Source organism: Euphorbia lathyris, chromosome 1, assembly GCF_963576675.1.
Source record: "Euphorbia lathyris chromosome 1, ddEupLath1.1, whole genome shotgun sequence".
Lineage (NCBI taxonomy): Eukaryota > Viridiplantae > Streptophyta > Magnoliopsida > Malpighiales > Euphorbiaceae > Euphorbia > Euphorbia lathyris.
Window position 1 is genome coordinate 46,614,200 of NC_088910.1, and position 72,089 is coordinate 46,686,288.

Consider the following 72,089-nt stretch of genomic DNA (forward strand, 5'->3'; position numbering starts at 1 on the left):
TGAGCCGCTCTCTGAGATAACCCGACAACCCCACGTAATCAGTGCATGTCTCCCTCGAAGTATGGAGGGCATCCGGGGGATCAAACGGTATCCTCGATGTGAAAGCAGGAGGAGCTATCTCAACACCGGCATAGGCCACTCCAGACTCGTCGTAGTGAACTGTCGAGAAGTCCCCCCCAAAGTCAGGGATAGGTACGCCTAAGGGGGGCCATTCCGGCTGGGCGGCGCCTGAGGACTCACCCGCATAATAGGAGGGCTCGCCCGCAGGCGTTCGAGCCTGAGCACCATCAAAGAAGTCGGACATCCGGGCACTCCTCAAAGAACCCTCCTGCATATGAAGACACAATGAGTACCCCTAACCACTTCGCAAATAAAGAATGAAAAGGGTCAAACACTCACATGGAGCTCCTCCCTACCAAAAACCGCCGCGACGGCCTCGGCTGAAAACACGTCCGTCCTAGGATCCACCTCCATCGCAACCTCGGGAGCGTCCGTCGGGGTCAACAAGGTCGATAAATAGTGAGCACGACCCCCTGTGTGGTCCCACACGTCTCGAGGGGCAAACTGGCGGGTCAGGTCGCGATGAATGTCCGACAGAGGCATGGTCCTCACTGGAAACATGGACACTGGAATCTCGCCAGGTGTCCAGTGCGAGGAGCTAACCCCGGTAATGCCCCGATCACCCAAGTACCATGCCCGCACGCAGGGGCCTGTAAGTACACACCGCTGCCCCTGGATGCGGGTAACATACGTGTAGTCAGGACCAAAGTCGAGGTCATCCCATCCGAATCGAATCTGAAAACGAAAAAAAAGAAAAGTCAGGTCTGGTCAAACGAAAATCTAGCGTAGTTAGAAGATGTTCACCTGCCCCAAGGTCCGCGAGTCGATCCACGCTAGGAATCGCGCCACTATTCGCCTCTCCTCGGTGCCTAAATCAAAATCACTCCATCGAGCCATAAGTGGAGGCCTAACCACCCGCGGCCTGCGCCGACGCGTGCATGGAAGAATCCGCCTCTCATAGGCCCAAACCTGCTCGCAGGAACGAAGGTTACTAACAGAAATCGCGAAAAGAATAAAGAAACAAGTTAAGGATGAAAGACGTACCAAGAGAGAAAAGGTGTAACCACCGAAGTCCTTGCGCTTCCGGCAAGTCAGATCCAAAAACTTGTACAGAAAAGCCAACCGGCTCCTGCCCAATCATAAGACGACACTGCGTCCAAATCACGGAAGGCCTGAATAAGACCCGCATGTATCGTCCCGCTCTTGGAGCGGAAGATCGTCTCGCCCAAGGCATAAAGAAGAAAGCTGTGAACAGCCTGATCAGTGTCGTCTAGCCCGCAGGAGTCCCTGCGACTCAATAGTGTGGAGTGATAATGAACTTCACCGGGGAAGACTTGACACCCGTGTAGACTCCGGGCCCAATCAAAGTAGATAACTCGGTGCGGTCGACCCGGGGACGCACCATGTCGAAAAAGAGGGGAACTGGGATACCACTCCCCCGCAATCCGGTCAGCAAAGAGAAGTCACGGGGCGAGATCGTCATCTCCCTAAACGAGAAGTGGAAGGTGTGGGTCGAGTCCACCCATCTCTCACATAAAGCGCGAAGGCCGAATCGGTCACACACTCTGTTGGCGTGAGGCAACGCCAGGATAAAAGGCTCGAAGCCCAACTCTCGCACCCGGGCTTTAGCCGCCGGGCTAAGCATGGCATACCAGATGTGAATATCCTCTGTGGTCCCAGAAGTGCCGATGATCTGGAGAGAACGATACAGGTAGGTTTAAATGTCACTCCTAGGCTTGCGTCTAATAAAGGCTCGTTAATCTAGCTATTCTCTCGGTCAAATCTAACCTAGAGACGCTTTGTCAATTAGGACCGTCATTATGTGAGATCTCGTTCTTAGGGTTGTTTGTATATAATTTGATTAATTCATTATTCTTTGATGATCTACTCTCCCACGCATTGGCAAAGAGATCGATCCAATTTTAACATTTAATTCGGTCGTTTATGTTTTGTTGTTACTATTCACGTGCACTATTCACGTTTTTACTATTCACGTGCACTATTCACATTTTTACTATTCACGTGCGCTATTCACGTTTTCACTATTCACGTGCTATTCACGTTTTTTACTGTTGGCATGCATTGTTCGTACTTTTACTATTCACATGCATATAATTCACATTCTTTCAAAAGATAAATAAAGTATTGCTTATGGACGAAGAAATTCGTGTTTTCTAGCTAAAGTCTTCTAAAACGACTTAGAGGTTAGCATGCAAATCATGTTCAAAGTAGGGCTACTAAAGCCTAGAAGTCTAGTCAAAGGACGAGAGAATAGGAGAGTACTTACCTGGTTAGAGTGGGTCTGGCTCAGATGTGAAGCAGGATCCTGAAAAGGGGCCACTGTAGTCAGGTTCTCAAAACCCGCATCCATGCCCTTCGTGCCATCGTATTTATCCAAATCCATCACAGGAATGCTCCAAATTAGAAGTTAGAGAGAGAGAGAAGAGAGAGAAGGTGTGGGGTTGAAGTGAAACCCCACCACCTTATATAAGAAAAGGGAATGACATTCCCGTAAATAGCGAAAAAGGTACGATGTGACATAAAGGTAAAAAGTAAATAATTAATTACCAGGTGCACAAACCTCCGATCTGCAGTCCGTTTCAGCCTGCGTTTCTACCAAGCAGTGACCGATAACACCAAGATATGACTCCAGACGACAGCCAAAATTTTACAGAACAGTGGCGCCAGTCAAAAATACAGACAACAGTCAACAGAAAAATAATTGTTAGTCTAAATCGTTCTAGAAGAAAAGATAAGGACGCTCTTATCAAGCAACTCAAATACCCGAGATGATAGCTCCAGTAAAGATACAGACGACAGCGCTTTAGAATTCAGAATTGTTAGAAAGAACCTTTTGCTATTGAGCCATCTTACCCGCGGTTGTGGACCAGGGTTGCTTTTGAGCCATTTTACCCGCGGTCGTGGACCAGGGTTGCTTTTGAGCCATTTTACCCACTGTCGTAGACCAGGCTTGCTTTTGAGCCATTTTACCCGCGGTCGTAGACCAGGCTTGCTTTTGAGCCATTTTACCCGCGGTCGTGGACCAGGGTAGCTTTTGAGCCATTTTACCCGCGGTCGTAGACCAGGGTCGCTTTTGAGCCATTTTACCCGCGGTCGTGGACCAGGGTTGCTTTTGAGCCATTTTTACCCGTAATCGATTTAGAGACTAGGGTCGCTAGAAAGAGCTTTTTACCCGCAGTCAATTTAGGCTAGGGTCCTTAAGAAGAACATCCGCCAGCAGCCGATTCGAAGGCAAGGATGGAGAGGATCGAAGACGATGCTGGAGCGCGCAGCGCAGAGGTCAGGTATTCTTCCTCCTACTCTTTACGTGTCTTTTACTTTAATATATTTACATTGCATGTGTTGCGTTAGCAAAAAACGTTTTCAAAACACACATCACTGTCAAAATAGGAAAGTAGGGGCAACTATAGACACCGAGTCGGAGGACCTGTGATGAAAACCTGTAACAAAATGGTCGAAGCGGTTGATTCTGGAAGTTTTAAAACAAAAATATATAATGAAAAAGGAAGAAGTTAGTGGGAGTCGCGGTTGTCGAGTGGACGGCTCGCGAGTGCTCAGCGACGTGGTGCGAACGCCTAGCGGCAGCCGACGCGCGTCCGATGACAGTTGGACGCATGCCCGGCAGCGCGGGGCGCACGCTTGACGTCCGCTGTGCGCGCGCCCGATGGCCATTGGGCGAGTGCCCAACGACGTGGGGCAAACGCTCAACGTAGGTGGGGCGGACGCCCAACATCCGTTGGGCGAACGCCCAACCTGCGTTGGGAGTTCGCCCAACATAAGTTGGGCGTCCGCCCAACATAAGTTGGGCGTCCGCCCAATCTGCTTTGGGCGATGCCCAATTTTAATTGGGCGTCGCCCAAAGTCTCCGGGATTCGTGCCTATATAAGGCACGGATCCCCATGCATTTGGAGGAAGGATTTAGGGAGAGCTTCTTGTTGAAACACCTTTCCACAAGATTTTGATTTGACAAAATTAATTAAGTGAAAGTAAATATTCTACAACACACTAAGTTTAAATGCTTTGGCTTATTGTTACTAATGTGTTTGTTCAATGTTGAGTTTATAATTTATCATAAGACATAAAGATCATAAGGCTCAAGCCCTATATGGAAGTCAAGGCCCAAGTCAAACAAACCCAAGATCACTCAGCCCACGTGTCTTCAAAACGTTGCCGTTGAAGTAATGAGACGCATGCTGAGTAAAGAAGGATCGAGAAGATCCACGTAGACAACTTCGGTATGAAGCTGCTGAGCTGTCTCGACAAAACGTACAAGACAGCTGATGACCATAAGACAGCTTCCAGACAAAGTATTTCCTCCTTAAGTAAAAAACCAGAAGACACAGCAAGCTGTCTGGTTGACATTACCCAAAATGGAGGAACATACTGTCACACTGACCGAAGAACAGAAGACGCTGGAATCTGATTGGCTAAAGAGAACTACTGGCAGACTCAGTGAAAACGACTTGTAGCCGTTTCCCTCCAACGGTTATTTCGAAATTCGAAATAACCAGAAGCTCTCATAGCTCTCTATAAATAGAGCATTCAGAATCCACATTCGACAGAGAACTTTGAGCAAAAAGCCGTTACGCTGACCAAACGTATACAAAAGTTCTCCATCAGAAGCAAAGCAAAATTCTTACACTACAAAGCCTATTCATTTGTGTAAAAGTCTAGAGTGATTGTTTTTCAATCATCTAAGGTGTTCTAGCAATTGTTGTTTAGGACAAAATCTTTATCATTTCTAGAAGTAGAAAGGAGAGGCTGAGTACTCGGTTTTAAGTACTCAGCGGAGAGATTAGGATTGAGTAGAAGTATAGAGGAAGGTACTCTTGTCATACTCAATTGCTGATATTGTAAAAGGTTTGAGGCTCTACCTTTAAAGAGCTCAGTAGAGGATTTGAAATCTCGGAGGTGTTCCGGGGACAGGACGTAGGCTTAGAAGAAGCCGAACCTAGATAAATCTGCTGAGTGAAGTATTTCTAAACCTTAACTCCTTATTCATATTGCTTGCTTAAAACAAACTAAAACTGACCAAGTAAAAGAGGTCAAGCTGAATTGTGCGCTACCAACGAGAAGGTTAAGGAATAGACTCTAAGTGCTATCTCCTGACCTAAGCAACGAAGCTGTCCTAGTCACTAGTTGACTAAGCCAGTGTCTTGCTGTGTGCTAAGCGCCGCTGTTAGATAAACTTTTCTTAAAGAAAAGAAATCTGCCCAAATTATTTTAAAAAGGTAAAATAGTTCCTAACCCCCCCCTTGGAACTATATTTGCAACCTTACAAGGGACCAACACTTCTCACACTAGAACATTTTCTAGAGAGAGAAAGTTGATTTTTTTGGGAAAAAACATTTTTTTTCCTAAAAATTGAAAATCTCCAAAAAGTTAAATATTTTACCAAAAACACAAAAAACACCGGAAAATCATAACTCGTGGAATCAACCGACTTCGACTGTCAGATACCGATCTTGAGGTATTATCCGAGGACTAGACTCGTTTTATTTATTTCATTTATTTTATTTATTCTAAAAGTTTTATTTATTTAGTTTACTTATTTATTTATCACGTCTTATTTAAATTCCCGTATTTATTTTCGTCTCGTGTTAAAATAAAGATTCGGTTTTTGTTTTGAAATAAAAAACCTCGTCTTTTAATATCCCAATACGAACCGTGATCCGATTTAGAGGTAGTTCGGGAATTAAAAACGTTGTAAATATAAGTTTTGAAAATATTTCTAAATAACGTTTTAAAATAAAACATCGTTTTAGGATTCTCCGTTATAGACTATGATCCAATTTTGGTAATTCGGGGATCCGAAATGATAGAATAGATCTAATCTAAAGCTTTTGAAGAAATCTGGAAAGTTGTGGACTGTTTCTGTAATTCTGTATTTTCTGTCACTAATAGCTGTTTACTGACGGATTTTCCATCGGTAAATCTGCTGGAACCTTAAATATCCATTTTTGAACCTTTTTCTTACCTTTTTGCGGACCGGGGGGTGGACACCTCATGGCGACGTAAGCGGTGATTGGCGCCGAAAGCAACCAATCGTGGAATCAAGCTGCTCGGCAGGACCGGAGCTCGGAGTATGGAAGAGTCGCCACCCACGAATGGGAAAATGAACACCGATCCCTTGCGGGAGACCGGTGAGGGTTCGGGAAACTTAGGTACGAGCCGAAAAGGCTAGCTCCTTTCCGGAGAAAGGCTACTAGGCACCCCGACATCGCCCGGTTATGAACCACCGGCCTCCTACTCAGCGTGTTAGGCGATAACGGACTAATCGCATATTTCTTTAAGTTTGAAATTCATTTGAAACCTTTTCTTTCTCGTTTTGAAAACCGTTTTGAGCATATATTATTAAAAGCCATTTTAGTAAAGAATCACCCATTTACATAAATTCAAAATACATAGGAGAGAGAGAGGGAGAAGGAAGAATTGATTTATTCACAGAGTGATTTATGCTTTATATTATACACTAACTCTAAGCTAATCTCATTCCCCAAAAACGAGTTTATTTACATGGTTCGTACCTTAATCGCCGTTGGAACGATTTAGGTACGTTTCAAAACCCCATTAATGGTGTTCACTCGAATCGCCGTTGGAACGACTCGAGCGTTTGAAAACGTTGAGCAAACAGTTGTAATCTAAAAACGTGATTAAGCATACAAGTCAAATTATTTTGTACAAAATCATTTAGATAGAAAGACGATTCAAAACTCTATTATTTAGAAGGAAAACGATTTTAATTACAAGGTTCACTTAATCCGTCGTTGGAACGAATTAAGGTTTTAACACGTGATGTTTTAGGAAATGGTTTAAAGTGATAAGAAAACCTGTTATTTACGTTAGGAACTTCTAGAAAACTTAAGTTTAAATAAGCAAATTAAACTCTCTTTTTGTGGTTTTATTTTCCCCTTTTTCACTCAATTGAACCTTACTTGAACATAATCACAACAATTAACAATCTAATCTCGATTCACCCAACCAAATACATTTGAAAGAATATATATATATATATAAGTATGAAAATAGAGTAAATATACATAGATATACATATATATAAAAAGGGTAGTAATAATACAAAATTTAGAAAATAACACATATTAAGAAGTAGAAGTAGTAATAAAAATAATATTGGATATAATATACTTTCATTTTAATTAAAACATGTAAAATGATGAACATGGTTCATAAATATAGAAAATAACCTTTAGTTCAAAAATAATATTTACATCATAACCCAAAAACCAATTAATCATCCCAAAAAGTCACAAAAACTACACATATATACTTATATATAATTTACAAAACCAAATCAATATGAATTAAATTTTTAACATAGCATAAGTAGATATATAATATGTAGATAATAATTATATAAACCAAAAATATATTTATCAAATATTTTACATAATTAAAGAGAGATATAGCCGTTCGGCACCTTGTCTAACACCTGCCTTCATGAGAGTGCGAACCCGATCTTCGAGCCTTACCCGCTTTAGGGTTTCCCAGCAAACTGTTCGGATGGGTCCGAACTGAAGTTTTGTTAGCTCATCGTAGTACGCTTGTACAGTTGCGTCTTTGAACTGGGAGATCTTCTTGACCAGCTTCTCATCAGGGACAAAAGCCACAGTGCTTGGATCCGCCATTTTTGCTTTTGCTTTTTCTTTCTTGGAAGATCCCTCTATTTTCACGTTTTTGCCCGAGCCTCGGGTTCTCATTTCGCTGTCCAGTTTAAGTAGGGTTTTCCAGTGGTATAGGGCACAAATCATGAACTGGCCGTGCGAAAAGAAATCTTAAAGAAAAGAAATATGGTGAATGACGAACTGATATGAGATAAACCTTCTTTAAGTAGGGGAGAAGAGACGTCTTTTCGCCAATCCGTCATTAAGAGGTCAAATCTGATCCTGCCACCTGGACAGATTAGCGGAAAGGCGCGTATTTTCGAATTAGAACGAGGGGCAATGAACGGTCTCGATTTGAATTGAGAATTTATTGCCCCCTAACCGTTCAATCTTATCGAGGAGAAAATAGGCGGTAAGAGTGCCTATGTGTATAGGAGTGGACGTTTCCACCTACCGACCTATTTTCCTTGATAAAACCATTCCCCACTAGCCAGGTACAATTGTACTACCACACCTATTTAAATGGGTATTTGGTTTTACAATTGTGCCTGACCAGAAGATAATCAACAAGAAACACAATTCAACCAATTTTGACACAAAATTACAATAAATAAAAGTAAAAGTAAAAAAAAATCAATCACATGCAAAGTTACTTGTGCTACAATTGGTGTTTGTAGCGAACACCCTATTCATGTACTTTTACTGACTTGGGGGATCCTGGAAGTGAACAGTATCGATCTTCCTTGTGTGATCATTCTCTAAATATGGTTTTAATCTTTGCCCGTTCACCTTAAAAGGATCATCCCCGTATTTGAAAATTTCAACAGCTCCATGTGCTAATACACGGTTTACAATAAATGGTCCTGACCATCTTGACTTGAGCTTTCCTGGAAATAGCCTCAATCGCGAATTGTACAGAAGGACGTTTTGTCCCTCATGGAACTCCTTGTTCATGAGCTTTTTGTCGTGCCACTGCTTGGTCCTGGCTTTGTAATTCACCGTATTTTCGTATGAGAACAATCTGAATTCCTCCATTTTGCTCAGTTGTAAACTTCTCTGTTCACCAACAGCCAGCGTCTCAAAATTTAAAAATGTTAACGCCCAAAATGCGCGGTGTTCCATTTCCACCGGCAAGTGACAAGATTTCCCGTATAACAACCGAAATGGAGACATTCCAATCGGTGTTTTATAAGCAGTACGATATGCCCATAGAGCATTATCGAGCTTGTTTGCCCAATCCTTCCGAGAGTTGCCAACAGTTTTCTCTAAGATTCTTTTTATTTCTCTATTGGAGATCTCCACCTGTCCACTGGTTTGTGGATGGTATGGTGTGGAAACCCTGTGTGAGACTCCAAGTTTTCCCATTAATTTTTCAAATTTTGCATTACAGAAGTGGGTCCCTTGATCACTGATGATCGCTCGCGGGACCCCGAATCTGGCAAACAGTCTTTTCAGAAATTTGACTACCACACGGGCGTCATTGGTGGGACTAGCTATTACTTCGACCCACTCGCTCACATAATCCACAGCCACTAAGATGTATTTATTCCCTTGGGAAGTTGGGAATGGTCCCATAAAATCTATGCCCCAGATGTCAAAAATTTCGCACACAACTATGTTGTTTAGGTGCATAGCATTCCGAGCCGAAATGTTCCCAGTTCGTTGACACTCATTACAAGTCCCAACGAATGCATTAGCATCCTTAAAAAGAGTGGGCCAGAAGAAACCTGATTGGAGAACCTTTGCCGCGGTACGGCTTGCACTGTGTGTCCTCCGGCTTCACGGTTATGACAGTGGCTTAGAACATCCTGTCCTTCTTCTTGCGATATGCATCTTCGAATGATTTGGTCCGTGCACAACCTGAAAAGGTAAGGGTCATCCCAAAAGTAATATTTGATTTCAGAGAAAAACTTCCTTTTTTGATTCGTGGATAGGTTGTGTGGTTTGAGCGAAGTTGCAAGGTAATTGGCTATATCGGCGAACCATGGCGCAGACTGTGCCGCATATAGATGCTCGTCAGGAAACCTTTCAACGATTTCTGCTTGTTCCATCCTGCCTTTGTGATCTATCCTTGACAAATGATCTGCTGCAACATTCTCCATTCCCTTTTTATCCTTAATTTCCAAATCGAACTCCTGAAGTAATAGCAACCATCGGATCAACCTTGGCTTAGCATCCTTTTTCGCGAACAAGTATCGCAACACTGCGTGATCTGTGTGAACAATCACCCTGGATAAGACCAAGTAGGGCCTGAATTTTTCAAAAGTATACACAACCGCCAGAAGTTCCTTCTCAGTAGTTGTATAGTTTTGCTGGGCCTCGTTCAATGTCTTGCTGGCATAGTAGATAGGTTGAAACTTCTTCTCAATCCTCTGTCCAAGAACAGCTCCCACACAAGTGTCGCTTGCGTCGCACATCATTTCAAAAGGTTGCTCCCAATCTGGTCCTGCAAGTATAGGTGAGTTGATCAGCTTAGTCTTCAAAAGCTCAAAGGCCTTCAAATAGTCTGCATTGAAAGAGAACTCGGCTTCCTTATGGAGTAGGGCTGACAATGGGAGTGCAATCTTTGAAAAATCTTTTATAAACCGGCGATAAAACCCTGCGTGCCCCAAAAAACTTCTCACATCTTTGACGTTTGTAGGCACAACCAGCTTCTCGATTACTTCCACTTTTGCCTTGTCCACTTCCATTCCTTTCTCAAAAATTTTATGCCCTAGGACAATTCCTCCAGTGACCATGAAATGGCACTTTTCCCAGTTCAAGACTAAGTTAGTCTCCTTGCATCAAGCGAGCACCGCTTCAAGGTTGTTCAGACAACTATCAAATGAGCTTCCATAGATCGAGAAGTCATCCATAAATATTTCCACAGTCCGTTCCACCATGTCATGAAAAATAGACATCATACATCTCTGAAAAGTGGCAGGAGCGTTGCACAGTCCGAAAGGCATCCTTCTGTAAGCATAAGTCCCATACGGACATGTGAACGTGGTTTTCTCCTGGTCGTCGCAATGAATTGCGATTTGGTTATATCCTGAATACCCATCAAGAAAACAATAGAATGCGTAGCCCGCTAGTCTTTCTAACATCTGGTCAATGAAGGGTAAGGGGAAATGGTCCTTCCTTGTGGCTTCATTAAGCTTTCTGTAGTCGACACAAACTCTCCACCCTGTTATTGTTCTTGTGGGTACTAGCTCGTCCTTCTCATTTAGGACTACGGTTGTTCCTCCTTTCTTTGGCACAACGTGAACAGGGCTTGTCCACACACTATCAGATATTGGGTAGATAATGCCAGCATCGAGAAGCTTGATCACCTCCTTTCTCACAACCTCCTTCATGTGGGGATTGAGCCTTCGTTGTGGCTGAACAGTTGGTCTGTGGTCCTTTTCCATCAAGATTCTATGAACACAGACTGCGGGGCTAATTCCTTTGATGTCATCTATTTTCCATGCTATTGCACTCTTGTTTCTTCGCAAGACCGCCATTAGTTGCGCCTTTTGGCCAGGAGTTAATTTTGATGATATGATGACAGGACTTCCGCTGGGTGGTTCAAGGAAAGCGTACTCGAGATGTTCAGGCAACAGCTTCAATTCTGGCTTAGACACAGGCACAGTTGGTACCTCTGGTGGTTCTTGATGAGTTGGAACAGCAGGGTCTGATGGAGGTGTCGGAAAGTTGCTTTCAATGGAACAGTCTGTTCCCTCGCATATGTTCACCTCTCTCCCCAATAAAGTTTCTAATGTGTCCTGTTCCTGCAAAGTAGTAAGACTCTGAAAATCATCTAAGAAACAGCATGTGTCATCATTATTATTCGAACGCCTCATTGCTTCATTCATTTTAAATATGACTTCCTCACCATTTATCCTTAAGAATAACTTTCCCTCTCCTACATCTATCAATGCTTTTCCTGTCGCTAGAAATGGTCTACCTAGGATAATAGGGACATGCAAATCTTCATCAATGTCCATTATAATGAAATCAACGGGCAAAATGAATTTTCCTACTTGGACTAACACGTCTTCCACTACTCCCCTAGGATAGCATACATAACGATCAGCTAATTGAATTGACATACGAGTGGGTTGTGGTTCTCCTAACCCGAGTTGTGCATATACAGAATACGACATTAGGTTTATGCTAGCTCCTAGGTTGTGGTTCTCCTAACCCGAGTTGTGCAAAGTGCATTTTCAATAGTCAGCTTTCCAATTGAATAAGGAATCGAAAAACTCCCTGGATCTTTTAGCTTCTTTGGAAGCTGCTGCTTGTTTTGGAGTATGGACAAACAGTCTCTGTTGAGTTGTATCATGGAAATGTTCTCCAGTTTCTTCTTATTCGATAGGACATCTTTGAGGAACTTTGCATATGTTGGCATCTGCGCCAGTGCTTCCACAAAAGGTATGTTGATATGCAGTTTCCTCAAAGTTTCCAACACTTTAGAATTCTGCTCCTCCAACTTCTTGTTGATTAGCCGCGTTGGATATGGCACAGGTGGCACATACGGCTGTGGTGGTTTACATGCTCTTGGCTCCTCTTGATCTGGCTTACTTGCTTGGTTAGCCTTCCTCGTTTCTTCATTATCAGGAACAGATTGTTCCAGTTCCTCTTCAGCTTCTTGGGATGTTCCTGCACGCTCAGCATCCTTGTTAGATAAAACTACTGGTTGAGTTTCCTTACCAGACCTTAAGGTGATTGCCATGACGTCGCCTTTAGGATTTGGCTCAGTATTGCTCGACATTATTCCCTTTCCTTTTGATGTGGACGCGGCGATCTGGTGGACTTGTGTTTCCAGATTCTTGATCGATGCCTGCGTCTGTTTCATGAACTGCATCATCATTGTTTTCATATCTGGTTCGACTTCTTCCTTTTGTGGCACAGGTTGCTTATAATGCTGCTGAGGTTGTCTTTGGTAATGTCCTCCTTGCTATTGTTGATACCTCGGCTGATCTTGATACTGTGGTGGTCCCTGCTGGTCTGGTTGACCGGTCCATCCAAAATTTGGATGGTTCCTGGTTTCCGAGTTGTAGGTGTTAGAATAACGGTTGGGCTGATTCCTCTGATTGTACCCTGCGTAGTCGCATTCAGCCCATGTGCCTTTTCCTTGCTTAACTCTAGGACAGTTGATATTGAAATGAGCTCCTCCGCAAAAACTACAACTGTCATTGAATGGTGGTTCACTGAATGGCGGTTCATTGTGAATGGACGAGACATTTATCTTTCCCAGCTGCCGAGTAAGCTGTTCTACTTGGCTTGTTAGTTTTGACACGACATCCTCGTTTTCTGTCCTTTTTCCTTCACTTCTTGACGAATGCCAGTTGTAACTCGTGCTGACCACTTTCTCTATTAGGTCATATAAAGCTTGTGGCTCTAGATCTTCTGGGTTACCATTCGCGATAGATTCGATCTGGATTTTGTAAACGTTGGTCGCGCCATTGTAAAAATTCTGCATTTGCATCCACATAGGGATACCATGATTTGGCACCCTTCTGAGCAGCTCCTTGTATCTTTCCCATGCTTCCGCCAACGACTCATCCTCGTCTTGTATGAAGCGTGACACTTCATTTCGTAGCTTGATGGCTTGTCGAGGCGGAAAATACTTCATCAGAAAAGCTCTTGCCATCTCTTCCCAACTCGTGATCGTTCCAGGCTGTAAATTTCGCAGCCATGTTTTTGCTTTATCCCTTAGTAAAAAAGGAAACAGCTTCAATCTGATCACGTCATCAGAGACACCTCTGTTCGACCTGAATGTGTTGCACAAGGTGATGAATTCTTGAAGATGCCCATTAGGATCTTCAGATTGAAACCCATTAAATTGCACCGAGGCTTGGATCATTTGTATCATGGACCCTTTTACTTCGAACATGTTGTTTCCCTCGTTGGGCAACACGATACACGATGAGTGTCCCTCGGTAGTTGGCCTAGAGTAGTCTCTGATTCTCATAACAGGATGGTTATTATTTCTCCTTCCTCTTCTTAGTTTGGTGGAACTTGCTGTTCTGGTCCTTCCCTTCCAGCCATTCTTCTCTCTCTTTGCCTTTCTCTCTGTCTAGCACGTCGAGCTCCCGCTCTGTTTCATCTACACGTTCTCTCTAATTCGAGATCGATAGGAAAAACAGAAGGTGCAGCTCTACGCATAAACGGAAAATGACTTCTTTGTTCCTGCACGCCTTAACACACAGATTAAAAACACCATGTTTTACAGAAATTTCAGCTATAAATTTGTTGCTCTCAATCCCCGACAACGGCACCAAAAACTTGTTGTCCTCAAATGAGACTCTAGCAAGTGCACTAGATACAAGTAATAAAGTGATAAGTGAGTATCGTCTCCACAGGGATTGTGATTCAAATCAATATCGGAAATCGTTGCTAAACAGTGTGTGATACAACAGTGTCTTCCTTTATGATTGATTGTTCAATATTGGTTGTTTAATGACTCGGGCAGAATGATGAAACAATGAAATGAGGTACTTTGTAAAGATTTTAGGGAAAAGAACAGGCTTGACATAACCGAACACGGTGTGCTACGTCTTACAACATTCCATGAATAAAAGACAATGCCAATGAAGTCAAAGTATCAGTTTTGAAGTGAGTATGAGTCAACTGTCGTGTGTTCTCAAACTCCTAAGAATTACTAACACATTTAGCGTCCTAAAGATGCGTTCTTTCTAGCATTAAGAGCAAAACTGCATTTCTAGATGAGAAAACCCTTGACACAACTTTCTAACTTGTCAGCTTCGAAGTTGAGAGATCAATAGAGATATCGGTGAAGATGAAAGCAGTGTCCTAACATTCATCTAACACATACATACATGCTTGAGCAAGAAAGTTAAATCCTTATTGACCACAACATTGGCAAAACACTAAATATTCATAAAAACGTTGTAAAGCTTACATCACCGGCCGACCATGCCGTGCCTGTTCAAAATGCCTACTCACTCATATCGAGCAGTGAGCAGAAGAGGATTCCTGATACAGCTTGAGACTCCATGGGAGCTCTCTTCTTCCTTCTTTTCAACTTCTAAAAAACTAAGAAAATAATCTGATCCCTAATCCTTCTCTGCTTTTCCTATTTAAAGGGAAAAGTCAGAGACCACACAAAATCGGTACAACTTTCGTACCCTTTTCCACACTAAGTCAACTACCTACTACAATTAAAATAAACTAAAAAGATTAACTTTAGATTAACCCTTGAACACTCAAGGGGGTGAGACTTCAAATCATCTTGCTTCTTTTGGCAATCCCATCGCCACACAATTTCACCTGCCACTGCCACTTTCCTGCCACTGCCACCAACGATCTGTCGCTGTCCGTCATTGGATAATCCGGCGTTTGACCGCTGGATACAGTAAAGCTCCACTCCTCATTGGTATTAGCGAAACAAGCTGTTTCCAGCGAGTTTAGCATTTTTCTTTGCTTATCTGCACAAGGACATTAATTAGCTCTTATTCCTTACAAAATGATATAAAAATACCTGAATTCCCTTATAAATTATTTGTTAAACTTAGTCAATTTCATGCCTAACACCATGCCAAAACCTTTTCAGAGTGTAGTTCTAGTAGCCCGTGCATTTATGGCCATGTACATCTATCCCGGTATAATGAATGCTCTAGAGTTATGCCCTAAACTCATAGGAAGCGGCTTCACTTCCACATTCATATAGGTGAATCTATCAAAAGTACTCATGTAGCTATGTACTTCACTCTAAATGGAGTATAGATTTCATTAAGAGTTTCTATTATCAAGCCTAACATCTCTTTAACAAATTCATGCTTCAAAATGCAGGATCTAACTCATATTACATTACAACTTGTTGTTACCCATTGAACCTATTTCTTGGGATCTCCAGTCTATAGGTTGGGTTACCATTATATGTAATTCATACATGTGGCATAAGTCCCATACTCTTTGCCGTATTTTGGACTTTCGCTCTAGCTAATCCTTTCGTCAAAGGATTGGCTAAATTCTCTTCTAACATACGTGATCCACTCTAACAGCTTTTTTAGTGAGTAGCTCTCTAACAGTGATGTGCTTATGACGTATCTATAAATTTTTTTATCATTGTAATAACAATTCTGAATCTTAGCAATAGCTGCGGTACTATCACAGTGGATCAATACTGCTGGAATCGGTTTTTCCCATAAGGGAATCTCAGCTAACAGACTTCTCAACCAACTTGCTTCTTCACTAGCTGTGGCTAATGCAATAAGTTCTAATTCCATAGTTGATTGAACTAAAATAGTTTGTTTCTTAGACTTCCATGAAACAACAACACCAGCTATATTGAAAATATAACCACTAGTAGCCTTGGAATCATCTGACAGGGTATTTCAGTCAGCATCACTATATCCTTCAAGGACTGCTGAAAACCTTTGATAATGTAATCCAAGTTTCATGGGTTTTTAAGGTATCTCATGACCCTTTCTATAGCATTCCAATGCTCCACACAAGGTCTACTAGTAAATCTGCATAGGAATCCCACGACATAAGCGATGTCGGGTCTAGTACAATCAGTGGCATAACGAAGGCTGCTAATTATGCTAGCATACTCTGATTGTCTTACACTGTCTCTAGTGTTCTTAAAGAGTTTTATGCTAGGGCATATGGTCTGCATGCAGGTTTACATTCAAAATAGTTATATTTATTTAGAATCTTCTCAATGTTGTGAGATTGATCTAAAGAAATTCCATTTTCAAACCTAGTTATTTTGATTCTAATAATGACGTTTGCTTTTCCTAGATCTTTCATGTCAAAGTTTTCACATAGCATCGACTTTATAGAATTCACAACATGAATATTAGATCCAAAAATAAGCAAGTCATCGACATATAAGCATATAATGGTGCAAACACCATTTTCATATTTGTAGTAGATGCATTTATCACTTTCATTCACCTTAGAGCCATTTGAAATAAGCATATAATGGTGCAAACACCATTTTCATATTTGTAGTAGATGCATTTATCACTTTCATTCACCTTAGAGCCATTTGATATAATCAGATTACCAAATTTTTCATGCCATTACTTAGGTGCTTGTTTTAAGCCATATAAAGACTTATCTAACTTACATACCTTATGGGCTTGATCAAAAACTACAAAACCCTCAGGTTGATCTATATAAACCTCTTTTTCTAATTCACCATTCAAAAACGCAGTTTTAACATCCATTTGGTGCACCATAAGATTGTGTATAGAAGCAATAGCAATCAAAACACGAATTGATGTAATTCTAGTACCGGGTGAATATATGTCAAAGAAATCTACATTTCTCTTAGTCTAAAGCCTTTAGCTACAAGGCGAGCCTTATACTTATCAACTGAACCATCCGGTTTCAGTTTCTTTTTGAGGATCCATTTATAACCTATTGGTTTGCAACCTGGTGGTAAGTCTACTAAGTGCCAAATTTTGTTTGACTCTAGTGAGTCCATTTCATCATTGATGGCTTCTTGCCATAAATCAACATCTAAGGACGTTAAGGCTTCTTGAAGGGTAAGTGGATCCTCCTCTACTGTGAATGCATAAAAGTCAGGGCCAAAATCTTTAGAGACTCTAGGTCTCTTACTTCTCCTAGGTTCTGATTCCTCACTCTCCTTATGCACTATAGGTCTAACAGCAGGCATGTTACTAGATGATGCACCCCCACTATTTCTTAATTTAAAAGGAAATTTATCTTCATAAAAATCATCATCATTTGATTCTAAAATAACATGTCCATTTAAATCATAGAACCTATATGCTTTACTATTCATAACATACCCAATAAACACACGTTCATATGCCCTACTAGCAAATTTGACTCTCTTAGGGTCAGGAATCCTAACATAAGCCAAACAACCCCAAGTTATAAAATAGAAACACACGTTCATAATAACATATCATTTTAATATGATCAATACACATTAAGTCACATTCTTTCTGCTATAAAACGCAATGTTATCAGAACCGGACCGGACATCAACCCAGATTGGTGATTGGGTCACGGGTCACTTGGTCAGACCGGATGGCTCAGATTGGTCGAACCAGATAATGTAATAAATAAATAAATAATATATATATTAAATATATATAATTAATTTAAAATTATTTTTATAAATTATATATATCCAAAACAAATTATAAACAACTTTTGGTTTGTTATTTTTTGTCAACTTGAGACTTAAATATATAACGGATAAATATAATTTAGAATAACTTGAAATATGTAAACGTATTCTATGAAATGTGGTCTTTTTAACGATATATTATAAACTCAAAACGGATAAGTGAAGCCCGGTCTCATTTTGCTAGATTTTATCTCGTTTTCTTTTTTAAACTTTCCATTAAATTTTTTTTCCTTAAATTGTATTTTCCTTTCTTTCCATTAAATTTTTTTCCTCAAATTTTATTTTTCTTTTTTTTTCCATTAAATTTTTTTCCTTAAATTGTATTTTCCTTTCTTTCCATTAGAAATTTTTTCCTTAAATTTTATTTTCCTTTTTCTTTCCATTAATTTTTTTTTCCTTAAATTGTATTTTCCTTTCTTTCCATTAAAATTTTTTACCTTAATTTTTTTAAAAAATAACAATTGGTATGAACCGGGTTGGCCGGTTTCCAGTTTAACCACCGGTCGAACCGGTCCACTGCCGGTTCACACCGATTTTATCAACCTAGACAAGCTCGGATCGGACTGCCTACCGGTTCCCGATCGAACCGGTCCGGTCTGGGTTTGATAACATTGATAAAACATGTGTTTATAACAATGGATTTATTATAAAATAAATAAATATTGAAATTAATAATTAAGGGCAACAAAGTCTTTTTTCTAATATTCTTAATTTCTATACAACTCGCTAGAAAGACATGTAATATGAACGGAAAGAGTATTAATTAAGCTAATTTTAATAATTTACATGTATCAAATATTCATTGCTAAATTGAATTACTGATTATCAATATCAACATCATTCTTATTACAATTACTGAACATTTATTTCAAATTTAAAGTAAGTATTTAATAAATTTTTTAATTTACATATTTTATACTTGTTCTATATTTTTTTTTTTGATAGTTTATCCGATTTCTCGTTTCGAGACTCGTTAGGCACCCTTTAGATAAATCCTTTCTTGATTAAAGCTTTTTGGATACGATAGGACTCGAACTCGAGATCTAGCTTAAGCGACTTGAGGCCATTAACCACTTAAGCCAACCTTAATTGGTTTTTTAAATGGTGTGATATTTAATTTAATTTATAGACAACAATACTTAGTTAGTTATTATTTACTTATTATTTTATAATACTAGTCTAAACCAAAACCACTTTTCCACTTCCAAATTCATTTGGCATACACTAACCATTTATATATTTGTTTTTTTGTATTTTGTTTTCATATAAATATATGGTATTCTCAGCAATTCTTATATAAACACATCTTTTCTTTGTTTTGTTTTCTTGTAAATATCTGCAATCAGAGAGTATCTTCAATGTGATTGGTCATGCCAAGGACAGCTATGTTTGGAGAAGTCTTTTGGGGGTAAGGAAGATTATTACTCGAAGTGGGGTTTGGAGAGTTGGTTCGGGGGAGAATGTTAGAATTATGGAGGATAGATGGGTGCCTGGTATTCCTTGTTTTAGGCCTCTCAGCATCAGATTAGATATTGCTAATGGGCGGGTTTCATCCCTTATAGATTCTGGTTCTAATCTGTGGAAGGTTGATCTTATTAAGCAATGTTTCGATGAGGATGTGGCGAGGGCAATTTGCCGGATTCCTCGTAAGAGTGGGAACGATAGGGATAATATTTTTTGGATGGAATCTCGTAATGGTGTGTATGAGGTGAAGATTGGTTATTTTTGTGCACTTGAGATTAATGGAGTGTTGCATGAGTATCCTGATACTTCCATTGGTCCTGAACCTACATGGCACCAGTTATGGAAATTGCAGTTACCACCGAAGATTATCCATTTTTTATGGTCGTTCTGTCAAAATTCCCTCCCAAGTCCATTGAAGCTATGTGAGAGGCATGTCCCTGTGGATAGTTGTTGTTTCATGTGTGGTTTTCCGGATTGTTCTCTGTTACATATTGCGAGAGATTGTCCGGCATCATGGTGGCGTTGGAAGTCGGCTGGCCTGCCTGTCAAAGTATATAAACTGAAAGGTATGTCCTGTTTGGATTGGTTTATTAATGTTAAGAATCAGTTGTCCAAGGAGTGGTTTCGAAAATTCTGCAGCCTCTTATGGATGCTTTGGTTCGAGTTTAATCGGGTTAGACATGGTTCAAATAGGATGTCGGATAAAGTTTTCTTATCTAGTGCTGCTGCTGCGATTTCTGGGTCGGAGAGATTTATTTCCAGTAGGATGAAGTCGAATTTGAGCCACGGTTGGTCGCCTCCGCTGTCCAACGTTGTTAAAGTGAACTGTGATGCTTCGTTTAGGTGTAACGGGTTGGAGTGTGCTGCGGGGTTTGTTGCAAGAAATGACAAAGGGGAGGTGATGCTGTCGGGTGCTATTCCTCTGGGAGAGTGTTTTTCGGTTTTGCAGGCTGAGCTTCTTGCTCTGTTGAATGCTACCACTACGGTAAGATCTTGTGGCTTCTCTTCGGTTATGATTGTTTCAGATTGTAAGGGTGCAATTGAAGCTATTGTTGCTGCACGAGATTTTAGCTATACTGATTTAATTGCGGTTGAGATTCGGAAAGAGGCATTATTGTTTCCCTTTTGTTCTTTTGGGTATGAGCATAGAGAGAATAATGTTGAGGCTCATGAGTTAGCTCGATGGGGGAGTAATCTCTCATCCCCTCAAATCTTGATAGAAGATTTTCCTGCTTTTCTTTTACCTTCTAATGGTTCGACTACTGTTTGATTTTATACATGGTATTTTCTTCTCAAAAAAAAGAGTGAAAGACTAAACACAAAACCCCCCACCACATTCTCTTACCATTTTTACATCCATTAATCAAAGTCATCGTGTGCTATAATTTATCTTATATCCAACTGGCAAGTTCCTATTAATCGCCTACTACATTTGTATTTATGGAGTATAATTTTTTATGTGCATTTAAATTTGTATCTTTGTAAATTCGCTTCATTGTATGTTTCCAGCTTCTATTCCGCAGGGATCACGATTATATGATAAAGTATACTTTTGGTTAAATCTTGCTTTTAATAACAATATAATTTTTTCATAAAACATGCAAATGAAAAATATAAATTGTTTTTTCTACCTTATTAAATTTGAATCATTCCTAAGTAGATAAGCGAATCATGTTTGACATTTCTATTTTTTTTCGTAATTACAATTTCTAAATAACATTTACAGATGATTCTTATCAAGATTTATACCTCTATATGCTTTGCTACGGGAATATTTTTCCACATGGAATTGCCTCCTCATACGGAGAAATTGAATCGTGAAATCGATACTAGTTACTATTATTGTTGCATTACAATTTCTTCTCCAAAAAATGACCATTTTGATAATGCGTCCGTAGATATTTACGGATGTAGCTCACCCGATTCTGTCGATGCTAGAAACTCGGTTGTTCAGCATACATTTGAATATTTGATGTTTTTATACAGTATTAAATTTAGTGATTTCAGCTTTGAAGAAATCATAGAAATTGAAGCAAAAAAATTACGAGACCTGGCTCGAGCGACATGGGCTGAGTCGATATCCATACTTGATCGGAAATACACAACATTAAAACATTTGTACTAACGTGTTTTACATGTCATTCGTTTTATAAGTACACTATTTGGTGGTTTTGATTTGGATGAGCTTTCTACTGATCTATAACTTTGTATCCCGTAAATTTTGAAAAAGGTGTACTGCCACATGTATTTTGTCTTTTTTTTACGAAATAAGACTGTCAGTTCATTTAGTAGTACACAATTGCAATTACGTATTTTATTTTCCTCCTACATATTTGGATGAATCCACTTTGCATGAATTTACACTCACCTTGCATACTTTTATGTAAATTAATTAATTAAATTTATTTTAATGTTGTTTCACAAACCAGATGCCATCAATCATAACGAACATAATCACCTTGCACGAATTTACACTCACCTTCACTCTTATACAACTCACACTACCTCTACTGAGAATTGAAAACGAACATAATTGTCCAAATCATTACAATTGTCACGTTTTCTATGTTTATTAGGACAAGAAAAATGACGAACATATTTTTGATATTTTTGTCCGAGCTCTAAAAGTTGAAATGACGCAAAAAAGAGCATGATATATTGTTCTGAAATCTCTCCAACAATTATACGGTTTCGAAATAATCGACTTCAATCATAACAAACTAGAAACCCTTTGTTTAATGTATCGTAAACAACTGCGTAAGTACAAAACATCTATCTTGAATCCTAATATAACTTTGTTATCTTTCTGCACATCTCTCAAGAAAAAAAATTAAACTTGCGATTCGTTTAATGTCTCGTCTAGAGAAAATAGTCAGTAGAATAAATAATATTGTTTAGTTTGTTGTTGTTTTCTAGCTGCCTCCATCCACCCCTATACCAAGCTTTTAAAGAAATCGCGAATAGTCTATACTTTGTATTAACTAAATTATTTAATTCCCTAATATGATTGAAATTAGATAAATCCACTAAATATCAAAACAACTACTTTTTCTTTTCTTTTTTTTTTATAGAATCCGTTTTTATAGAATTCTTTTAATTGTAAAAAGCTTGACCGTTACTAGAAAAATAAAGTATAATTTTTCAATTTTCTAGCATTGCATTCTTTCCCCCAATCATCAACTTCAACTCAAATTATTGGTCATTTTTTATATGTACATAACATAAATATTCCTTCTACATTGGCTACAACATGAAATCTCTCCCTATTTAATTAAGGGTAAATTCAAAAAAAAAAAACCCTATGGTTTCACCTATTTTCGAAAAAACCCATGTGATTTGTTATTACAAAAAAAAGGAATGTGTTATACGCCGTTACCCGAAAAACAGAAAATGGCTTAACACCGTTAGAAAGCTGACGTGGCACAGGGGTAAAATTGGAAAAACGTTTTTTATTTTTTTTATTTTTTTCTCTCTCTCCTCCTCCTCCTCCTCGTTCTTCCTTCCTTCCTTCCTTCCTTCATTCTTCTTCTTCTTCTTCCTCTTCTTCTTCCTTCTTTTTTTTCTTCTTTTTTTTTAAAGTTTCGATTCCAGAAATCTGGAAATTGACGGAAATTAAAAAAAAATAGAAGAAAAAAAAGAAGAAGGAGAGAAGATAGGAGGAAGAAGAAGAAGAAGAGAAGAAGAAGAAGAGAAGAGAGGAAGAAGAAGAAGGAGGAGGAGGAGGAGGAGGAGGAGGAGAGAGAAGGAAGAGATAGAGAAAGAAAAATAAAAAAATAAAAAAAAATTAATTTTTCCCGTTTTACCCCTTGCCACGTCAGCAGTTTTAACGGTGTTAAGCCATTTTTCGTTTTTCGAGTAACAGCGTATAATACACTTTTTTTTTGTAATAACAAACCACATGGGTTTTTCTTGAAATCCATGAAATCACATGTTTTTTTTTTTAGAATTTACCCTTTAATTAAATATGATTTTTTATAATAATTAACTATGAATTTCACACCATTACATATTCATTTAATTTTTTTAAAGTTAAATCCAAAAAAGTTAACCATAAAAACGACAATTAATTAAGATTTGAAATTTATTTATATCTTATAATAATCTAAATAATCGTTTAAGGATGAAAACCGTTCCAAGATATAAACTTTCATTGGATTAAAAATTCTTATTCTCCATTTTCAAAGATGAAAACCGTTCCAAGATATTAACATGCTAACCATTTTATACAATTTCAGGTATAGAGTCCGGTTAATTGTTAAAGATGCCACGAGTTTTATAAGTTTTGTGGTGTTTAGACACATGACTGCATATTTAATTGGAATACCAGTTAACTCATTAAATTATGTTCAAGAAGAGACATAATTCCTCTTGCTATAACAAAGATTTATGGGACTCAATGCATTTTCTAGATTCAAATAAGCAACATAGTCGATGATTCGTCCAACATAACATTTAAAGTATATATATTTTCACAGGCGCTTTACTCACTCCCAAAAATACCAAATCCTATTTCGAAGTGAGCAGCTCATTTAACATTGACTATTAGTTGCCATATCGTCACGTAGTGTGCTAAACAAGTCTTAGATTTCGAAGTGCAATCCCAAGATGGAAAACAATTATGTAAAAAGAACGACTAAGAAACGTCATACCGAGTAAGCATTGTTTAGTTATTGTAAAAAAAAAAAAAGTTCTTGCAAATTTCAGCTTACTAAATTAACTATAATTTTCAACTTTTTTTTATAGACACGTTTTTTCTTCGTCGAAATATCATTCTAGGTAAATACCATTATCTTTTTTTTACCTTGTTTTTTTTCTCTTTCTTCAAATTTTGCCAACATTGTAGTTCAATATGCATTTAAACTTCCTGCAACACAAATGGTAAAGACGACATGATTTCACCCACTGTTCCTATTGCCAATAGTTTTATTACTATGATATTTGTGTAATGTTGATCTTTATTTTTGTTTTTATACCCGATGCTAGCTATTGTAGTCTTTACTTAAACCATTAAAATTGCATAGGAACATTTACAACTAAGATTATTATACCTCTTAACTGTTGCGATCATGCAAGTTTGCACTTTGATACTTACGTCATTTCTAATGTTTTTATATTATTAAACTCTTATTATTATTGTTTCTTTCATCCGTCTCGCGGGTGATTTAACTTATAATTCCCGAAAATTCTTAATACTCTAGAGTGGAACGAGGGTATCTTCTAGTGATAATAAAAAGCTAAAATGGGAAAATTTCATGTAACGCTGCACGTGGGGCATCACTTAATGAGTTGACGAACCAAATATAAGTTTGTAACAGACACATCATCCTTCATCTTCTTCTTCTCCTTCTCCCTCCATGGTACTATGGTTTAGTTTCTACTTTGATTTTCCTCATTTCCCCTAAATTCTCAAACCCTAGATCCCGACCATAACATAACCATTACCACAATAAAGTAGAGCATTTCTCCGCCATGGGTGATTCCGAGCGCAAGAAACGAGGCCGCAAACCTAAAGTTTCCACCGCCATTCAACCCCCTGATCCTATTTCCGCTGACACCATCGACGACGATGACGACGCCGAAGTTTTCTCCGTCAGTAATGTCGAAATCATCAGTCCCGTTGTTACTACCCCTATCAGTAACAATAATCACCACCAACAAGCTACCCACCGTGGCCGCGGTCGTCCCAGGAAGCGCTCTAAATTGTCACCCGAGAATCCGCCACCACCTGTTATTAACGGAGACGTTGGACCCACGGTTCCTGTGGAGAGCATGCCCAGGGTGGTGCCAGCGATGGACGCTGTGGTCAAGGTGTTTTGCGTGCATACGGAGCCCAATTTCTCACTCCCGTGGCAGAGGAAGAGGCAGTATAGCTCAAGTAGTAGTGGCTTTGTGATCGGAGGCAGGAGGGTCTTAACCAATGCCCATTCCGTGGAGCATTTTACCCAGGTTAAGCTCAAGAAGCGTGGTTCTGATACTAAGTATTTGGCTACCGTGCTTGCTATTGGGACCGAGTGCGACATTGGTATGACTCGAGCACTTTAAATTAAACGCCTTTATTGCTGTAATTAGCCTTTAGATACTTACTCATGGACGTCCAAAAAGATATTAGAATGTAACTTACCACTTTGATGTACATGGCATTCTATTTTGAGATATACTTGTTATCCCACTATAAGATGATTTCCGTTTATGGTAATTATTTCCTGTGTTAAGAGAACTTAAATAATGAACTCAGATAACTATAAACTCTGGCAATGAAAGGTGTCTTGTTGTGATTGAGCCAGCAAGGTAAAGTGAAAGCTCATGCGGCTCTCTAGTGGGTATAACATAAATGAAATGGTGGTTCATTGTAGTTGTATTTACGTGTGTGGATGTGAACAATGTTCTTACTTTCAAGCTTTGTCTTGTGTGATTTTACAGCTTTGCTAACAGTAAATGATGATGAGTTCTGGGAAGGGGTGTCACCTGTTGAGTTCGGGGGATTGCCTGCCCTTCAAGATGCTGTGACTGTTGTTGGTTACCCAATTGGAGGGGACACAATTTCTGTGACGAGTGGTGTTGTATCACGAATAGAGATTTTGTCTTATGTCCATGGCTCCACGGAGCTGCTGGGTTTGCAGGTTATCTTTTTCTAACACACAATTTTCAATTGTTGATATTGGTGACTTACTGCACAGTTTTCTTTTTACACCTCTTTCATGGCTGTTTTGCAGATAGATGCAGCTATAAACTCCGGAAATTCTGGTGGGCCTGCTTTTAATGACAAAGGAATTTGTGTTGGCATTGCATTTCAGTCCCTTAAACATGAAGATGTTGAAAATATAGGGTATGTCATACCAACACCGGTCATAACACACTTCATCCGTGATTACGAGAATAGTGGAGCGTATACAGGTAAACAAATTAGAATTACGCACACTATTGAATCATGTGGAGATTTAACATCATTGAGCTTTATTCAACTTTTTTTAAGTCTGGTATACGATATGCATTTTGTTTCTAAGTATCTTCTCTTCACATGTGTTGAAACTCCCTAAGTGCTTTTTGTTAGCTGATTTTATGTCTGGTTGATGAACTGTACAACTGAACTAAACGTCTAAACCGCATTTTGCATGGATCCTTTTCCTTTATTCATTTGTCTTTAATACCAACCTGCCAAGCTACGTATTAGCTATTCTGATGTTCAAGCATTTACTAGATATAGTCCCTTGCATTGCACGGTCTTTTTTAATTGTTTTTCCATCAATTGTGCATATATAGTGAGATTTTTTTTTTTAATAACATCAAAGAATATATAAATTGGAAACAAAAACTCAATTAATATTTACATTTTAAATTGAAATTAATGCAGTCGATTGTCCATAATGATTCACTCTATTTTATTTAAAAAAATATTTGTAAACACAACATTTTGAGTATAATATATGTTGTCTTCTTCCTCAACACAAGAAAGAATTTTGAATCGTTTTTTTGTTGTATTGTACCACATACATTTAAGTACCATGACTAAAAACGGGTCATGTAAAGATATAAGCTAACATGTGTAAACGATTGACTTTGGTTTTTATTTATTGACATGGAAAAACAGACCACCAAAGAATATAATCTCCGTCGAAATCCAAGTGATAATTTAATATTTCATAGAATTAAAGCAGATCTAGAAATACAAACTTCATTCTGACGTTCGCATTGCAATCATACTTGGAAGATATCTTCTCTTTTAAAAAACAAAATATAAGAATTAGAATAATATGAAATACCGGTTAAAATATTGTTTATAAATTTAGCTTGGCACTCGAGATATTGCGCAATTTTTTGCACCTTGCAAGTCTTTATTCAAATAAGAGGTGCTGCTTGATTTGATAATCTTAGATATATAGGTACAAATTTATTTTAAATAATTTGTTGTACTTCTCTAGCTTTTATCTATGTATGTCATTTTTATAGCTTTAGGGAAAAGGATAAAAACAATCTAAAAAGATATTAACCATAAGATGTCGGTGGCGGAGATGCGTATGTTGAGATGGATGTGTGGTCACACGAGAAAGGACCGGGTGCGTAATGAAATAATTAGGACAAAAGTAGGGGTCACATCTATTGAGAATAAAATGAGAGAAAACCGACTAAGGTGGTTTGGCCATGTGAGACGTAGAGCGCTTGATGCGCCGGTTAGGAGAACCGAAGAGTGGCAAAGGGATGTAGTGGTGAGGGGTAGGGGAAGACCTAAGCAAACTTGGAGGAGGGTGATCGAGAGTGATATGAGTTTATTGGGAATTGAGGAAAATATGGTAGTGGATAGGACGGAGTGGAGGGAGCGAATCTGTGTCGCTGACACGACTTGATTTTCACGGTTTTATATGATGGTTCATGTTAGCCGACCCCGAATCATTTCGGGACTAAGGCTTTGTTGTTGTTGTTGTAGGGAAAAGGATAAAAACAATCTAAAAAGATATTAACCAAAAGTCGAGATAAATAGAATGTGTTGTAAATATATCTTACGTTTTCTTTTCTTTAAAAAAAAATTAATCAGCTTCTTTTGATCCCCTTTAATTAGTATTTTTATTTATTGTTTTGTGTATATAATTATTTTAGCATTCCGAGTGCAACATTTTGTTTGTCTTTAAATATCGAGAATTGGCTCCAAATTAAACATATAGTAGAGTCCATAGCAATAAATTCCAATGCTAATTGCATTACATAAGCATGTTTCAATAAATCAGTCAGCCTTTAAACAAAATTAATCATATGATTCTTCAAACTATTACTTATTCAACTTAGACAATATATGGTAGTTTCCAGAAAGTATCACTTTGTAAATGTGAACTTCTTCAATCCTAAACTGTTATTTTGGTTAATTAAAAAAATAGTTGGCCACCTAAAGTTTGAAGATATTATCTTTTTTTTTTTTTTTTATATAATTTTCGACAGCTCTGCACAATGCATCTGTTTGACATGTTCATGATCACAGCCCAAAACCAACAAAATAAGATAAAAAGAATTTCAAGATACCATAAATAAATATACATTAAAAAACTTTAAATTCTCATCACATCACGTGTGTATTCATATAATCACATATTGTCATGAATATTTACCTCTTATAATCCCAACATGCTTCAGTTAGTTGTACAACAACCGACAAAGAATGCAGATATAGCTAGTCTTGTAAAACCCAAAACCAATTGAAAAGTAAAAAAGAAATTTGAATAAGAAAGTCAAACGAATAGGTTGCTGGCCAAGATAAAGTTAAATATCAATTAATAGTCCCAACTCCCAATAAAATCATCAGATAGTCTGATATGGGAATAAACATGACATATATATATATATATATATATATATATTTATATATATACATCTAGCTCTTTAAATAAATTTGGGAAATCTAATTTGCCATCCAACAATGTGTATCGGTATCTTCTACAATTCTGAAAATTATACCAAATACCCTGAAGCAATTGAGAGGGCGAGCCTTGGCGCAACGGTAAAACGTTGTTGCCGTGTGACATGAGGTCACGGGTTCGAGTCTTAGGAACGGCCTCTTGCCAATTAAATTGGCAAGGGAAGGCTTGCCCCCAATACACCCTTGTGGTGGGACCCCTCCCCGGACCCTCGCTCAGCGGGGACGCGTAATGCGACCGGGCCGCCCTTTTTTTTACCCTGAAGCAATTGATTGATGCCAACTATATGCCTATTATAGCCATGTAACAACCAAGTGCTAATTAGTATACCTAAAATAAACTTAAAATCATTTTCAGATCATCACATAGTAATTTCAAATATATCAAGAGCGCGCGCCTCTCTCAAGGCTCAAGGTATTGAGCCTTGAATGCAGAAAGCGAGGCGCTGTATAAAAGGCTCTTGCCTTGTGCGCCTCGCATGCGCCTCAGAGCCTGGATCAATGTGTGCCTGAGGGTTTTCACTAGGGTTTTATTTTTATTTTTTACAGTTTTCTGTAAAATAAATGTTTGTTTAATCTCAACCACTAATCTAATTTAAATAAGATTAATCTTAACCCTTGATCTAAATAAGAATATCAAGAGTCATAACTAAATATAGAAAGAATATAGAAGGTTTAAGAGCAGTCACGTAAAGAAAGAAGAGTCTCCCTCCACAAGAAGAGTCTACTCCACTCCACGCAAAAATAAACTGCAACAGACACACTAAAGAACAAACCGAGAATGGTTATTAATTTAGTAGCATTAGTTATAGTTAGGTACTTGGGTTAAAACGTTAAGTATATGTTAATGTCTCTGTGAAGTATGAACTTAACTTGGTGTTTTTGACATTTATGATTTAGTATTATGTTTTTATGTGGTTTTATTTTGTTTGTGTGGTCACAAGTGTTTTATTTATTTATTTATTTAGCATTAGTGTATATATATATATATATATTTTTTTTTTTTGCTGCACCTTGTGTTCCTAAGGCGCGCGCCTTGCCTTGCGCCTTGATCCTAGGCTCCAGGACTCCTTAGCGCCTTAGGGCGCCTGCACCTTTAGCAACTATGATCAAGACACAATAAATGAAAGGGAGATATGCTGACCAAATGAATCATTTTCATATAAAATAAACAAAAGTAACAATTAATAAATTTTAAGAATTGAATATCAAAGTGAATATATACTTTTCCGTAAAAAAATTAAATATTAAACCAGTAATGTAATGAGGGTTTGTTTTCCCTTCCCTTAAAAAAAAAAGGGTCAACTTTATTAAGTGGTTGATATGGGAAATTGCTCATAGGAGGACCAAAACTATATCTCTTAGCAACACATCAATAATATTTGAACAATACTAATGAAAAGTTAGATTAGTATTTCTTCATGATAGTACCTGCTCTAAATGTCAGCAGTCAGAATAGGAGTCCAATCCAAATTTGTTGCTAGGTGTAGCTGATTCAAGTTGTCTGTTTAGAACTGGGTTTTGTCTTGGCAATGAAGTGAGATGCATCCTTGTCTCGATATAGCCTGTCTTTCCCCAATAACTAAACAAACATGTAAATTAAGCTTGTAACCATCTGACAGAGGTCACGGGTAGTCTTAGGAGCGGCCTCTTGCCAAAAATATTGGCAGGGAAAGGCTTGTCCCCTGTACACCCTTGTGGTGGGACCCCTCCCCGGACCCTCGCTTAAGCGGGGTCGCGTAATGCACCGGGCCGCCCTTTTTTTTACCAGAGTGTAAACTTAAAAAAAAAAATGAATTTAATAGATAAGATTAAAAAAGCCAACCTATGATCTTGAGTTCAGGAAGTCATATCCAAAATACACTTAATTGAACCGTTATCTAGAGAATATCCCTTTCAAGTAATTTGGGTTTTGCATCATACACCAAACTACATGTATATGTCCATCCATAGCTCCAATGAATGACCTCAAATGTCTAGAAAATTAGCCAAACAAATTTCCAATTAAAAAAAAAGGTCAATTTATGAAACAATTTGATTTGTTGGCTTATTACCTTGTATAGTTTGGCAGCATTAATTGCCCGCACATTCGACTCCTTTCTCTTGGGGTTGAAGGTTGTGGTCCTAATTGTGAAACATCCTCTAATACAACCAAATTTAATTGTTACTATACAATATTGAAACTTCATAGGAAACTGAAGTGGAAAGGGGCTTCAGAGATATATAAAGTCTTCATTTAACGAAACCAAAGAATACTACTATAGCTATGAAGCATGGACTCGGGTGCAGGTGCAGCAAACGGCATTTTAGAAAAATATGAGACACGGGTGTGGTGGGACATGACGAATTTCTATATATATATATATAAACATAAACAACATTTAAAAGTGATGATAAATCACAAATAACATCCACAATAAAAAAAACATCTAAGAAGTTTGTTGTCCATATTTGTCTTTTTAAGTTTCAGTCCAATTAAGTCCTCCGCAGCTTCTTTATCTCTCTTAATTTTGCTGTTCATATTTGTCTTTTTAAGTTTCAGTCCAATTATTTCCCTGCGTATAGAGGGTAAATGTGTCATCTTTCGGTCCAATTATTGCCCTGCATAATCATATTTGTTTAAGCAAGACTATTTTGGAGACTAACTTTAGGAATATTAATAAGCGTAAAAGTGTCATTTTTAAGCATACAGAGGGTAAATGTGTCATTCTTCACAAGTTAACATTAGGGCTTCCTCTCTTTCTCTTTGGTTGCTGCGCATCCCTATTCTCTCAACCTTTCTCTGCACTTCGAATTAGTAACCTTCTTTCTTTGCCTCCATTCCGATTAGATCAGCACTAAATTTATTTCCAATGACATCTTAATCCTCTGTTCCATCTTCTTCGACTAAGCTTTAACATAGCAGCTCTTACCTAATTATATCAGAAACTGTGTCCCGCCGTGTCCAGTTTTTTGAAAAAGAAAAAAAAAACGTAGGGACACGTTTTTTCCGTGTCGGGTGCGATTAGTATTTCTTCATGATAGTACCTGCTCTAAATGTCAGCAGTCAGAATAGGAGTCCAATCCAAATTTGTTGCTAGGTGTAGCTGATTCAAGTTGTCTGTTTAGAACTGGGTTTTGTCTTGGCAATGAAGTGAGATGCATCCTTGTCTCGATATAGCCTGTCTTTCCCCAATAACTAAACAAACATGTAAATTAAGCTTGTAACCATCTGACAGAGGTCACGGGTAGTCTTAGGAGCGGCCTCTTGCCAAAAATATTGGCAGGGAAAGGCTTGCCCCCTGTACACCCTTGTGGTGGGACCCCTCCCCGGACCCTCGCTTAAGCGGGGTCGCGTAATGCACCGGGCCGGCCTTTTTTTTTACCAGAGTGTAAACTTAAAAAAAAAAAATGAATTTAATAGATAAGATTAAAAAAGCCAACCTATGATCTTGAGTTCAGGAAGTCATATCCAAAATACACTTAATTGAACCGTTATCTAGAGAATATCCCTTTCAAGTAATTTGGGTTTTGCATCATACACCAAACTACATGTATATGTCCATCCATAGCTCCAATGAATGACCTCAAATGTCTAGAAAATTAGCCAAACAAATTTCCAATTAAAAAAAAAGGTCAATTTATGAAACAATTTGATTTGTTGGCTTATTACCTTGTATAGTTTGGCAGCATTAATTGCCCGCACATTCGACTCCTTTCTCTTGGGGTTGAAGGTTGTGGTCCTAATTGTGAAACATCCTCTAATACAACCAAATTTAATTGTTACTATACAATATTGAAACTTCATAGGAAACTGAAGTGGAAAGGGGCTTCAGAGATATATAAAGTCTTCATTTAACGAAACCAAAGAATACTACTATAGCTATGAAGCATGGACTCGGGTGCAGGTGCAGCAAACGGCATTTTAGAAAAATATGAGACACGGGTGTGGTGGGACATGACGAATTTCTATATATATATATATAAACATAAACAACATTTAAAAGTGATGATAAATCACAAATAACATCCATAATAAAAAAAACATCTAAGAAGTTTGTTGTCCATATTTGTCTTTTTAAGTTTCAGTCCAATTAAGTCCTCCGCAGCTTCTTTATCTCTCTTAATTTTGCTGTTCATATTTGTCTTTTTAAGTTTCAGTCCAATTATTTCCCTGCGTATAGAGGGTAAATGTATCATCTTTCGGTCCAATTATTGCCCTGCATAATCATATTTGTTTAAGCAAGACTATTTTGGAGACTAACTTTAGGAATATTAATAAGCGTAAAAGTGTCATTTTTAAGCATACAGAGGGTAAATGTGTCATTCTTCACAAGTTAACATTAGGGCTTCCTCTCTTTCTCTTTGGTTGCTGCGCATCCCTATTCTCTCAAAACCTTTCTCTGCACTTCGAATTAGTAACCTTCTTTCTTTGCCTCCATTCCGATTAGATCAGCACTAAATTTATTTCCAATGACATCTTAATCCTCTGTTCCATCTTCTTCGACTAAGCTTTAACATAGCAGCTCTTACCTAATTATATCAGAAACTGTGTCCTGCCGTGCCCAGTTTTTTGAAAAAGAAAAAAAAAACGTAGGGACACGTTTTTTCCGTGTCGGGTGCGAGTCCGGCCGTGTCCCCAGCGAGTCAGACACCGCCACTCCGACCCCCCGGAAGAGTCAGTGCTTCATAGTTCTATAGAGACAAAAATAAAAAAAATACTGTGTACCTGAAGATCTTGGCTTTGTTCTTAAGTGAAGTCTTCCATGGAGCAAGATATTACTTTCACCTTCACATATTCATAGACCTTACTCTGTTTGATTCCAATTTTCTATACAATTAAACTTCATATGCATGTGGAGTTCAACAATGAATAGTTAAGGGTGGCTATAAGTTGGTTCAAATAAAAAGCTAAATTGAAGAAATTGAAAAAAAAAAAAAATCAAAATGAAGCAAAATGAGAATGTAAATGTAGTCAAATACTATTTAGAATGGTTTTCTTCACAAGTTCAACCTTTAGCTTCAATAGCGAACAAATTGTTTGTAACTGCAATTCCTACAACACCTTAACATCACAACCAAATTGCAGAACCCAACCTTTTTGCAATCAAGTCATCATACTTTACTCATACAACTGTGGAACAAAAGGAAGACAAACAAAAGAAAATGTAAACACTTGTATTCTTTTTCACGCTAACCTACTACACCAAAATAGCATAAAGTGTTGTTCGCACTCTTATTCGGAAGTGAAACATTTAAGAGAGATTGGTCAAAAATTGAGAGAGAGGGAAACTGCTCACTTTCGCTAAAGTCGAATAGGAAACCATATTTCAAATAATCAGATGTAAAACAAAGTGAAATACAGTTGAATTAGTAAGCCTTACCAAGATGGAAATGTGGAATTCAAAATCCCTAATTAAATGCAGTAGGAGAAATCAAACTAACCGGGCATTAATTGGACAAAGAATCAGGTCCAGAACATCTATCTACAAATTTTCTAGCATTTGATGGAGATGGGTAGAGACAGTGTGTAAAACAGGTGATGCACAAGCAGTAATGACTCAAGGATTGATAGTGAAGCAATTGAGGAAATGGGTAGAATGGAAGCAGTTGAGGGATTTGGATAGCTAATTCAGAGAGGAAGATTTATCAGAGAGGTAGAGAGATTGAAACAGTTCATGAAGAGGGAAGTAGGGAAACTTGTACTGAATTTACTGATTGTAATGTACACAAAGGAGGATATGAGGTAAGGCAGTTACAAATAAGGCAGGAGTTGAGTTAGAATAGGAATCATAGTTGTGAAAGGCGAAAGGCGAGCCGAGGCGATAAGGGCAAAATATCGCCTTGAGGCGAGGCGAGAGGCAAGGCGACGCCTCTCGCACTTGAGGCGATAAAAAAAATTAGAAAGCACAAAAAATAAAATCATAACTCAAATTGACTAGTTTAACTTCTAAGTTGTAAAACACAAAATAATAACTAATACTCATGATCAAGGATCCGTTTTGTAATGCGCTTGACGTCTTGCACATACTTCCAACAATGATCCGTTCTTTTTGTAGCTTCAGATGTATTAGAATTACTAATACTCATGATCAAAGCCTGCAAGATTTGGGCAATAACACTTAGAATTAATAACAAATAATAAACTTTCATAAACTTAACAAAACTAATAATAAACTTGCACAACACAACAACTAATAATAAACTTGTACAAACTTCATAAACTTTCATAAAAATTTGGGCAGCATAACACTTGGAACAAACAAAGTAATAAAAATTTGAGCAGCATAACACTTATAACCAGAAGAGTAAGAGAAGAAGAAAAGATGGAATAAGAAATAGAAGAGGGAGACAGAGACAGAGACATACATACCTGTAAGATAGGAAGAGAAGAGTAACGTTGTTCTGTTGTGGTCGGGGGTGCTGTTGGAGGAGATGAAGTCTTCGAAGTGGACGTGCGATGGAGGAGAAATCTCTTAAGTGGACGTGCGATGGAGGAGATGAAGTCTTTGAAGTGTACTGAAGAAACCTTTCTACCGCGAACTGTTTGTTTCTGTTCTCTAATTTCTAGCCTAAATTTGGCTTATCTTTTTGTATAACAGGTAAACTAGAATTTTACACCTGAGTATCAAAGGCGACCACCTCTCGCCTGGAACCGCCTCTCGCCTGCGGTGGAAAGGCGGTCGCCTTTGGAATTTCGCCCGCCTTCCATCATAGAAGGCGGAGGCTTGATCGCTTGGGCCGCCTCTCGCCTCAGGCGATCGCCTCGGTCGCCTTTCACAACTATGATAGGAATTATTTTCTCTAATTTAAATTTTAATATTCTCGTATCTCACCCTCCTAACACGTAAAAAAGGGTGAAAATAAAAAATAGAATAAATCTAAATAGTTGAGAAAAATACACATCAGCAGGAGGTCTCTTATTTAGTTACGTCAGCAAAGGAATTTTCTAATATTTTGACAAGTGTTCCGTTAGTTACTCCTTATATATATAGTAATAGATTGCCACTTCAGTCATGCCATTTATTTTCCTGTCTCAGTGAAAGAAAGAAGCCAAGACCATGATTTTTGTATTTATGGTTTCTGAACATGTCTGGATACTTTTGAATTGAATTACAACTTCTGTTACATGCTTTACTTCTCTTGATTAAATTTCCTGGTAATCTTTACATGCTAGGATTCCCATATCTTGGGATTGAATGGCAGAAAATGGAAAATCCAGATTTGCGTATGGCCATGGGTATGAAACCTGATCAGAAGGGTGTAAGAATCAGAAGAATTGATCCTACTGCTCCAGAAGCTGAAGTTCTGAAGCCATCTGACATTATTCTCAGTTTTGATGGGGTAGATATTGCCAATGATGGGACTGGTAATTGTTCATTTGTCTAATATTCCAAACTTCAAAGAGGCTTTTGTATCCTCTTTAGAATTATACTAGACATGCTAAATTGGGTTTCACATTGCAATATCTGTGCTAAACCACTTCATTCCTTATTTTTTTAGTTCCCTTTCGGCATGGGGAGCGCATAGGTTTCAGCTACCTTATATCCCAAAAGTACACTGGGGATAATGCAACAGTAAAAGTTCTACGCAATTCTGAGTCTATGAGCTTTGACATCAAACTTTCAACTCACCGGAGGCTCGTTCCGCCACATGTCAAAGGCAGACCTCCTTCATATTATATTGTTGCAGGATTTGTGTTCACCACTGTTTCTGTTCCTTATCTCCGTTCTGAGGTGGATAATTTCCTTTAGACATTTTATTAGGTTTTCATGTGCATTTTTGAACTGATGCTTTGGTTTTGGCCATGATGCTTTTAGATTCTGAATTTCAGAATAGGTTCATCGTTGTTTCATTTTCATGCGAGGAAATAAACTTGTATTGACAATGTCTAGCTGTCATGCAATGTTTTTTTTGCATCTCGATCATTAAATGTTGTGATTTTTTCATTTGTACTTCTGCTAACTTGTGCAAATACCTTTGTGGTTAAGTTTAGTACTGATTCTGTGTAATCTTGGGAACTACATTCTCGATTATTTTTGGTGTACTATTGATATGATTATGTTATTTGTTAGTATATATTCTTAATGGAAGATCTGAAGATGCCCATCATTTTCCCCTCACCATTTGCAACTTTTATGTTAAACTTTTCTATGACCATGGCTGTATCTTACACTGTCTCTCTGTTCTTTTTGTCTATTTATTCAGTATGGCAAAGACTATGAATATGAAGCTCCTGTTAAGATTTTGGACAAACTTATGCACTCAATGCCACAATCCCCAGACGAGCAACTAGTTGTCGTTTCTCAGGTTTCCCCTCTTCATTGTGTTGGTAACTTTTTTCCGGTGTTCCTCTAATTACTGATATTATTGTTCTCTGTCAACTTTCTGGAAGGTACTTGTGGCCGATATTAATATTGGTTATGAGGAACTCGTTAATACCCAGGTGAGAAATGCATCCTGTAACAGTTGAATCGGTTTAATCTATATTTGTTGAATGTCTGCTATTGTGCATGCCTATGCAGGTTCTTGCTATGAATGGCAAACCAGTGAAGAATCTGAAGAGCCTGGCGAACATGGTAGAGAATTGTGATGATGAATTTTTGAAATTTGAATTGGAATATGAGCAGGTCTTCCCTCTCCCCCTCTTTTACTGTGTAACATTTTGTTTTTGGGGGTTTAGCGGCCCTGATATCTAATCCACTTTTTATTAAATATTTCAGATAGTGGTTCTCCGGACAAAGACTGCCAAGGAAGCTACTGTAGAAATTCTGAGTACACATTGCATACCTTCAGCAATGTCTGAGGATCTTAAGCCATGAATTTGAATCCTAGTATAGGTATATTGCAATGTTCATCTTGTAGCTTTATTACAGCCCCAATTTTCCTTTCAACATTAGGAGAAAACATTGTAGATTCCTTGAGGATGGAGTTGATAGGTGTCCATATGATTTGTAACATTTGATGCACTTCCTAGATGGCATTAGGGGCTGATTATATTATCCGAGAATAGTTCGGTGCGGTTCACTGGGATCCCAATAGTGTTTTTTGTTTTTGCCCATGATCAGTGATCCTATGTAGCAACTTCATTGTGACTGCTCCAATTATAGTGCACCTTGAGTGCTTCGGAAATGTTATCTGTATGTTTATTGATGGCAGTGTTACTTTCCTATGGTTTTGTTAGATGGTTTCATACTAAAATAAGCATGCTGCAGTAATTAAAACTCCCTCCAGAGAGTTTAGTGATAGATTATTGCCTTCCAAGATGAAGTGTGTCGCCCAGAAAGATGACAGTCCTGAATGCAGAAATGTCTGTACTCAAAAGGAAAGTTTGAGTATGGTCACAAAAATGTTTCTTTCTTTGGTTGCTACACCACATTTCTAAATACAGCCTAAGAGGAGCAAAACATGCTATTAGATTTGCTACTCGGGGGTAAGAACTGCCAATTGAAGTTGCTCTATATTATTCATGTATGCGATGTCCATGGCTGCACGTGGCAGCAATCTCAACAACAAAGGTTTCAATTCCATCTTTACTGAACTTTGCTCACTTATTGTTACGGTATAAAAGTAATTAACTTGATATTTTTTAGGAAAAATTACAAAATTTGGTCAAATGGGAGGTCCATTTACATATTTAGACCCATTATCTAAGGTATTACATATCTAGACTGTTTATTTGTGATTTTTCCAAAATGCTCTTCATATATATATAGCGATTTAGAAATTTCTTACTTTTCCTTCATTTTCTTTTCGTTTCTTTCTTAGTTTGCGAACTTGGCATTCCGTTTTTAATTATCGACTCTTATTTTTAATTATCGACTCTTATTTTTAATTATCGACTCACATATATGTAAAATCTTTCTTCTTGCAAACTTGACACTTCGTTTTTTTTTATTATTTTGTACATTTTTTCCAAGATAATACTTCCCACATATGATTTTACTCCGCAGTTTTGCAAACTGTGAAGCCTGCGAAGGTAAATACTACTTCGCAGAATGAGTTTTTCTTTGCAGTTTTCGCAAACTTTTACCTTCGCAGGTTTCGTAGTTTGAAAAAAATGCAAAGTGATATATTTTGTTATTTGATGGAAATATATACAAGTAAACAACATGATTAGCAAAATGATATAAAAAACAGCAAAATGATATAAAAAACATAGCATTATCAAAATTTACAATAAGATTACAACAATAATTCAAAACCTAAATCTTAAACCCCTAGCAATGGAGGAAGTGTGCTTCCAGAACATTTGGGATGAATGATTACCAAAATATTCTAGAAGCACACATTCTTCCTAGTGTGCTTCTAGAACATTTGCTAAGAAGTTCAGAAACAAAAGGAAATAGAACATTTGGTTTTTTTTTCACCATCTTCATCACATACCAATCACTCCTTACTATGATTGATGCTTTTATATTCAAACTAAACAGATACTTGAATTTGTTGTCTTGGTCTTCACCATCTTCATCACATCCCAATCACGCATCACTATGATTGATCCCTTTGTATTCAACATCTTCATCACATCCCAATCACCCATCATTGCGATTGATGCCTTTGTATTCAAGTTACACGGATATTTGAATTTGATGCTTTTGTATTCAACCTTCACAAAAATTAAGTCATTTTAAGGAAATAATTGAAAGAAACGTTTCGCAGAAAGCGAAACTGCGAAGTTTGCAAAGAGAAATACAAATTGAAAAAAGGATGATTTTTCTTCGTAGGCTTCGCAAAATATGAAGCAAAATCATTCTGCAAAGTTATTTTCTAGAGAAAATATTACTTCAGAGGAGGATTTTGCTTCACAAAATGTAAAGCAAACTCATTCTGTGAAGCCATTTTTTGGAAAGAGAGGAAGATGAATCAAGTTTCCGCCTTTTGCCATTGAAATCGACAATAAACATATGATAAACGTAGAAAAATGTCAAATAATGATGCCTTCGATTTGCACAAGAAGAAAGAAACAAAGAGACGAAGAAACAGAAAGATGAAGAACCACGCCTTCGATTCAAACAAGAACAGAGAGACAAAGAGAGGAAAAAGAGACATGATGATGAAAAAATGACAACGTTTGCACAATATAAAGGAAGGGGGAAGATGAAAAGATAGTCAGGAAGGTAGAAGATGAAACGATGAAACGATAGAAAGAAAGGGGAAAGAAGAAAGGTTTGGGGTATTTTGGAAAAATCACAAATAAATAGTCTAGATATGTAATTGCTTGAGTAATTGGTCTAAATACGTAGATGTGCCTCCCATTTGATCCAAATTTATAATTTTCCCTATTTTTTTTAACATAAAAGCTACTATTACGGTAACGGATTTAGGTCCTCTTCATTGATGACGCATTTAGATCCTTATGTGAGTTGCTAAATACTGCCCCCAGATTATTTATCACCGCCTCCATTTGGACTTTTTTGCCCTTCTCATAATTTTGATAAAAAACTGAAAATTCTCTCTCCAAAATCATATACCCGAACAACAATAATTGAAATTGTGAAAATAATTGATGTGTGACAATCCGAACCCCGGAAATGGATAATTACAAGTCGGAAACATTAAAATTTACGTTTTTTTTTTATCAAATAACTCATGAAAATAATGTCTTTTTTATGACGATTTTGCATTTTTCGTCATAAAAAATTGAACGATTTAGTATTTTTTGTCACTAAAAATTTTACGATTTTGCACCGGCCAAAATTTGGTCTAAACAGATGCCGCATCCGTTTAGGCCAAATTTTGGCCGACTCTCTAAAAAAAAAAATCAATTTTGAATTTTTTTTATGAAAAGAGCAAAATTGTCCAAGTGAGGGCGGTGAATAGCAATATCCAAATTTTAATGTTTCCAACTCGTAATCATCTATCTCCGGGGTTCGGATGGTTCGGGTTTATGATTTTAGAGAGAGAATTTTCAATTTTTGATCAAAATTATGAGAATGGCGAAAAAGTCCAAATAGAAACGGTAACTAGTAAAAAGAAGCGGTATTAGCAACCCACTAAATAAATATATACATGATAAAAAAAAATTCACAAACATACTTTGTTTTTTTGAGAAATTCGTGAACATAGTTTATTGTCCAAAAATATATGATAAATAAAGCATAATTGAAAGAAGGAAATTACATATCACAAATAAATATGATATTTGGACATGATCAATTATTAAGGTCTGGAACTCTTCAACGGGTCCAAATGTGCTCCATCAAATTCGTTTTGAGTTTATGATGCATGGTTCTATCACATATGCTTATATTGAGATATACCTGAAAATCTATATTATGTCCTTATAGAATGTTTCCGTTAACTCTTGGTTGAAATTCTTCATCGGGAAAGTTTATGGAGTAAGTGTTTCGTTCATCTTTAACAATCATGTTATGCAATATGACACAATCTTCCGGAACATCGTGGATTTTACGTTTATACCAACTTCGTGTTGGTCCACGAACTATTGCAAAACATGCTTGGAGTACTTTGAATGCTCGTTCGACGTCTTTTCTGGCACTATCGTGCCTTTGTTTGAAACATGACCTCTTAGGCTCATGGGGATGTGAAATGTTTTTCATAAATGCAGCCCATTCAAGATATATACCATGTAAGGTAGTATCCTAGCTGTACTCGATCTCGTTAATAGTGAATTGAACTTTTATAACTCTTCCACGTGAACTCTCTCAGAACAAATTCGAACGACTTAACACATTCAAGTCGTTGTTTGATCCGGCCACCCCAAAATATGCATGTCATATCCATAGATCGACGAATGCTTCAAACATGATTATGTCCATGATCTCATCGTATGTATTGCCCTTTCCATCCAACTAGACAATTCTTCCAGGCCAAGGGCATTATATCAAGACTTCCAAGGATGCAGGAAACTAATGTGAGTGAAAATGAACACACATTGTGCCAACTGGTGCTTTGAACTCACCGATGAAATACTCTTTGAATGAGTATCTGATTTTGTTCTTGAAATCATTATTAAGAGATCTAGATTGAAATATCATAATAAGAAAGAAAACAATTTGATCAAAGAACACAAAGAATCAAACAAAGAAAATGAAAGAAATTGAAAAATCAATTTCTGAATTCAGATTGAACAAAACAAAAGAGATTAGTACAAAGCTTTTTCTGATACCATAACAAATCTGAAGAAAGATAAAAGGAACTTCATCGAATCTAACAGAAGTTAGAGTAGAAATACATAGAAGAGAAAAATGAAGAAGATAACCCAAATTTGGTTGTTAAGCTATTACAATCTAAAAGGTTATATATATATATACATGATATCCTAATCTTATTACACATGTCTACTCCCTATTCTTTTCAATTCTTCCTCCTCATACCTCTAAATCTTACCTTTCTACACTTAAACCTTGGTAATAAGCCATTTGGCTCGCTAGAAGAGGCTCTTTAACTATGCTTATCACTTCATTTTGTTCATCTTCATTGGATTGCGAGTAAATTACACAGTAGAAACCTACCACGATTATGGTTGCTCCTATTACACTGCAAAAAGGACATGAATTAGCCATTAGATTCACCCTAGGTAGGGTGTCAAACATCATCCACATGTTCTTTTATGATGGATTAAAAAAAAAACACAAATATGGGTTCCTGAGAGATCATAATTACCTCCCAAAATAAACAGTGTCACCCAAAAACATGACACTAATAAGTACAGAAATGGCAATCCCCAAGGGTTTGAACATGGCCACGAAAACAGGCCCTTTCTTATGTATGCACCATGTTGCCACACCATATGTCACCACATTCCCAAATACAGCCTAAAAGAGAAAAACACAGACATACTACATGTTAGTAGATTATTTGCCTCTCTGTAATACAAGTAATTAAATGGAAAACAATCATCACCAGACTCTCGTGGTTTTGGTGGATTGAGTCTTGATCTTTTATTTTAATACAACAGGTTTTTTATCATTATTTTTTTTATCACATTAAACTCGTACTTGCCAAGTTATTTAGTTATAAATATCTAGTTTGTTAAAAGAGTATTATTCATTTCATCTATATCTAAATTTGTATTTTTTACCGTTTAAAATAAGGTTCTTGTAACCCTATAGTTAGATCACACATATAAAATAAAAATACTGCTTTATAACTGTTAAAAATCGAAGATGAAATGTATAACTCTATATTATCCAAGTTTCATGTTCAAAGATGACTTGATATGTTGAAATAAAAGATCATGCCTAAGTTCATGGCCATGAAGTATATGCTTACTGTCATGGAACCGATTGAACTAAAAGCTCGAACTGATAGTTAAGGTCCAATCATAGATCTTATATTAATCTCCGACACACCTCCACACGTAAATGCCCCTTGAGCTTGCAGCGTGCACAACACAGGCACATCCCGCCATGTGTTTTAATTCCACAAATTAATGAGGTTGAACCCTCGACCGTTTGGTCCTAGAGGCTCTGATACCATGTCAACTAAAAGCTCGAACTGATAGTTAAGGCCCAATCATAGATCTTATATTAATCTCCGACACTTACCGAGTAGACGACAGAGATGAGCTCAATATCAGATTTCAATTTCCAAGCATCTGGGTTCTTCTCTGCTATTAAGGAAACCACTGCACATTGGATGGTCCCAAATAGGCAATAGAAAGAAACTATAGTCATCTCTGATGGGTACTCTTTAAGAATTGCTGTCTTCAGATATAGTTTAATCAATCAGTCACATTTGCACTCTAATTAAACATCACCAAAAAATATATATATATTTAAAATATCACATTACCTGAAAAATAATAAACACTGAGAGAGATACACTAGAAATTGTAATGAAAAGGCCTCCAATGACCCAAGAATATTTTGCTGTCACGAACATGGAAGAGGATGATCCTGATTGATCTGATGAAAAATTTATGCTACTTACTGGAGGACCTTTATAGAATATCACAATTAATGCTCCTAACATTGATACCAAAGTTCCTACCACTTTAAACTTCCTTCTTGAACTTCTCAAATCTAACTTCTCCATCCTAAAAAAAGCCACTTCAGTTTTGTAATATCTGTTATATGGGTGTTGAGAAAGAGAAAGAGAAAGCAAACCTGAAGATGACAGCAAGTATGAAAGTAAAGGCAGGGACTAATTGGCCAATGGCAGAAGCAAGGGTAGGAGAAGTGTAGCTTATTCCTGTGAATACGCAATTTTGCGTAATAGTAATCCTACATACATACATCAAAATACTTCATCACTACCAAATCCATAAATGGGATAAAAGAAAAGCAAGTCCATGTCTGAATTCAAGAACATACCCAGCAAGGCTTAGGAGGAAGAACTTGCATAGGATGGAGTAGGTCAGAGGAGGTCTATTCGCTCTACATATAAAAAGGGCAAGGAATTAACTGAACAAGATGAAAAAAAACACACTAGGAAGTGTATGTAGATAGACCTCTAAAAAAAGGGCGGCCAAGCCTTACAACAACGTTTACCGTTGCGCCAAAGCTCACCCTCTTATGTAGATAGACCTCTAAAATAAGAAATTGTGAAATTCTATCTTTAGTAACAAAACAAATTGTGAAATTCTATCTTTAGTAACAAAACATAGACCAATTTGGATGCAAGTAACATAATTCATAAAACAAGACTCCTATCTTAATCTTGGGACGTATACAGGACATCACAAGATGCCGATATACCCTCAGCCTTTTGAAACCACCCCTTATAGGGGCAGTCGTTCCACTTATGAGCGGTTCAATGTTTGGTTTAATAAAAGTTCGTTCATGTTTCAGCTCGATTTATAAACAAGTCGAGTTTGAGCATGACTTTAGAGCGCAATTCGTAAATGAGTTGAGTTTACATTACAACTCGTTCGCTTATAACGTTTATGAGCAAGTTGGATTATAACGTTATAGGTTTGTGAGGATAAGCTTATGAACAAGTTCGAGAAGGCTAGGTTATAGGTTTGTGAGGATAAACTTATGAACAAGTTGGATCATAACGTTTATGAGCAGACCCGGTTAGATTTTTTTTTATGATACTATTTCATACAAAGGTGAAAATGTAAAACTAAGCAGGTTTGTGTGAAGTTTTGGTTTTCTGAATTTTAAAACTACTTGGCTCAGGAGCATAATTAACTAGTTGTTTGAGAGCAATATTCATGAACAAAATTATCAAAACTAGTAAACAAATAAACGAGCTCTTTGTCAGATAATTTTCTCAATGAACCAAGGTGGAACTCAATCTCTGAGCATGAGCAGACCAAAATTCGGTTTATGGCTATCCCTCTATTTTCATCTACTAGTGTGATTGCAGCCCACCAAATGAAGGGTAGGGCATTGAAGCTTACCTGTTGTTGCAGATGAAAGAAGTAAAGAACATGATGAGAGTGGCAAGAGCATTTGAGTAGACAACTAGCACGAAATGGCTAATTCCTTCGGACATGGCTGCTTTTCCTAGCGTATTTATGCCTGTATCTAGGCATTCCAGCGTCACCATTGCTGCAAATGGAAGCATTCTCGACAACGACGACTTGGTCGCCATTTCTTTCTCTCTTTGTGGGGAAAATGAGTAAGATATGAAAGTGGAACAGATTAAAGAGTAAGATTCATAATCCTTTTTGTTACATATAATCGTTTTCGGGTAGATAACATCAATTGATCTCTGAGGAATGAAAATTGATTTGAAGATGGTGATCTTTGGCCCTTAAACATTGTTTCTTGTAAAATCAATAATGGTTTATGATCAGAAAGTCCCCAGCTCAACGTCGTCCTCAAGTTCCTAGGTTTTTAATGGAAGTTTTTTTTGGCAAGTTTTACTAAGTCAAATTAATTCACACATTTTCAAACATGAGGTTGATGCTAAAAATAAGCAGTGAAACAAAGAATGTAAGAAATTCACCAATTATTTTTGGGTAAATTTCAAATAAAACCCTTTTGGTTTCACTAATTTTCAGATAAAGGACTGTGCTTTAATTTTTGTCAAAACGAGGATTGAAGTTTCGCACTTGGATTAATGCTATTAAAACCATTTTTAACGATCTGAAAATGAAAATTTTCAAAAATTAAAGTTGTTCAATGTTATATTTTTTATGGAACTACATTTTCGATTTTTAAAAATCATCTTTTTTGGAACTTTCTCTCTCTAAACATTAACTTTCTCTCTCTTTACCAAACATCATCTAAATAATCTCAAAATAAAAAAGTTGAAGAATTAAAGTTGTTCAGAATATTAGTAGTTCTTAAAATATGTCATTTTTGAAGTCGTCAAGGGTGATTTTAATAGTATCAATCGAAAAAGTGCTTATTTTGCAAAAGTTGAAAACCTCAATCCTCGTTTTGACAAAAAGTAAACCACAGTCCTTTATCTGAAAATTAGTGAAACCACAAGGGTTTTATTTGAAATTTACCCATTATTTTTTTCTAATTTTTTAAAAATAATTATGCAAATTTTTGTGGGGGAAAATGAATAAAGTGAAAATGGTAAAATATAAAAAAGAACAGGGTAAATAATTATAAGGTCCTTATGTTTTTACTTAACACGTTAGTAAGTCCATCATATTATTATAAGGTCCTTAAGTTTTATCTTAACCAATTCTTTAGTCATTCCATTTGTTTTTATAAATGAAAGTTCAAAATTCTCCTAGTTATATACATAAATTTTTTTATCTTTTAGTATCAAAATTAATCTAAATATTTTAATGAAAATTTTGAACTACATATATACTCTGAAATTAATATATTTGAAAAAATATATTATTTATTTTATTACTATTTGAGCTCGGTCTTAATTGGAACATTCGATAAGCTCGGTAGGACCGACTATCGGGAATGGAGCCTCCACTAGACTAAGTCTGGAAAAGTAAAGCAGGTTCCTTGTAGAAAACCTGCGGGGGGTGGGGGGAGAAATCAGGTACATCCTAACATAACGCCCGACGAACCCGCCGACTTCCTACTCTACATCCTAACATATTATCTCGTACATTATTGGATTCTTTTAAGTCTGTGAAAGTACGTACATATTATGTGTCAATTAGCACTTTTATGTTTAAATCACCATTTTTTAAGTCGAACCATTAGCATGCCATGTTTTCAGTTCAAAGGATATGGAAATTGTAAATTAAAATTCCAAATGCATGGGATCCGAAAAGAAAAGTAAATAACAATACAATATAAATTTGGACATTCCCGCGTTTTCATTATGTGCTTCTTATTCCCAAATTGTCATTTAATGATTAATTACATCTTACAAAATCATAAACAAATCAATTAGAATAATAAAACAAATGAAATATAAATTTATAAAAAATTTAGATTCGGGAGTGCATATTTAGAATAATAAAACAAATGAAATATAGATTTATAAAAAAATTAGGTTCAGGAGTGCATATACACACTCCCAACCAGCCTTTGAGGAACTCTATGGCTGCAGCGACACGTCTCTGGGCGGTCACAAGGTAAGTCTGGGCGATAGGAGTTGCTTTTGGCAGTTACAAAATGCGTTTGGACGGTAAGGATCACCTTTGGACTATCACGGGGGGTAGGGATCGCCTCTTGGTGGACACAAAAGGCCTCTGATACGTCATAATTTATAAAAAAAAATGTCTCTTTTTGCTCCATAACTTTTCAGATCAATACAATTACATCATTCACTTTAAAATTAATACATTATAACAAATTAAATGTTAATAATTAGTATAAAGGCAAAACGCACCATTTGGCCTTGTCTGTTAGCAAAAATGACGACGTTAGGTAAAAATCCGTGATTTTACTAGCAGACAAACTACTGAGATTCTTTTGCTCCGAAAAAATTACAAGGACTGATTGCAGAAATGTGAAACCATGTTTTTTTACATATTAAATCCTTTATCTTTTTTATTTTGGATCACATTAACCTCTGAATACTAGAAAAGTCAGTTTTTAATATAAAACTTTGTTCTTTTAAAAAAAATATATAACTTGGTTAACATAATATTATTCATTCCATATACGTTCAACATTTACACTTTTAACAATTTAAAAAAAAAAAGAATTTATATGTGTGATATGATTACAGATAAACTATAAAAACCTTATTTAAAACATACAATTTCAGACATATTGAAATGATTAACTCTCTGTTAACCTAATTTTATATGTTCGCACCTAACTAATTTGGTACACAATAATTTAACGTGACAAGAACAAATCAATGAATTAATATATTAGAAGCTTATTGTGTTCATATGGACAAAATGAATTTGATCATTGAAATCATTAAGCTTGAAAATAATTTAAATTTCTATCTAGTAAGTAGTAAATCAAATTTAATGGTATACCAAATTTTTCGAGGTGCATGTGAACAACATTGAAGCAAAAGTGACTAAAATTGAAATGATTAATGGACCCATAATGTTTTTCATCTTTGAAACTGATGAGTCCTTTTCATTTGTACCTAGGTAGGACTTACAATTGCCATCACTCATTTTATTGACTTATTGTATGTAGATTTATTTCTTCATTTATTTTTGTGTACAAGGCTAGTGTATCTCCTTTTCATTTGTACCTAGGTAGGACTATTGCAATTTGACATCACTCATTTTATTGACTTATAACTAAAGTAGATTTATGTATTCTTCTATGTATAAAAAAAAAAGGATTTATGTATTCATTTATTTATTTTTGTGTCATAGTCTAGTCTATTCAATCTCCATGTTCTTAGTGGGTTTGTTCATTTTAATTTTTCTCCAATTACAATTAAACAAATAGATACCCTTCCCACTTAAATCAACATTATTTAATTTTTTAATTATTATTTTGTGCAACTCAAATCAACGTTATTTAGTTTTTAATTATCATTTTGTGTCCACGAAAAAAAACAAAAAACGACAGTCTATTATATGCAAAAATTTGCTGTAGAATTCTCTCTTTGAAGTTACGGATCAAACAAGCTTTAGTAGCACCACTGTTTATGATATTGAGGATTTTTGATATACTGGAACCAAATGCGATTTTCATTTGGCTCCTACCAGCCAAACGAATTGAGAAATAGGCAAAACAAGTAATTGTCAATTTCAGATTTTTCACCCCCTATACATTGATCCTGAAAAATGCTTATGAGTTATAAGCAAGGAAAATCTCAGAAAAATGTTGTACCCAACCAGAATAAAAGATTGCCAGGATTTCCAATAGCCTTTATTGAAAATTGCACAAGTATAAAACAATATTGTACAGAGGATTATGGACAAGTTCCATCATACCAGGTGTCTCGGCTTCAACTCGAGCAACTATAACCAGCCTGATCCTTTGCACCCAATCTATATATTTACAGATTCAACCGAGAAGTAGACTTCTTCATCTCAATAACAGAGCCAACCAAGATATATTCATCGCTTGTATCTACAAACTATTCAAGACAAATTTGTCTATACAACTGCACACAAAAACTTTACTTGGGCAGCAAGCTCTCAAACTTATATTGGCACTGTATTGGTATCTTGATAGCTTTTTCAAGAGTCCGCTAATATCTATGGATTTCTTTATTGAGAGTCTTTCTTGTGACAAGTTTCCTAATAGAGAACCATTTTAACACGCTCGAGATCTTTGTCCATCTCCTCTGAGCCTTGTCAACAGCAACAGCTGTAGAGCGTGCCAACAGGAAACCATCTAGAGCACTTTGTAGATCAGCTGATGTTTCCACATTAAGGTTTTGTGACTGAAGCTCTGGCTCAAAAAATCTCAGATGGTCATCATCACAGAAAGCCCGGGTCATGGCATCAGTATCACAGATGAGAGTATTTGATCCTTGGCCAGGGAAATTCAGAGTCTGATCATATCTAAGACCCATATTTTCAATACTGTTCAAGGCATAATCATCCAAGCCACTCATGGACCCAACAGAGTAAATAGATGAAATGATATCTGGAGAAGTATTTGCCTGTGCATAATCAAAGCCACCAATCTTTTGTGAAGCCAAAAGCTTGTTCCCACTAGAACTCTCTGTCCTAGGTGAGCATGAGGGGTAAGAAATATTAGACACATTTGAAGAGCCATCCACAAGAGAGGCGGCATCTTCAAAAGAGAGAACCTCCTCTGGATGTTCAAATGCAGCAACTACCAAGCTCTGAGCCTCAGCCTGTAGAAAAAGTTCACATAAGAAGCCAGAAATCACACACGAGTACCAAAAAGCAAACCTAAGGTTATACAAGAAGTATTGCCTTTTCAGTTTCGGAAAGCTTATCTACAGAAACATATTGGCTGTTGGAAAGTAGTCCTGTAACTTGTCCCACAACGTTGAAGACCACACCCCTTTTCTGTTGGGATCCAGGAGTGTAATACAGGTACGTTCTCTTATCAAGCACACATGTATTGGCATGCTCAACAGTAACTTCCCACATCTTAGCAGACATGCCTGTGCCAAGAACCTACATATAATCCATTATAACTAATTCATTAATATTGTTGATGGAAGTCGTAAACCTTCAATGAGTTAATAACCCCAAAAGGATTCTTGCAGTCAGTTTCAGGTTCGCCTTTCTGATGAATACAACATCCTCAGGGACACCTAGGCAATGAACACAGACATTATCTCACATGAGCTTGATATGTCCAGCACGATGAAGCTTGAAGCATGATTAGACGTACACATTTCATTGGGTCATATAACAAGTTTTACAGAAACAAGAGGTAAATACCAAAGACGACAACTGTTATCATCCAAGTCATAGACAAACTAATCTCAAGTTTTTGGAAAATCAATAGGCATTCCAGCATCTTCCAGCTGTTGATAGGTAAAGATATCAATTATTTTGAGTTTATAATGCATAATCAAGATAACATAATTACATAACTCGATAAGGATTGAACTGCATGCTAGAAAGCTTTAATAAGATACAGAAAAAAGGTATAACGTACATGGCGAAGCTTCTGTGGGTCCATGAAGAGTTGGGTCAGAAAATCCTTGACAGTTTTGATATTTTCCCGACTCAAGCGCTTATGGAAAGCTCCATCTTTGCCAATCTTTTCCAGTCTCCACACCTCATCAAATAGAGTTGGAGGGTGGTGCTTCTTGTACACTGGAACCATAAACGAACGGTTAAAACAAAGATCACTCTTGTCTATTTCTCATGTTACTAAATTTATTCTAGAATGTCACATTCATAATATTTTACGAGATACCTTTCTGTAGCATTGTAAAGTCTCATTCATTCGGACAGTCTAAGGTAAGAAGCTAAAACTCTAGTAAAAAACATGCTCATGCAATAACTTTCAACACTTTATATTGATAAAATGCTAATTATTCTGAACTCCCCAAAGCTAAACTCAGAGCTCTTATCTAAGCAACTTTACTTTTGCTAAAAGCAGCACTGAGCTTTTTTATTGATTTGGTATCGGGGGTGGCCGCCTGGGGGGTGCCAACCTAGTTGGAATGTCCTGGGCTTCCTTTCCTTGTCCTCTACCTCTTAATAATCCTGACAATTCAACAGGACATTTGTTTTGTTTTTTTGGCAAATTTTCTTTAATTGCATTCTCTTCTTCTGCAAGTCATAAACTAAGTGCTCCATCTTCTTCTCAATAATCCCTAATTAAATTTGAAAATGCACACTAAATGATAATACTCTATGGAATGGGGGAGTAGGGGCTTTAAAAAGTCAGGAAGTTGGATGCTTTGGTTTAGGTATCAAGTGGTAAGTTACAGCAACACATCTCCTGTTAAAAACAAGCAGAGATCACCTGTTAAATACTTAAACTAATACTGCTGCATAACCATCTTCTCTATTAACCCAATCCACCAGGGTTACGACGGTTTTATAATCACATATCAAGCATTACAGATGGGCACGTGTTGTCAAAAGTAATAAAGGTTCATAGTTGTTTTTGGGCTACGCAGTCCAAAATGTTTTGACACCATTGAACTTAAAAATTCTAATGGAAATGGTAAAGGAATGCCATAAATTAAGTGCATTCTTACTCATCAAATATGAAGAGTTATGAATTAATACTCACATTCCCCTCGGTGATCCCTAACAATGAAGGATTCTGTCTTTGCCTCCCTTATTTTAGTTCCATCAAAACTCTCCACAACTCTAGCTCCAAGCCTAAATCTACGGCTTCTTGTCCAGCTTGAATTGTCTGTAAATGAAATCTCACCCATCGTGCCAATCCCCTCGTTAAGATTCAGAAACACATCTCCTGTAAGAAGGGGTTTCTTTCCTTCCCTCTCCCTAACAATGTTATTCTTAAATTCTTCATGTGTCCAATTGTCACATTCGTCGCCATCAAAATCACCTTCAAGAACAATAATTTCCACCTTTGCAGAAGATTCAGGACCAGAATTAACAATTATCCCAGTAAGACTATCAATCAAAACTAGTTTCATAGAAGAACAATCTTCTCCATCAATCCGGGCTCCAGTGAAGATAGGAAGAGATAGATTCTTTGTGAACTGTAGTTTTAAGCTTCTTGACTCGGTATAATCTCTACCTTTCCCACTGTTTCTGCATACACATGCAAAAAATAAAAGTATGCTAGTAGCAAATCAGTGCCAAGGATTAAGTTACACAATTAGACAAGCTTCTGTAGAACACTTATTTCTCACTCCTTCCTACATCTTTCAGATGGACAAGTAAAAATATCAACATCTTCAGATTCTTGAATCGTACCTTTTAAGGTTTGCTAAATGTTTTCTAAGAGCTAATTCCACCTCCTCTTTGACCTGTAATTAAAAAAATATGGGATACTGTTCATCAAAGTATTGTCATATAAAGTCCATGCATCGTTAATAAACAAAATTACATAGAAAATCATATGTTCCATTACGCAGAACCAACACTTGAACAAGTCAAGATTGATAAATAGGAAACAAAGAAGTTAAATATGACATCCATGAAGACTATAATTTATATAGTATGGTGGAAGGAATGTTCTAAAATAGTCAACAGTCTTTCTCATCACCTTCACAAACAAACACTCTTATACTCCTTTAGGAAAAGACCATTAATCTTCTCAGTTTTGACACTCACTAAAAGCCTTGAAGCATATGCTCCAAATTTCAGCTCATTTACCAATAGAACTTTATCTTAAAGTACGGCGGTGAATTCCTTTAAGCTCGAGAGGGCAACAGTACTTGTCCAAGTTGTATTTTGAGCAACTGGATTCATAGGTGGGGCCTCATACACATGGCCTTCCAGGTAGGTGCAAGCTCCAACACTTGCCGAAGGAAATTGATGAGAAGGTATACAACTGCTAAAGCTACTACGGAAATGAGATGTCAACAAAGGAACTCACTTCATCTTGCACTCTCCAAGACAGTAACAAGAATATGTGCTAAACTGCTGAATAAATGTGTAAAATGGATAACTCGCCACTTCTTCTGAGAACTTGGGGGAAAAATCTTAAATATGCATAATGAAAATAATGTTATCAAGGTAACACCATGTGCAAAAGAAAACTTGAGATAGTCGAATGGCATCCAAACTCAATGTAATTCTATAGTTACTAAAAATTACTTCAATAAATTGAATACAGGAAAGCACTTACCACCCTACGAATCAAAGGTTCTAGAATTGGCTCCAGCAAATGCTGAGCAGACTGCCTCTTAATAACTTCCTGAACCACACTAGACATGATTAAGATATAGATTAGACAGCCAAAGAGGAAAGCCGAGAAGACCATAACAGTCACAAAATATAGCTCTAGAGATCCAAAAAGGAAGGGATTCATGACATAACCCTACTGAGAAAAATGAAAAAAGATTGAATATCAACAATTAATAACAAAATGGAAACAATTTCACCTAACTAACAACCGGAAGAAAGTTCGTTGTAGAATCAGAAAAACAGAGGACATCCATAAACAATAATCCGCATCTCCACAAGGGAATCCAACTAATAAATTGAGCGAATAAAACCAATAAGCAGGAAATAAACAAATAACTTACTTCTTCAAATTAAACCTCCTCCTCTTCTCATCAGGATTATTTCCATCCGAACGAGGCTTCCCCTCCTCAGACTGCCTCTTCTGCGACATTATCAAAGGCCCAAGAAAGAAAAGTTCCAACACCGAACAAAAACAAAATCCGGTGTTTGTCTAGGAAATAGCAAGGAAAATAATCATTAACAAGAAGAGGCAGAGAGACCAACATGCGGCAAAGGCGAAGGAGGAAAAAAGAACAATTGAGGGAGGAATTAAGAAGGCAAAATAATGGGTAATGAATTAGAAGAATCCAAAAACAAATTCTGGTGGAGCCTATGCTGCCTTGAAATTTCAGCTTGAGGATGTAGGTATGGTGGGGAAGAAAGAATGTCTTAGCTATTCATTATCAGGAACGGTTTGGCCTCATATGATATGGGTTTGATCATCATCATCTTCGTGGTTCGTCTTTTTCTGCAAAATTACGGTTACCGTTTAGAGATAGAACAGAGAAGAGGTGAGGTGTCAAGTGTGGCCTCTAGAGCTTCCAGAGCGTCGCGAGAGAGAGACACCAAAACTGGGGCCCTTGCGACCGCGTTCTTTAGCTCATTCAGTGGGTACCGTATTCTTCTTCTCCATCTCATCCTCTATTTATTTTTCAATTAATGTTATTCCTACTTCGATGTTTTCAATTTTAATGTGTCCTTTTGGAGAAATTACTTTTTTTTTTTTTTTGAAGGCTGGAGAAATTACTAATTATCCCATGTTTTAAACTTTTATTTTGTCCTACACCTACATTTTTTCTTTTAATAATAGTAAAAAATAGGCATAATTATCATTTGCACCTCAAACTAAACACCCAAAGTCAATTTAGAACCATGTACTATTAAAATCAGTAATTTAACAAAAATTAATTAACTCCAATCTAATATACTAACTTGCCTCGCTCCGTCTCTCTTTGGATTTGAAAAAAAATAGTAAGTAAATGAAATTGTCTCTCTCAAACATATAAGTTATGCTCTCTGTGTGTATATTAGGGTTCCTTATTACTTTTTCAATTTCTTCTTTCTTTTCCAATTAAGTTCCAGAATGAAATTGCAAAGATTTAATTGAGGTTTTTGTTCAGTCTTCTTCTTTCCCATCTTATTGTTTCTTGATTCATTCTTTCCACAAAAATTAATTCCTCTTTGCTTTTCCAATTGATTATGGAATTATTAAGTCAATTTAGTTCTCAATGTATCTTTGATTGAGATTTTGTTGGTGATGCACTTTGCGCATATTTGGTTTCTAAGATAAATCAATTTTGTACAATTGATTGATCTTTTTTTTTTTTTTTGAAATAAAAAGACTTTATTAACCAATATCAGAAACAATTGATTGATCTTTTTGTAGAATGAAATGGAAGAAGGAAATAAAGATTCCATCTAGTTACTCTTGAAAACAAGAGAGAGAGAGAGACGGGTGATGCTAGCCATGTAGTTGGTTTTTTCTTTTTTTTTTACCTTTCATTTAGTTACTGTTAGTTAATATGTTAGATCGGAGTTAATTGGTGATTTTTGTCTAATTGAGGGACTCAATTGTTGATTTTTGTAGTATATGGTTCTAATTGATTTTGACCTTTAATTCACGAGTTCAATAAATATACTTTATAATTTTTTGAATTTGTAAAAATAATTTTATGGTTTAAAAGTTTCAAATAAAGGTTTTATGTTTTTATGCCATTGTAACAAATTATTATTGTCTACTTGGAGCAATTTAGAGAAATTAGACTGTTTTTTTTTTTTGGTAGGATAGGAAAAGAAAAACAAACAAACAAAACGCTCAACCCGGGATCAGCCTAGGAAACTGACCCCCACCACATCCTCCAAGATCATAGAAGAGATGAAAACCGGAGGAGAAGGAAGGATAGAAAGACACAACATTCCAGAATGCCCTTCCACCGCAAGATGGTCCGCTACGCGATTTTGCTCCCTATAAATATGAGCAAAGCTAATAGAAACAAAGGATGAGCCAATCCTTCTGATGCATTTGATTAAGTTAAGGCTGTTTAGGCAAGTAGCATTACCCACAGAAATCATTTTAATCGCTTCTAAGTTATCTGACTCCACAAGAAGCTTTTTCACACCTAGATTCTTTGCTAACTTCAGGCCGGAGAAAATCCCCCAAAAGCTCTGCAGAAAAGGACGAACCCATACCCAAATTCTGAGAGAAGCCAGAAATCCACCTGCCACCATCATCTCTAAGAACTCCTCCTGCGGCAATCCTGCCGTTTCTAAGACAAGAATCATCAGTGTTGAGCTTAACCATATCTACACTCGGCCTACACCAGCCTAATTACATAAGTATTGTTTGATTAGAAAATTAACTCACATATTTTTTAATTGCAAATTTCAAAAGTACAGAACCCCTTTTGCAAACTTTTAAACCACGAGAACTGTCGTTACAAATCAATCAAACCACCAAATTTATTTTTAAACTTACTCTTATTTTTTACATGTGCTATTTTTTTAAAATACAATAATTCTTAAATGACTTTTTACTTAAAAAAGTACAACTTTGTTATGAAATAATTATAATTTGGTTAATAATATTAAGTACACATGTGATTGTTAAAGATAAGTGCAATTAGAACTATTTATTTTGTAATACACACTAACATTAAAGTTTCTATGCACTTATTATTTTCTCTCCGTCAAAGTTCTTGATTATATATTAATCTACATATATATATTTGCATATATATATATATATATATATATATATATATATTAATCTACATATAAGTATGATTATAATCATATTATAATTCAGTAATTTTATAACTTGTTATCAGCGCGAGTTTGCTCGATCAATTAATTTCATCACGAATTTGTTCATCTAATTAATCTCAAATAAGTTTTAAATTCATTTTTATTTGTTGCCTATTATAATTTTGTTTCTAATACAATTATTTGTATTATATTGTCCATTTACTTTCATATACATATGCCATATACATACAATGTTTACATATTCTTTAGACGTATAAAATACATCATTATAATGTCAGCATATTGTAATCATTCTGCACTAATATGTGTATGTATCAAATACGTTGTCATACGACAATCACCAAACAACCCATATTCAACCCTAAAACTCACACACTATATAATGTCACTGAATAGCCATTTTAGTGTTTCGTTTTTATTTAGATGTGGGATCAATATTTTATACTTAGTCAATATTGGAACCTGAATGTTCAAATTGATAATGACATCCATGCATTAGGTATTACAAAAGCGAATTTGAGTAAAATGTATTTAAGCATGTTTCAGAAGATATGTTTTGGTAGGTTTATAGAGTTAGATGATTTGGCTTTGCAAACTCAATTGGTCCATTTCTTTGTGATAAGGGAGGTGTACTAGGAGGATTGTTTGTGTATGTACATGAATGTTGGTGATCTAGGGTGAAGTTTGGATTGAAGAGTTTATTATGATTGTTGGACTATATCGTTTTGAAAATAGAATGACATAGAGGCATAGAAGATTGTTGATTGACGAGTACTTTAATTAGAAAATATAGTGAGAGTTGATTATGTAGTTATTCTGATGAAGTGGGATTCTGATGAGCATTGTATGAAAGTTTTCATTGTGTGTTTTGAATGTTTTTCTAGAGGGGAAAGAGGTTGTAGGTTTGTGTTTGTGCATTATTTTGATTATATATATTTGAGTTCTAAGCATTCTTGTGGGTATGAAGTTTTTGGTATGGCTATTCAGTTTTTGTTGAAGTATGGTGCGTGTCACACCCGACCCTAAACGACCTCAATCGGCATCGGACGTGAAATAGAAAGATCATAATCAATACTTAGGAGTCTCTAATTTATCCAAAAATCATAATATTAGTCATTCGAGGACCTCAACATATATTTACCAACTCCATTATATTACAATTGAAATACCAAAGTTCTAACCATAATTCTAACAATAAGCAGCCAACTTTCAAACCTCGCCTAAACGGTCGGTAACCTTCTCTATATCCTGTACTTTTTCACCTAAAAACATTAAAACATTTAAAAACGTGAGACAAAAATCTCAGTAAGAAACTATCAGCTATAAAAACCAACTTTACTTAACATAGCTACATATATACATTTATAAAGGGATTTAATCAAAACCTTCTCAAATATACTCAAAACTTAACGTTTCATCAAACCATTTCATAATCAAATAAATCTTTTATCAAACCAACTTGTAATCAAATAAATGTTTTATCAAACCAACTCGTAATCAATCAAACGTAAAACCTTATATCAAAATCAATCATAACCGAAAACATAATCCAAATGAACTTAAAACATTGTATCCATCCTCGAGTTTCTCCCCTTAAGTATCAATACATAACCACATATATAATCGAGACGTCTCTTAACATTGCCTATCCCATATGGTCTTACCCAACACTTCGCTGCCATACCCAATAGGTCTTCAGATTGTGTACACATGCCATGTCCCTCACTGAACATGGTCTTCAAATATAAAACCACCGATCCGGATAACTCTTGATGGATATAAAATCATAAAATCATAACGTGCTCAAATTTCCTTTCACAATCAAATTCCAAACTATTTCATAACCATAAATCATTTGGTTTCAATTAGCCCTTTTATATCATAAAAATCACATTTGGACTTCAATCCAAAATAATAACAACAATAACCGTAATAGATTTCTCAATCCAAATACAATTCGTAAGAAATCATCAAATTCATTTTGTTCAATATAGATATATATTGAAACCAAAAACATATGTATATATGTAAATCAACAAAATTAAGCCTTAAATCAAAATCAAGTAAAATCTGAAATTCACATAGAAGCATAATCAATAGCTTCATTTGAACCATAATTTCACAATAAAAAACAAAATCGTGAAAAACCCCAATTTACAAAATTCATGCATAACCTTAAAATATCACTTTCTGAAAATTCTTGGATTATATATATATCCAGATACATAAAACTCAAAATATAGTTGATAGTTACTTACATTGGCTACTAATTAAAGACCACAAACCCGTTCAATTCGCCTCTAAACTCTGTCTAAGACATTTCCCTCCAAACATTGCCGAAACTCAAAAACTCTTTGGTTAGGACTTAGATCTATACATAAGGATGTTATGGTTCTAATTTCGAGTGATTCGAACGGTCGAATTTCCTTAAATCAAAGAAACGGTGAAGAAACGATTCGGAATCGATAATCTGCTGAAGAAGCAGAAAGAAAAAGAAAAAGGAAAAGAAAAGAAAAGAATTGGAGATAAGAGACCCCGCTCGAATTTGGGATATAGATCTCAAATCCGGCAAATATCTCATTTGGTCCTCCATCTTTATATAATCTTTAAAAATTACTCTAAACTTTTAATTTACACATAAAACCCTTAAATTAACTTCAAACTTTTTCTATAACACCAAATAAAAATCACACACCCAATAATTATAATATATACTAATATCAAAATATAAATTTTATAAATTTAGACACGGACGTGACAGTGCAAATTTGAATACTTCTGGTATGTATATATTGGATGGATGCCTTATGGTTTTTCAATTATGGGTGTACAAAGTATGTGGGTGGCGCAATGATTATCTTTTTCATTTATGTACTAAATTTTTAATTTTTTTTAGTTATTTATTGAATAATTTAAAACATATCAATATTATACATTTTGGATATTAACATCAAGACAGCTAATCATAATTTGACTAAACATTAGTAATTGGTAATCTAATAACAAATAGCTAATAGTAAGTTAGTAACAACAAACATCAAAGTGTAACCATGGTGGCTCTAAAGTAACAATAAATAATATTAGAGTTGCTCTTGACTGTAACAGAGAAGTAGGGGTGTGCATCGGTATAAAATCGAACCGAATAAAAAAAACGAACACCGAAATGATCAAAATAATTCACACTGATACCGAACCGAATAATAGGTAAAACCGAATTAAAACCAAACCGAAAAAATGTGGTTCGGTTTAAACCGAATTAAGTTAAAAATAACAAATAACAAATAAAAATCACTATATTTTCTCATTAAATTTACCTTAACAACAATAAAAATTGAAATATTTCCAATATATATATATTGGGTTATTATCTCAACAATAATAAAAAAAAATTAAACTTGTATAATCAAATATACGCGTGTATATATACATATATAAATGTAAAATATGTGTAATTCGGTGCAGTTCGGTTTTTTTGATATTTCTGTCAAACCGAACCGAACCGAATACCGAAATATACTTAAAATTAAAACCGATATCAAACTGTTAAAAAAACCGAACTGAAAAACTAAATTCACTCGGTTCGGTTCGGTATGCGGTTTAAACTGAACCGATGCATACCCTTACATTGAACTAATGGTCGCATTAATTAGAAACAAAATAATTTGGATTGAATAATTACAATAACAATTCACATGAGTAAAACGACCATCTATTAGAATCCGACGTCAACACCATCTATGCTTTAATGGAGAACTACTTAAAGCATGAAAAACGACCAATAAAAAGTAATGAAATAAAGTTTTTCTCTTTTTTATTTGTTTAGTTTAGAGAAGTGGAGACCTAAATAACTTAAAACAAAGGAAAATATAAACTAATCCTTACGTCTTACCTAATTTTTATTTCTTCTTTGAAATGCATATAAATATTTTGGCTTATTCAGAATGGAAAATATAAACTAATGATATTATTAGGGTGTTGTTAAACCCAGCCCCAAATTCCCACCCCTAGCTCCGTGAAAGGACAAAAATACCCTTTCATGGGTTTTGGGGAGGAAAAAGCTATTTTTTTTGCTCTCCCGACACTCGGGCGTGTGCCTATCACGCCTCACCTTGTGGTCGGGCGTGATAGCCCCATGTCTCACCGTGTGATCGGGCGTGATCGCTACACGCCCGACCACACGGTGAGACGTGGGGCTATCACGCCCGACCACAAGGTGAGGCATGATAGGCATACGCCCACGTGTCGGGAGAGCAAAAAAAATAGCTAATCCGCTATTGAATTAAATCCGTAAATACCTGTTACGTAAAAAAAATTAGCCCGCTGTTGAATTAAACCCGTAAAAAAATTAGTCCGCTATTGAATTTAACCCGTAAATACCTGAATTAACAAAATAAAAATTTAACTAAAATTAACAAAATAAAGATTTAGTTAAACTAAATTAAACAAAATAAAATTTACAACAACTAAAATTTACAACATAAAAATTTAGTTAAACTAAATTAAACAAACTAAAAATTACAAAAAAATTAATTAAATTAATTAAAACCCCTCGGGCGTATGAACATCACGCCCGAACCATAGGTCGGGCGTATGAACATCACGCCCGACCTATGGTGCGGGCGTATGAACATCACGCCCGAAACATAGGTCGGGCGTGATAGCCTCACGCCCGAACCACATGTCGGACGTGATATTCATACGCCGGAACCGTAGGTCGGGCGTGATGTTCATACGCCCGACTGCGATTCCGGCGTTTTTAAAAAATCACCCACAGATTCAATTTTTAAGCTTAAATCAAAAAACAAAAACGGTAAATCTTATTATTTTCGCTTTCCCTTTACGGTTGTTGTTACACTCCATGTTTTGGTTCACAAATTAGTCCGGATTTGATCAAAGAGTGTGTAGGGTATTTGAGAGGTTTTGTATTTTTTTAAATTTTGGGTAAAGGGTAGTTTGGTCTTTTCATGTGGCTAGGCGTGGGAATTCATGGCTGGGTTTAGTAATCCACCATTATTAGCAAGCCTTTTTAACTTTATTTCCACAGTTTGAACAAAAACAATTGTAAAAAAAATTACATTTTTAAATAATATAAAAATACCTTATTTTGTTTTGCAAAAATGCTAAACCACTATTTTTTTTCATACTTTACCTTAAAAAAACTCAATAACTTTACTAATTTATATACTAAGAACAATTTATTTATATTTATGAAAATAACTTTTCTGTCCCAGTTTTCCGTTTTCTTTTTTTTTTGCCAAAAAAAATTCTCATTCTCTACTTTGGGTGTAGCATCTAGTTGAATCCAAAATACTTCCATATAGAAAAATGTTATTACCACCAGAATGAAACTTAATCTTGGGTTGTTTATTATTATTTGAGATAAAGAATTAAGAATGTCTCGCTCTTGACGAGGGTTACCTATTGCGCCGCAATCCACACCATAGCCGCCATGTCGACTTCCAGCTCCGATCCTTCCCTAATCACGTTAGCTGCTGAAATCGAATCCGGACTAGTCCTCCAATCGGATGACATCCCTAAACAATAGCCACAACCAACATGGTCTCTCCTAGGCCGGATTCTCACGGATCGCACTGTGCGAGTTCCGATCATGAAAAACACATTTGCAGAACTATGGAGGCCTGCCAAAGGCATGTGCATCACAGAACTAGGACCGAATCAATTTCGTTTTGATTTTTTCCATCCCCTAGAACGAGAATGGGTCATTCGGGGCGGTCCCTAGACGTTCGAGCAGAATCTCCTATTGGTGCGGAAATTAGAAGAACAGGAACAGCTAATAGATGGTGTTATTTCGACAGCCGAGTTCTGGATACAAGTACACGACCTCCCTCCATGGTTCATGTCTGAGAGAGTAGCAGTATGCATCAGGAATTTTGTGGGTAAATTTATCGAGTCTGACCCGAATAACTTCACTAGGGCAAGCCGAACTTATATGCGTATCAGAGTCCTGATGAATGTTTTGCAGCCACTTAAGAGGAAGATGAAAATTGCAAAGGCTGGTGATGAGTTCTCGTGGGTACTGTTTAAATATGAACGACTACCTACCTTCTGTTTTTACTGTGGTTTAATTGGATATGCGGATAAATACTGCTCACAGCTCCTAGATCACCCCTCACCTGACCAAGCAGAAAAACCGTACAACCCCATCCTCCAAGCCTAGACTCGACGAACACTAGCTCAGACACAATCCCGTTGGCTCCTTGATGGGCCACTGTTAGTATTGCCGCCAAAACCCCCCACTATTATGAAAGAAAATGTCCCACCTGTACAAACAGCGGTGCCCCCGGCTTCAACTCCACCTATTACGGAACCAGGAGCGCGAAAGGTGTTGGGGCAGATTAATAGATCAGTTTCAGCCACGGTACAAATTCTGGAAATGGGGTCAGGCTTCACCGGAAGTAATGAGGAAGGGATCTGCATTACAGAGGCAAAGAGGCGCAGACAGGATCAGCTTGCTTCGGGGCAAACATCAGGCACAAATCCTCGAATGAAGGGTCCCATGGACTGCGATGGAAGCACGGAAGGTGCTGCCCTTAAAAAAATAGCGGGTTCTGATGTTCAGACCTGCTCGGGCTCATGAGCACTCTCAGCTGGAACTGTCGGAGGATGGGCAATACCCGCACAGTCCGTATGCTATCAGCCCTGGTCACCAAGCTGTGTCTGACTTTATTTTTCTGATGGAAGTCAAATGCAGTCGGGATAAAATTGAAGCTGTTAAACGTAGACTTGGCTATATAGGGATGTTCCTTGTGGATCCCATAAATATGGGAGGTGGCCTCGCTTTTCTGTGGAAGCAAAGGGGGACAGTTAGTTTACTGAGTTCCTCTATTAATTTCATTGATATTACAGTTACAATTCAAGGTTTGCCGGAGTATCGATTAACCGGTTATTATGGTTTTCCGGAGAGGGCCCGCTGTTCTGAGTCTTGGAATCTCCTTAGACAGCTTAGTAGCAATTCTTCTTTGCCCTGGATTATCATTGGGGACTTTAACAACATGTTATCCCCAGCGGACAAACGTGGGGGTAGACGTCACCCCAACAGTCTTTTGAATGGTTTCACTGATGCTATCCGTGATTGTGAATTATTTGATTTACCACTATAGTGTTATGAATACACTTGGGAGAAGAGTCGAGGCTCCCTGATGCGTGTGGAGGAGAAGCTTGACCGTGCTTTTGCCTCGAGCTCATGGTTGTCGTTGTTTACTGAAGCGAAACTATCAAATATAGAAGCTCACTGCTCGGACCACTTTGCCCTGCACCAAACGCTAGCACAACCGGCTTATTCCCGTTAAAGACGCTTCCGGTTTAAAAACTCGTGGCTTGGAGAGGAGAATTGTCGTGAAACTGTTAAAACCTCTTGGGAGGAAGGTGGCTCGACGAATCTGATCGCCCGTCAACAGCGCTGTAGCGTGAAGCTGCAAAATTGGGGAGAAGGCATGCATTGTCGATTTCGTTTAGAATTGGCTAGCTGTAGAGCAGAAATTGAATTGGCCAAACGACGGGCTGGCACAGGGGCGCAAAGACGTGTTTTAGAGGCCAGGAGTGGCCTTGACGACCTGCTCCTAAAACAGGAGACTTATTGGCGTCAGCGCGCGAAGAAGTTATGGTTAGAAGGAGGGGACTTCAACTCAAGTTACTTTCACAAAGCAGCCTCCTCTAGGCGAAAGAAGAACAGTGTTGTCCGACTAAAAGATGATGAGAACGAGTGGCGCACTTCGGATATAGGTTTGATGTCTGTAATTCAGTCTTATTTTGAGTCGTTATTTACTTCAACTGGCTGCGATGAATCTTGTATTTTATCATGTGTGGAGCCAAAAATTTCTGATGCTCTAAATGAGGAGCTTCTTTGTGATTTTACACCGGATGAGATTAAAGAGGCTATATTCTCTATGCATCCTGACAAGAGCCCAGGCCCGGATGGGTTTAATCTAGGATTTTATGAGAAGTATTGGGATATTGTTGGTCCACAGGTCACGGAATTCTGCTTGTTCTGGCTAAACTCTGGTCAATTACCCGACAATGTTCATGAGACCAACATCGTGCTCATCCCAAAGAAATCTATCCCTGAGCGGGTAGCTGATCTGAGGCCAATAGCGTTATGCAATGTTATATACAAAATTTTATCTAAATCTCTGGCTAACAGGCTTAAGCAGGTCCTCCATTTGATTATCTCACCCTCACAGAGTGCATCTATACCAGGCAGGCTAATCTCCGACAATGTGATGCTGGCATATGAAATCAACCACTACATCCATAAAAGATCTAACAGAAAATCTGGTATTGCTGCATTGAAGGTGGACATGTCAAAAGCATATGATCGGGTTGAATGGAGATTTCTGGAATTAATGATGCTCAGGCTAGGCTTTGCACAGAGATGGGTTAGTCTGATTATGCAATGTGTGACTAAGGCTACATACACGGTTGTCAGTGGTACCCACATGAGTAGCCCAATCAAGCCCCAGAGGGGTCTCCGGTAGGGGGATCCAATCTCTCCTTACTTGTTTATCATCTATGCAGAAGGGCTATCCTTATCACTTGCAAAATTAGAAGAATATGGAAGTATTCATGGTTGTAAAATTGCCTGTCATGCCCCGACAGTCTCTCACCTATTTTTTTTGCTGATGACAGCTACTTTTTCTTCAGGGCTAATAGCACAGAAGCTTCAGCGGTAAAACAATGCTTGTTGGATTATGAGCGGGCATCAGGTCAAAAAATCAATTTTGAGAAGTCCTCCATCTCTTTCAATAAGAGGTGTCCTACAACTCAACGGGAGGCGACATGCTCAATTCTTGGGGTCTCGGATACAGAATCTCTAGGAAAATATCTAGGCCTACCGTCTATCATTGGGAGGAGCAAAACACAGGTGTTTGGATACATATCTGAAATGTTTGAGTCTAGAATGAGAAGCTGGAAAGCCCAGTTCCTATCCCGCGCAGGGAAGGAAATTCTTATTAAATCAGTTCTACAGGCCCTCCCAACATATGCAATGAGTTTATTCCTCCTCCCTGAAGGATTGTGTGGTGACCTGGAGCGTCGAATGAATGCGTTCTGGTGGAGTTCTGGGCCTAACAATGCTACTGGTATCTGATGGCGTTCTTGGCAGAATTTGTGTTGACCGAAAAAATTTGGTGGCATGGGCTTCCGTCGTTTGCACCAGTTTAATCTGGCTCTGTTAGCCAAGCAGGGGTGGCAGTTACTCTCTGATCCCCACTCGCTTACCGCACGAGTGCTCAAGGCAAGGTATTATCCGCATAGTTGCTTCCCGGAGGCAGTTCTACCGGATAATCCAAGTTTTCTCTGGCGCAGTGTCATGGCTGCCCAGGATATTGTCAGAATAAGTGCGAGGAAATTGGTGGGAAATGGCCGAACTGTTCGCATCTGGGATGACCCGTGGCTAATCGACTCAGTAAATCCGAGAGTAATGAGTGATCGCATGGAAAACATTGAAATTGATTTTGTCGCGGATATCATGTTGGAGGATTCGAAATCATGGGATATTGATCTAATTTGAGGCTTATTCAATGAACACGATCAGTTGCGGATTCTACAGATCCCGATCAGCCGGCAATGTATACAGGGCACATGGTACTGGTCAGGGGAAAGGCGTGGAATATATACTGTAAAAAGCGGATATAGATACCTGTTACAAGAAGACAAGTCTACCATCCCGCCTACCCAGATGCTAATCTGGAAATTATTATGGAGACTACATGTTCCGCCCAAGGTTAAAAATATGACATGGAGATCAATTAATGGCTACTTACCTACACTTGTGGAGCTGCAAAACAGGAGAGTCCCAACCCCCTCTATCTGCCCCGTTTGCGCCGTGGCTCCGGAAGACACCTTTCATGCCCTAGTGGGTTGCTCGGGGGCGCGTAGTGTTTGGCGTATCTCTTCGCTTGGAGATATTAGTGCAGTTACCGGAAATTTGGTGGAATTCTAGACCTACTTGTCAACAAAACCGATTCCACAAGTGGAAACTGCAGCAGTATTACTTTGGCAGATTTGGAATGCTCGTAACGACATAGTATGGAATCATCGAACTGTAACTGCACCGTCGATTTATCAAAGGGCAGTGAAATTCCAAGCCGAGTGGAAAGCAGCCCAGATTCGCCTTGTAATTGCCCCTCGAAATGCTACTGGTGCTGCTGTCCCAACGACCTGGTCACCGCCTTGTACGGGCTTTGTCAAGATGAATGTCGATGCGGCTTAGCGGGAGGCAACGCCTAGTGCTGGTTTTGGTTGCATTCTACGGGATGCCTCGAGTTCTTTTATTGCTGCCAGAAATGGGGTTTTACCGTCGACTGCTGATGCGGCAACAGCTGAGGCTATGTCAATCCGTGAGGCACTCAGTTGGATAAAAGACAGTGGATGGAGCCGAGTCTTAGTGGAATCCGACACTCTCATTACTGTTCAAGCCTTGGCCCGCACATCGGAGGCGACTTCACCTTTCTATGTCATAGTCAATGATTGTAGAGCGCTATTACAGGACCTTGAGGAATGCTCAGTGTCCTTCGTCAAGCGATCAGCCAACGTGTCTGCTCATTTATTAGCTAAACAGGCATTAGATAACAGCTGCATAGGTGTGTGGTTTTCGAATCCTCCTCCGTTTCTGTGTAACAGTTCCAATATTTCTTAATAAAGTTTCGCCTTTGCATTAAAAAAAAAAAAGACAAACTTACAAAAAATTCTATTAAAATTCTAAAAACTAAATTTGTTATTTATAAGCTAATGACATTTTTTTTGTCAAACTGTATAAAATATTTGATGTGTTGTTAATATAGTTAAAAAACCAAAAAAAAAAAAAAATATATGAAACTGTTTCAATTTATCAACAAACTTGTTTGAAATATCCAATGTAACAATTAAATAAAAGTCAAACTAGTTTTTTCAAATTTTCAATCGCATAAACCTAAAATTGATATCGCTTAAAATTATTAGAGTAAATTTAGATAATTCCATACATTAACCTAAATCTACATACCATTATCCCTAAAATTAAATTTGAAAAAATTGGAGCCAGATCCGTTATTTCCACAAAAATCCAAAACTATCGCTGATGATGGTATAAAATGGTGAAGGGACAATAATGATTGGCAAGAAGGAAGAAGTTGTTTTCGTGTTGAAATTAAAATACAAAATGAAAAGAGCAAATGTACATTCTATTGCAATTACTTTCCGGAAAGTTCTTTGATTTTGTTTTTCTAATTGAATATAAACACTGCAAAATTCGACAGTTTATATCCTATGATTGTTAATATTTCCTAATCAACTTACTTTCTACAATTTCATTGACTATGTTTATTGGATTTATATTAGTATTTATTTTATCAAAGATGGGAGAGTTGTTCAGGCCTCGGATTGCTTCCGGTATTTAGGATCTATTATCCAAACGGATGGAGAAGTAGATGGAGATGTTGCCCATAGGATTAAAGCTGGTTGGTCGAAGTGGAAGAGTGCTACGGGCTTCCTTTGTGATCCCGGCATGCCTAATAGATTGAAGGGAAAATTCTACCGGACGGCAATTAGACTAGCATTGTTATATGGTATGGAGTGTTGGGCAGTGAAACACTGCCACATCCATAAGATGTCGGTGGCGGAGATGCGTATGTTGAGATGGATGTGTGGTCATACGAGAAAGGACCGGGTGCGTAATGAAATAATTAGGACAAAAGTAGGGGTCACATCTATTGAGAATAAAATGAGAGAGAACCGACTAAGGTGGTTTGGCCATGTGAGACGTAGAGTGATCGAGAGTGATATGAGTTTACTGGGAATTGAGGAAAATATGGTAGTGGATATAGGACGGAGTGGAGGGAGCGAATCTGTGTCGCTGACACGACTTGATTTTCACGGTTTTATATGATGGTTCATGTTAGCCGACCCCGAATCATTTCGGGACTAAGGCTTTGTTGTTGTTGTTTGTTGTATTTTATCAAATTCAGGATTAGGCTATGCGTACGTTGTTTTTGAAGCAAATCTTACTTTATCTTTTCTACCATTGGATGGTGATAAACTTTGACAAAGTAAGCTCATCTAATAGTAAAAAAAACAAATAAAACTTATTTGTCAAAAAAAAAATAAGCATAGAAGGCACCATTCAATACGATATCACTTAAAAATATTTCAATTATATTGACTTGATGATTATAGTTTCTCAATATTCAAATTGAAATTTTACCAGACAACAAATTTTTTTCTCATGTTTAATTGAAAAAGCAACAATCTTAAATTTATACAATTAGACTCCGAGTAATGATGATACGAAATTTGGATACAAAACCTTTTCACCCTGTAGGGACTTGCTGATTTGAATAATTCTGACCTATTTTATTACAAACCTAGTTATAATACTCATTCATTTTTATTACAAACCTATAAAATGTCAAGATCAGCTCTGATATCAAGCAACTTCACATAACAAATATTCTTCCCAATGCATCAAATAATTTAAAAATGGCTCTTATCTGTATAATTAATTGTATTCTATCCCAAATTCAATCAAACACTTGCGAGTGACATTTGATTACCACCAGAGCTCCACAATTGTTGAGAATTTTGGCACTGCACTTGTTTCTTCCTTTGCTATTTCATTCTAGGAAGAAGGACCTGGGAAAGCTTTTGTTGTCTTCTCCTTTGTTTTTCTATTCAGCAAAAGCTGTATCTCATCAAAAGAATGCCTGTCTGTCTATAATGTCTCATCTCACATCAACAACCACAGCCCGCAGTAGCCAGCCATGCTGCAGGATCGCGGTCTACAATTATTCGAATCAACCCCACATTCATCATCACTGAAACATCTGTGGTCGTTACGTGCATCCAGAACATGGCAAGCACTCTCAGCCTTTTGGTCACCATCTCTTGGAATCAAACTCATTGCTGGACACACCTGTAGAGACATCGCACTTGCTCGTTTTCTATGCTTCTCATTCTGCACAACAAACCACTTCCACTCACCAATAAAGTCTTGATGAAGTTGTTAATAATTGCTTAAGCATGATAAGGATACGTTTAATCGACAATGAATAGTACAGGAAGAAAGGTTTAAGGAAGACCTTGACATAAGACGAGTTGGAAGAAATGTATGCTTCTGGAAGCCTTTCATGCCAAGAACTTAGTACTGGCAGGGGATGACCCTCGGTAGTGAAAACATAGTTTCGATCAGCCAAAAATGAATCATCAAACAGAAGGTACAAGTACTTGCACCTAAAAAAGGAACGGAAAGGATCATCTAAGATAGAAATTCACACCTTGAAAACATAAGGCACTGTATGCTGGGATGGGAACTTACGTTTCAGCAAGAAAAAAACTATGCTGATGATCTTCCCGTTGCATTGTTGTCACATCTTTAATGCTGGAAAAACCTCCTTCCACTTTGGTGTATAAATCTAGAGACTTAACCATTGACTCGCCCACTTGTAGATACCATGGATCTAAAACGTGCAAAATATGTTTACAAGTTCAGAATTGGAAAAATGGCAATTGTTCTGCAAATTCAATTGTAAGTCCTGTACTATGATTGAAGTAGTTCAAGGATAATGGTTCGTAATATGCTCTCGCAGAATCTCAAGAAGGTCAATTCCACTTGTCAATTGGAGTCCAATCATAGGCACTAATAAATTGAGGACAATACAATGAGCAAAACTTGAAATTTTACTTCATCTTGTTACCCTCTTTTTGAAAGCATAATTACATCGATAGATAAGTCAGTTAACTGATGTGCATCACATAGGAAAAGGCAAAAATAGGAGGTAATGGATGACAATAAAATAACTATCAAAGATGATAACCAGACCTCTAGTTGCTTGGTACAAGTAAAATGTGGACTCTGCCAATTCGGGGCGCAATGGATAATACTTCTCCGTAGGATGTACTGTTTCATATTCCAGCAAGTACCTAAAGAATTATAGTATCCATTGTTAACTCATTCACCATTAAATAAGAGAGGAACTGATTATATAGATGCCAAAAGCACTAGTATGATAAAAAAAAGCAAATGGTAAGAGCAGTCAAGTACATAGAACTATCCAGTGCATGATACCTTTCTGGTAGAAGCCCGTACTTCTGCCACACGTTGAAGAATTCACGATGTGATGAATTAGCAGCTTCGACATCCCCAACAAGAACCTGATTACAAAACCAAGTATTGGGATCATGCTCCGTGAAGAAAGTAAAATAGTATATATGCACTTATGTTAATGACTGCATTTACATGCCTGTAGACCTGGCCAGAATGCTTGAAGGCTTGTCAGTTGCCAATAAGTTGCCTTTCCAGTCCTAATATCAGCTTCATGGTACCTAAATTAGAGTAATCCACCTAACATCATTCACTGATTTTTCAGTCTTCTAAATTAGCAGCCATCAGACCCCACTGTCCTGGGTGCTTTCTCTCTCTCTCTCTCTCTCTCTCTCTCAATGAAGGCATGAATTAAGTGGCGGGAGAATAAAGATGAGGGGAAAAGAACCTAACCAAAATATTAATAATAATCATTCTTAGAGCAGTACCATGCACCATGTCTGAAATATTTCTGCACAGCTAGGTAAGCAGAATGAAACATTCTCCAGAAATCCTCCTTTCCAAAAAGGATGTGAGCCTTATATAAATACTCATAGAATGAATCAACCCCTGAACAAAATCCAGGATCACAAACAATAAGGTTGCGTCATCCAGACAAAGTAGAAAAGAAAAAACGTTGCAATGCAGATTGGAAGCAACTAAGTACCAAGCACAAGCAAGAATGCTGCGAGTAATTTAATACATAATATTTGAGAGACCTATTAACTGTATGATGCAGAACCTAGCTCAGATGATGTGAAAAACCAGAAAACATATACCAGCACCGATGCCAGATGAATGCTCAATCCATTCCCCAGTTGCAACATCCAATGTTGTTCCTACCAAGTTTAATGAACTACGCATGCTCCATAACTTCCGTATAGCACGTAAAGCTGCAGACTCATATCTAGGGTCACCAGTTAATCGTGATAAAGCTCCCATTTCAAGAATCAGAGAACCTGCATCAGTGACCAAAAAGAAAATTAACTAATTTCAGGAAAGGATAACTTATGATGACAGTGTCTTAACCTATAAAGCCAAGATTCTTCACCACATCCTGAGGTGCTTGTTTCAGTTGTCTCATTCTCCATGACTCCATACTGTCCACAGAATTTCGCATTGCTGCATAGTCATATATCTCTCTTACAAGCAAAATCAGCAGGATAGATTCATGCGTCCTAAGACTAAAACGTAAATGGGATTGGAATTAATATACAATTCATGCCAAATTATAAATTCAACTCAACTTGCATAACGAAATATTTAAAGTGCACAAAAGAATTTTGAACTAAGATTCTATCCACCTATCATGGCTTTCTCACTACAAGAAACAATTTAGATTCTGCTAATGCCTATGATACCATATGCAAGATCATATGTTTTACATAAGAAGATAAATTATATGCTAACGATTGATAAAGATAGCATTAAAATTACTTTTACATGTATGTCTATGAGTTCACACACACAAAAAATGGGATGTCATAAGAGGTATAATGACTTCTAATTTCTCAAGGTACAACTTCTCTTCTAGTTACTCCTTTTAGTTGTTTTGGTTGAGGTAAGATGATAGTGACTTGCACAATAGACCAGTTTTAGCACAATTGGCTGATGGGCCTGACATTTGGAATTGTTTATGGTAGAAGGTCCAAGTGTATTGAGGGAAAAGGGGGGATGATCTGGAAGAGTTGGTTAGTTCCTCGGGAGAAGGTATAGGAGGCCAGCTATGTTTTGTGTGTGTGTGCAGT

At 37.1% G+C, this 72,089-nt stretch overlaps 4 protein-coding genes across 8 annotated transcripts in view; 1 reads left to right on the forward strand and 3 right to left on the reverse strand.

Moving 5' to 3' along the window:
* Positions 1 to 24,507: 24,507 nt before the first annotated feature.
* Positions 24,508 to 37,795, forward strand: LOC136231050 (protease Do-like 9). Its single transcript, XM_066020298.1, has 9 exons — positions 24,508 to 25,285; positions 25,684 to 25,883; positions 25,977 to 26,157; positions 35,820 to 36,011; positions 36,146 to 36,378; positions 36,851 to 36,952; positions 37,038 to 37,088; positions 37,168 to 37,272; positions 37,366 to 37,795. Exons 1-9 carry the CDS (start codon positions 24,733 to 24,735, stop codon positions 37,462 to 37,464), a joined length of 1,716 nt encoding a protein of 571 aa, XP_065876370.1. The 5' UTR covers positions 24,508 to 24,732; the 3' UTR covers positions 37,465 to 37,795.
* Positions 37,796 to 41,766: 3,971 nt separating this feature from the next.
* On the reverse strand, positions 41,767 to 45,384 carry LOC136231059 (WAT1-related protein At4g15540-like). Of its 3 annotated transcripts, XM_066020307.1 has the most exons (7): positions 44,958 to 45,382; positions 43,924 to 43,986; positions 43,717 to 43,833; positions 43,403 to 43,646; positions 43,156 to 43,314; positions 42,272 to 42,423; positions 41,767 to 42,145 (listed from the first exon to the last, which is right to left on the reverse strand). In XM_066020307.1, exons 1-7 carry the CDS (start codon positions 45,149 to 45,151, stop codon positions 41,992 to 41,994), a joined length of 1,083 nt encoding a protein of 360 aa, XP_065876379.1. In that variant the 5' UTR covers positions 45,152 to 45,382; the 3' UTR covers positions 41,767 to 41,991. The 3 variants fall into 3 exon arrangements, with proteins under 3 accessions (XP_065876379.1, XP_065876385.1, XP_065876392.1); XM_066020313.1 differs by lacking the exon at positions 43,924 to 43,986 and having other exon boundaries at positions 44,958 to 45,384; XM_066020320.1 differs by lacking the exon at positions 43,156 to 43,314.
* A 3,250-nt stretch (positions 45,385 to 48,634) lies between these two features.
* LOC136231075 (calmodulin-binding protein 60 A) lies at positions 48,635 to 54,140 on the reverse strand. Of its 3 annotated transcripts, none has more exons than XM_066020346.1 (7): positions 53,525 to 54,140; positions 53,125 to 53,203; positions 52,248 to 52,300; positions 51,592 to 52,076; positions 50,500 to 50,660; positions 49,803 to 50,009; positions 48,635 to 49,720 (listed from the first exon to the last, which is right to left on the reverse strand). In XM_066020346.1, exons 1-7 carry the CDS (start codon positions 53,611 to 53,613, stop codon positions 49,106 to 49,108), a joined length of 1,689 nt encoding a protein of 562 aa, XP_065876418.1. In that variant the 5' UTR covers positions 53,614 to 54,140; the 3' UTR covers positions 48,635 to 49,105. The 3 variants fall into 3 exon arrangements, with proteins under 3 accessions (XP_065876418.1, XP_065876404.1, XP_065876411.1); XM_066020332.1 differs by having other exon boundaries at positions 51,592 to 52,112; XM_066020339.1 differs by having other exon boundaries at positions 51,592 to 52,082; positions 53,525 to 54,139.
* Positions 54,141 to 68,469: 14,329 nt separating this feature from the next.
* Positions 68,470 to 72,089, reverse strand: part of LOC136231092 (alpha-mannosidase I MNS5) — a 6,059-nt gene continuing 2,439 nt past the window's right edge. The window contains exons 7-15 of the mRNA XM_066020359.1: positions 71,393 to 71,441; positions 71,121 to 71,300; positions 70,791 to 70,911; positions 70,502 to 70,583; positions 70,327 to 70,412; positions 70,081 to 70,181; positions 69,577 to 69,718; positions 69,341 to 69,491; positions 68,470 to 69,216 (exon numbers count right to left, since the gene is read on the reverse strand). Coding sequence (XP_065876431.1) covers positions 68,989 to 69,216; positions 69,341 to 69,491; positions 69,577 to 69,718; positions 70,081 to 70,181; positions 70,327 to 70,412; positions 70,502 to 70,583; positions 70,791 to 70,911; positions 71,121 to 71,300; positions 71,393 to 71,441 — 1,140 coding nt within the window. The 3' untranslated portion in view covers positions 68,470 to 68,988. The remainder of the gene's footprint in view (positions 69,217 to 69,340; positions 69,492 to 69,576; positions 69,719 to 70,080; positions 70,182 to 70,326; positions 70,413 to 70,501; positions 70,584 to 70,790; positions 70,912 to 71,120; positions 71,301 to 71,392; positions 71,442 to 72,089) is intronic.

Coding starts and splice junctions, on each gene's coding strand:
- LOC136231050 (XM_066020298.1), top strand. CDS start 24,733: ATGGGTGATTCCGAGCGCAAGAAACGAGGCCGCAAACCTAAAGTTTCC. Junction 37,089..37,167: donor AGGAACTCGTTAATACCCAG/GTGAGAAATGCA, acceptor ATGCCTATGCAG/GTTCTTGCTATGAATGGCAA. Junction 37,273..37,365: donor TTGAATTGGAATATGAGCAG/GTCTTCCCTCTC, acceptor TAAATATTTCAG/ATAGTGGTTCTCCGGACAAA.
- LOC136231059 (XM_066020307.1), bottom strand. CDS start 45,151: ATGGCGACCAAGTCGTCGTTGTCGAGAATGCTTCCATTTGCAGCAATG. Junction 43,647..43,716: donor ATACTTGCTGTCATCTTCAG/GTTTGCTTTCTC, acceptor GGCTTTTTTTAG/GATGGAGAAGTTAGATTTGA. Junction 42,146..42,271: donor GACACTGTTTATTTTGGGAG/GTAATTATGATC, acceptor TCCTTTTTGCAG/TGTAATAGGAGCAACCATAA.
- LOC136231075 (XM_066020332.1), bottom strand. CDS start 53,613: ATGTCGCAGAAGAGGCAGTCTGAGGAGGGGAAGCCTCGTTCGGATGGA. Junction 50,661..51,591: donor TAGGGATCACCGAGGGGAAT/GTGAGTATTAAT, acceptor TTATGGTTCCAG/TGTACAAGAAGCACCACCCT. Junction 49,721..49,802: donor AGCTTTCCGAAACTGAAAAG/GCAATACTTCTT, acceptor CTTTTTCTACAG/GCTGAGGCTCAGAGCTTGGT.